This window comes from Gossypium hirsutum, chromosome D09 (assembly GCF_007990345.1).
Source record: "Gossypium hirsutum isolate 1008001.06 chromosome D09, Gossypium_hirsutum_v2.1, whole genome shotgun sequence".
Classification (NCBI taxonomy): Eukaryota; Viridiplantae; Streptophyta; class Magnoliopsida; order Malvales; family Malvaceae; genus Gossypium; species Gossypium hirsutum.
Window position 1 is genome coordinate 6757088 of NC_053445.1, and position 72089 is coordinate 6829176.

The following is a 72089-nucleotide window of genomic DNA, read 5'->3' on the forward strand; positions in this document are numbered from 1 at the left end:
TTCCCTTTCACTACTTTCACTTTCCTTTGGACCCTCACATCTCTGTTTTTCTCCCCTTATATTTTCTATACCAAGCCTTGATATTTCTTACCTCTTTATCCTCAAATTCTACCCCTAAAGCCTCTTCACTGCCCAATGAGCTGTCTGTATCACTGGCCCCACTAGTTTCAGAACTTTCCCCACTCTCAGTACATGCATCACTACTCCTATTAAAGTTTGGTCCCACATTAGATTCCCCACCTAACTCGATAAATGTTTCCCCAACCGCACCATTAACTCTCTCATTATAATTTAATTCTTCATTACAATTTGGTTCCACATTACCAATATTTACATCCTTTTCCCTAGTGGTAGGCAACAACATGGTATCATCAACAACATCAGGTGTGTCTACCTCGTGTTCAACATATACATGTATGGACCCTCTTTTTCTAATATGGTTAATCATTGTTATGAATGGTGAATTATCATAGCAAACACTAGTCCCTTACTAAAATCTACCCCACCCTTACAGTATACAAAGTTCCTTATAGCTCTATACCCAGCTTCCACTACCATATCATACAAAGTGTAATGATAAAAAAAACTGGGTTGAAATCCCACTGCAGTACTTCCCCTTCAACATAGGATGCACAAGGGTTTGTAACAAAAGTTCCACCCAAATGTATATGCATCACACATTTATCACAAGACATTATAGCTGTAACATTCCAATCCCGACCCAGTCATTGTGGCTGACTTAGGAAAGCTATATTGGCCACTGGAATTACCCAGAAAAACTTTCGTAACTTCAAACATACTTTTTAAACCATTTACGCAGTTCATTCAAAACTAGTAAAATTGAATGTTCAACTTAATTTTCAAATCTCATTTCAAAACCATTTGTCCACGAACATGGCTGAAATAAACTTTCGAAAATTTTGAAAAATTATTTTAAAACTATTAGCTTGTCAATTCAAAACAAATGAAATAAATCATTTATTTTAATTTCTTAAAAATCGTGCAAATTTCAGGAATCGAAATAAATAATATCTCAATTGTAAGCATTCAAATCATTTATTCAAAACTATTTCAGATTTTCAATCATACTTCTAAAGCATTTGTTCTTTTATTCAAAATTTAGAAAACTTGGTTATTCATCATTATTTCCGAAATAAAAACATATTAACTTCATAATTCAAATGTCTTTAGAAAACTCATTTGTAAACATTAATAATTTTGAAAACTAATTATAATATTATTAAAAACTCATTTTTTTTAGAAATGCAACGGAAAATATGTTATTGATGGATTCTATTTTAAAAACTGAGTTTCAAGCAAAATCTTATCAAATACTATTTTATGCAGTTTTTAAAATTTAATATCATGCAATCAATTTATGCAAATCAGAATGAAACATCCCAAAATAAAGTCTCATGCCACAGTACCACAATTTAACATAAAATGTCCCAAATAGCAATAAAGTCCATAAAAATCCAAATCATAAATGAAAGTCTATATTTATTTAAAAACCATTTTCGAGAGCATCACCGATGACCGCATCCGAGTCCTAACCACGAGGATTATCTGAAACACATAAGTAAAGTAGGTGAGCTTTAAAGAGCCCAATGTGAGATGAACACAAACATAATCACATACATAACAAAATATCAATCTTAACATATCAATCATCATAATCTTCATAAATTATAACACTGATTCTTTTGCATGAACATGCCGATGCATATTTATTAACGATGTACATTTTATAAAATTTCCTACCCATCTCCGCTACACACCAGTATCGAGTTCCCCAGAACTCGTCCATCCAGCAACATACCATTTGTGGACAAGCCACCACATATATGCTGATAAATGGCCACATAACATGCTGTGGACAAACCACCATAAAATTGTCGATAATAGCCACATAATCGTAGATAAACTACCACATAACTTCCACCTTTCACAAGGCCAACACCATGCATGTGATATGGCATTTTCAAATTTAAAACATATAATCACTTTTCGCATTTCTCATGTAGTCATGCTCATAGTCGCATATTTCTCAATTTTACACATTTGCATGTAAACATGCTCACTTTTCATATATCACATAACATTCTCTTTTTATTCACTTTAGCATGCTTTAATATATTTTCATATTAAATCATGGATCTCATCACACATACACACACATACATATAAAACATATTTAGATCATCACATATCAATGAAGCCGTGTACCACATAACATAGAGATGAGATATGCACACATATCATCATCACATACATCAGTACATCACAAACCATAGTTTTCATGAACTAATAATTTTAGAAACACTTACTTGGAATTTCCCTATGATGAGTTTTTCAACTCCGCTTTGAGTACCTAGTTTACTATCAAATAATTATTTAATAGCATTTTATTAAAAATAAAAGTTAAATATTACACTCAAATCAATGTTTAGATCCAACACATTATATTGAAGATCCAATTGCCACAATCCTATTAGAAAGGGTTTTGCTTGGGTTTAAACCTGATAGATGAATCTATCGTATCAAACACATATTTTAGTTATAGATCTATTAGATGTCTTATTACTTAAAGATTAATCATTGAAATAATTCTCACCAATTACTTACCTTTAAATCGAGACTTAGATTTGATGCCTTCGTTATCACACTAAGGATCTCTTGGATTGACATTGTTTGGTCCTTCAAAGAATATAGGAATAAAATGTTAACAAATGAAAAACAAATGTGTCTTAACACCATTCAGCTATGAGGAAAAACAATAGAGAGGAAAGAATATTCCCAACACCCCTCATGCACTTACACTACTCAACAATACTATGAGATCGTTGATAAGTCTTGACGAATAAGCGGAGAGGTTTAACGATCTACAAAAATATATGATTGATGAGTCTTGAGCACAAAATAATTAAAATAGGATAATTGAATCCTTAGAAGATGGGAGAGATCGAAAGGGAAAGAAAGAGGGGAAAAACTAAATCCTGGTAAAAAATTGCATCAAGGACGGTGGTTTGGCATTGGTCCAATGAGGTGAGAGAAAAAATATAAAAAGAGTGGGAGAGTTCGATCACAATATTGAGAGAAAAGAGAAAAGAAAAGGAGTGGTGGAGGAAGGTTTTCCGTGGTGGTTTGTGGCGATTCATGATGATGATGGTGGCGGTGAAATGTAGTGATTGAAAGAAAAGAGAAGGAGAAGAGAACCTTGGACAGTGGTGTGGAGGTGGTGAAACTATAACTCGCGATGGAGGAATTTTAGATGGTGGTTAAAGGTGGTGGTTGTTTGTCAAAAAGGCGAGAAAATGAAAAAGGAAGAAATAAAAAAAAAATGAGAAAATGGGAGCAAATGAGTGGTATGGATGGCAAGGAAGTGGGGTAAGCTTGATCAACTATGACCAGGTTCATTGAATTATAGCAAATAGGCAAGAATGAAGTGAAAGGAAAGAGAGGGAACATAGGAGCATAAAGGGGGATCATGTTTCCCAACTTAAGGCAAGTTTAACTCAAAAAAAAAGGGGAAATGAATCAAATTAAACATGGTAATAATGGGGTGGATAGCAAGCACATTATGCACATGAAAATTGTGTAAAAAAATTAAATAAAAAGATGAGAACAAAAAGACTTGAACTTAAGGCCTCTAATATAACTTAAAAGCACTTAACCATTTGACCACTTCACTTCCTTATTTTAATTCTTATCACATTTATTTTAAAGATATGGTGTGACCTTTGCTAAGGTTTGAGGCAAAATTACACCACGTAGAAAATAATGTAAGGAAAGAGATTTGAATACAAGTCATCATGGACAGCTCCACCACTACACAACCACTATACTTGATATTTATTAACATTAAAATATCATCTAAAATAAATAAATAAAATTTGGGCGACCGCTCTCTCGGTTCATTAACCCAATTTCTGCTAACCCAGTTTTTGGGATGTGACAGTAGCATACTGCACATGCATAGTATAAACTGTAATATACATACATGATATACATACATATTTTAAGCAGTGCTAAACATAACATTCATTAAACATAACATACATAAACAATAAAATACTACATAACATACATAACAGACATATTCATAACAACAATATACCACATAACAATCACATACATAAAAGTAATATACCATATAACAGTTACATACATAATAGTAATAAACATGACATACATAACATACCTACATAACAAACATAATAACAATAGACATACATAACAAGCATATTTCATAACATACAAAACATACATATATAACAAACATAATAACAACATACATAATAGTAATAAACATAACAGTAATATACATAACATACTTTTATAAAGAAACATACATACCTTTTACCTTCAATCTCAATCTATTTAACCCTCGAAAAAAATCACTCTAGTCACGAATGCCAACAAAAAGAAAAACAAATTTGAAGTCAGATATAATACGAACAAAAACAAAGATTTGCCAATATCAAACTAGCAAATTTTGTTTCCTCAAATCCTAAACCAGAAAATTGAATGTTCCAAAAAAAAGAGAAACAATTGTTTCCCTAAACCCTATACTAGAAAATCGAATGTTCTTAAAAAAATTGTCATTTTGTGGGAATGAGTCAAAACAAAGAGGTTTTATTTTTAAAAAATAGACAACCAAAAGCTCAACGAAGATGAAAAAAGCTTTATATTATGAAAATATGACAATCTTAATTCGATAATAAAATAAAAATACCCACAAAAATAGAGTGAAATACCTGTTATCGATGATGAAAATATGGCAATCTTGATTCGAATACAACAAATAGTTGAGTAATCGAAAGGGATGACTAATCGATGATGAAATAAGGTTTTTTTTTTCAGTGAGATGGTGAAGAATTTCTCAGATGGGTGGTAATCGAAAGGGTTTCACTTAAGAATGGAATCGGAACTAGTGAAAGGTTTCAAACGAAATATAGTAATCAATGGAAGAGTTTTTTTTAAAATGTGATTGCTAAAATGTTTTGTTTTTCTTGGCTTTTGATCTTCAACAAAAAACTCAATAGTTTCTTAATGGAAAGGATTTTTTCCCAATCGATTCAGTAGCCGATGGAAGATGTTTAATTGTTTTAAATTTTTCTTATTTTATTAAGTGATGTATTTAATTTTTTCCCAAAAGTTTGGGTAAAAAAAAGAAATATGGGTCAAAAGGGGTGCTGGGATTGCGACACGTGGCGAGCGCGAGTGGCTAGCGCTGCCACGTCAGTAAAATGTTAATGGTGTTAGGTTCAGATACCAAACCAGTGGATGAAAAAAGTTCTGGTATCAATCTGGGACAAAAAAAAATCATTGATACCAATCTGGGAGAAGTGAACAATTTCATATACTAATTTTATATTTAACCCTTAAATTAACTATTAAATGTCATGTAGAAGTTTATGTGATATAATTTAAAATGAAAATTTTTAGAACATCAAATTTTGCAATATTCATTTTTTAAAATTTTCTATTTTAAATTATGTCACATAAGATTTGACATCTTATTTAATTGTTAAATTAATGATTTTATTACGGAATGACCTTGTTGATATAATATCAATAGTTGGAGAATACAATTAAAATATTTTAAAATTTAAGGACTAATTTAAAATGAGTGTCAATACCTTTTTGGAGCTTATGTGATATAATTTAAAATGAAACGAGAGCTAATTGTTAATACTATAACACCCCTAACCCGTATCCGTCACCGGATTAGGGTTACGAGGCATTACCGAACAAGACAGAGTTCAGCACAGTCATTTATCACCTTTCATACACCAAAGAATAACGATACATTTATAACATTATCAAACTTGAATATCCTCAATTCACTTATTTTAAATTCAAATATATAAATGATAATTACAATTCAAATCAATCGTACCGTACTAAGCATGTATCTAAATAAACACATTTCAAAATTCAAACTAATTCAATTTAAACATACATCAAAGCTCAAACGAACATATTCTATAATTAACAAATTCGAACCAAACTTGTATACATCAGAGTCGTATTAAATTATACAATACTTTCAATATTTGATTTCCCTAAATCCATCGTATTAATGATACTTTCATAATTAAATCATATTCAAGCATATATCTTCACTTTTCATATACAGAAAATATGTCCGTACATAATTTCACTGTCTAAATATCAAACATTGCATTTCATAACTTCTGTATATGTACATAATGAAATAAATATGTATACAACTTAATGTCCAATCACATATACAACATTAGTAACATTATATTATGGTCGTACATACCTTTGATGTCATTATATTATACACATATGACCATTTCAATGAAATCATTCAATCATAAACTATACACGCTCAATACAAATCAACTTATCCTTTAATCGACTAATCCAATAAATTTATAAAAGCTAAATTCAAACTTGTACTACTCACTTAACTATCATTACCCGAATTTGTATGTATCTTGTTCATAAATTTTAAGCCTACTTTAAAATCATTTATATATAATTTAAAATACCAAAAACATGCATATTTATCTATTACAAGTTTGCGCATATGAATACACCATTTTAGCCAAAATCTATACAATTTATATAATTTAAAAATATAAAATCGAATATTAAGTCCACTTGCATAAACAAATTGTACCTTTATTAAATACTCCACATTCCTAATTTATTTCATATCAAATTGGCATCCATAAATAACCTCATAACCAAGATTAATTAAGCTTGAATATCATTTACCTCATTATTGAAGTACATGACTAAAACACCATAACATATATATACCAAACTCATTTCACTTATATGCTTTAACTAAGTTCACCTATGCCAAATTACCAAAATCAACATATCTATCACTTGATCAAAAGCATAAAAACCATGCTTAACAAAATAAATAAGCCATTTTCACATGGCTCATATTTACAACCCAAAAATCAAACATATTAACTAGACTATACATGCCATAAGTTTAAATTCAAACTTAGTATAATACCGAAAATAGTCGATAGTGTGATAGACTTCTCTGACGATTCTCGTGCGCTTAACCAACTTCCAAATCTATAAAATTGAAAGCAATTACACACAGTAAGCTATTAAAGCTTAGTAAGTCATAAGCAAATAAACATTTAATCATTTACGTAAATTAAGCTAGAAAATTAGTAATAAACCATTATAATTTCACATATAATTCAATTTATCAACTTATATATCAAAACTTATATAATTTGTAATAACTTCCCTTTTTACCGAATAATCAATTGAACATTAATATAACCAATCATCACTTTCCTCAATGCACATATACATCAAAGGTCGAATACATATATATTCAAATATGCAATCACATAATTCATATTTCACATAACTTCATATCATCAATTCAAGTATACAACTTACCTTATTTTCAAATAGGTAATCAACTATCACATACCTGGTCACTTAGCCTGATTTATACATTCATACACAACTTATCTTTGCCCGTTGAACCATTCGGAATTAAAAAGAATACTCGGATAGTCGGAAGACTCGTACAATGCCAACGTCCCAGACGTGGTCTTACATGTAATCACATATCGATACCACTGTCCCAGACAGGGTCTTACACAAATCAAATACGATGCCAATGTCCCAGACATGGTCTTACACATAAACACAAGTCGATGCCAACGTCCTAAACGTGGTCTTACACGAAAACACATATCAAAAACCTTTGTCATGACATATGTATCCTAACTATTCCTAAGGCTCATACGGGGATTTCGGACGTCGTAACTCAATCGAAGCGAATTCATTAACATAACTGCCAAGCTTGTACACATTTGGCTAATACATATATTTATTCACATATTCACTTCAGCACATATAATTCACATTTAATTAAAATTAACGTCTATTTGCTTATAAACTTACCTCGGATATCTACGGACGGAATAGACGACTATTCGATTATTTTTGTTTTTCCCCGATCCAAATCTGTTTTCTTTGGTTCATGATCTAAACATATTCAAATTAAACTTATTTAAACATAATTCCGTTCAATTTAATCCAAAAACACATAAATGAGAAATTTACTATTTTGCCCCTGATATTTTACACTTTTTTCAATTTCGTCCCTATTGCATAAAACACAAAATACACAAAATTTCATAATACCCATGCTTGGCCGAATATCACTCTAGCTCATCTAAGTCCATACATTTAATTTATTTCACATTTTAGTCCCTCAAAAATTTATTTTCACAATTTAATCCAATTTACTCAAATTCATCAAAAATCCAAAGACAAAATATGATAATTTAACACATATATTTAATATTTCATCATCAAACAACAAAAATCTCAAACATTCATCAATGGCACATTTCAAAATCACCATAAATTCACAAAATTAAGGCATGGGTTTTGAAGAACTCGAAGCAACGATCTCAAAAACATAAAAATTATCAAAAACTAAAGTAAAACATACCTTGAATCAAGCTAAATAATGCCGAAACCTAAAGAAAGCATGGATGATTTCTTTCTTTTCTCCATTCGGCCAACAAAGATGAAAAATAGCCATCTTTTATGTTTTATTTTATTATAACTTAATTTATTAACTAAGTTACAAAATTAGCCTTTTAGTAATAAATATTTATAACATATAATATAACGCTAATTTTGACCATTGCCACCCACTAACATTAAAATGGCCTAATTGCCACATAAAACCTCCATTTTATAAAGACAACAACAATTAAGCACTTTCATATTTAACCCTCAAATTTTTACTTTACACGATTAAGTTATTTTCTCAAATTAAGCACACAAACAATAAAATTATTTATCGAAACTTTCACACATATAATTTCACACATATTTAGCACAGAAAATAATATTAAAATATTTTTTTAGACTCAGATTTTTGGTCTCGAAACTACTATTACGATTATGGTAAAAATCAGGCTGTTACAAATACCTTTTCGAAGGGAGATGCTGAAAAGATACTTCGTATCCCGCCACTGTCGAATATTCTATTGTACGCTCTGGGCCATTTGGGGAGACAAATGCTAGAATCCATGAAAGGAAAATTAGTACTGGTCAGGAAATAATGATATTTGTCAATAATTACATAATTGAGTTAAATGTGACTGAAAAGAGAAATCCCCCAAAACCGCAGGAGTTGATAAAATGGAGTGGCCCACCTGGTTCTATTGTCAAGATCAATTTTGACAGTGCGCATGATGGGTGTCACTACAAATCGACATCGAGTATTGTGTCCAAAAATGCTGAAGGGATCGCTCTTTTTTCCTACTCAAAGACCCAAAAAGGGGTACTTCCGCTTTCGCTGCCGAAGCACTTGCATGCTGTAAAGTAGTTCAAATAGGTATTGAAATGCAGTGGCTGGAGATCATTATTGAAAGGGACTCATTAGCCATCATCAAAAAGTGTCAATCAAAAAGTCAAGATAGATCACAAGTAGGAGTGTACATTCACGATGTTCATAAGATAATAGACAAATTCAACAATATTGTGTTCAAACATACTCCGAGATCAGAAAATGGTTTAACCCATATACTAGCAACAGAATCTCTGAAGAAGACGGAGGAGTTTTACCTATTAAAGAATGTCTCTGGGTATGCCGAGAAGCAAAAGATTGCTAACTGGATGCGAGAACCATATTGAAATTGGCCGGCGGAGGGGAAAGGTGAAAGGAAAGTATGACATAGAAGCTAAAAAGTTTTTTTGAAGAACAGGATTTCCTGATAATTGAAACCGTCAAAGAGGAATTGATGTCTTTTTTATAGGACGAGCAATACAAAGAATTTTGATTGGACAATTCTTCGGTGCTTTTACGATTCTAAATTTTTCTGTTTATTTGATTTCCGTTGAATTATTTTGGGCCTTTTAGTTTTGGGCCAAATTTCGTTGTTTCTGCTTTCTTTCAATTTTTTGAATTTTATCTTTTGTTCTGTTCTTTAGTAAATATGAAATAATAAAGCTCAGTCTGAAATTTTAGTCAAAATTTATGTCAGATAAGATTTGACATCTCATTTAATGGTTAAATTAATAATTTTACTGACGGAATGACCTTATTGATATAACATCGATAGTTGGAGAATACAATTAAAATGTTTTAAAATTTGAGGACTAATTTAAAATGAGTGTCATAGTTTAAAGATATTTGGTGCAACTAACTCTTACATTATAAGACATAAAACGTGGGTGAAACACAAATTTATATATAAAAAATTGATATGAAAGCTAAATTTGGCTTCAGTTGAAATGATAAAATTGAGGGGAAAATAGTCTTAAGATCTTGAGTTCAAGTTTTATATAGACGTGTATTTTTTCTAAAGTTTATAAAAAAACAAAAATAATTTTAAATAAAATTATTAAGCTTTTAGTCATTTTACAAATGAGTTAAGATCTAATCGAGAGTAACACTAATTCAATCAAAACTTTAAATAACATAAATATTTTTATATCTTATATATTCATAATTGAGTTTTCACTATTATATGTGTTCTTTTTGAAAAAAATAAATAAAATAAAAATTAGCATAGTTCTAGATTACATTTTTGAAATTTTAAAAAATAAACTCGTAATGAATAAGATAATAATCTTAAGAATATGTTGTGATCATATCTACTCTTTTTGAGACAATGCATAGAAGTATCTATAGTCCCTCCCCAACTCATAAATAGGAGGATAATACGCTATAGTACACTCAAACATACATCCTCCTATATTGATAAAATACTTATATCACTCGAGTTAAGACTCAACCAACATATTAATCCTAAGAATTATTGCTTGGAAACTTAGATCAAGGGTTGATAGAAGCCTCAGATTCACAATGGGCTTGTGAGGCGTTCTATGTTAACAAAAGATCAGAACAGGAAATAGGAAAGTTAAGACTGGTAAGTAACTATCAGCCTCTTAACTGTTTTCTCCAAGATGATAAATTTCCTTTGCCCAACAGGAATACTTTATTCTCAAGCCTTGCAAAAGCCAAGATATTTTCCAAGTTTGACTTAAAGGCAGGGTTTTGGCAACTGGGTATAAGTCCAGAAGACAGGCCCAAGACGGGATTTTGTATGCCAAACAAACATTTCCAATGGAAGGTAATGCCTTTTGGGCTCAAAACGGCTCCATCATTATTTCAAAAGGCCATGATAAAGATTTTCCAGCCCATAATGGACAAAGCACTGATTTATATTGATGACATCCTCCTCTACAGTCCAGACTAGGAAAGTCATGCAGCTCTCCTTGAAGAATTTCAACAGACCATCTTCAAATATGGGATCATGCTCTCTGAACGAAAGATGCGGATCAACAAAGAAGAAATAGAGTTTCTGGGTATGATTATAAAAGATGGAATGTACCAACCTCACCCCAGTATTGCTGAAGAATTAAAGAAATTTCCAATAAAGAACTTCTCTCAGAAGCAAGTTTAGCAGTTCTTAGGAATTGTTAATTATCTCAGAAATTTTGTCCCAAAAATCTCAAAATTAACAAATCCTTTAAGGAAAATGTTAAAAAAGAATCCTCCTTCATAGGGAAGCAGACAGACTCATGCAGTTCAAAAGCTCAAAGAAAAACTTGCTCATCTGCCACCATTACAGATCCCTGCAGAAGGAAGAAGAATCTTGCAAACTGATGCCAGTGACAAATATTGGGGTACAATTTTATTTGAAGAAGATACAGGGAAAAGACGACTTTGTGGATACAATAGTGGGAGATTCATAGATGCTGAAATCCATTATCATTCCACTTTCAAAGAAATCCTTGCTGTCAAGAGAGGCATTGAAAGTTTTGAATTTCACTTAGTGGGATACCATTTCCTTGTTGAAATGGACATGTCTTCTGTCTCTAAGATGATAAAATTCAAACAGAAACAAGTGCCTCATCCCCAACTTCTCAGATGGGTAGAATGGTTCTCCATGTATTATTTTGATGTTAAACACATTCAAGGAAAAACTAATGTCTTAGCTGATATCCTCTCAAGACCAATCACTAAACTAGCTGATAATCTTATGTTCCAACCTTCATCTTCATCCAAAACCAAAGGAAAAAAGAAGGTTTCCCAAAATCCACCATGATTATTTTCTATACCTTATCAAGCAAATTCTCATCCTGACCATCCCCCAGAAGTGTTTAGTTTGATACTAGAAAAAAGATTCCACAGAGAAGCAATGAACATGATGCTCTCCTACCAATTGAGTGTTTTTTAGAAATTTGGAGGATTATTCTTAAAGCCTCTAGGACTTCACCCTGATTATCCTTTCATTCATCCTTTAAAGTTTTAGTTTGGTGAATTTCCTGAGAAATTAAAGTGGATGCTTTGGTACTTAACTCACCTTTTCCATATTGGCATTGAGTTTTATCTTGAAGACCTCTAGTACTATGAGACAAAGGCTATACAATGGCATGAGATGATTGGACTTGAATATCTTAAAAATACAAAAGCCTAGTGGATTGTAATAATCTTTTACAAACCACAGTATTTCATACAAAATGACATAGCTACCTAGTTAGGAGCATTTCCCAGTGCCTGGATTCACAAGATTTATCCTTCAGAAGTTAGTAGGAGTTCATGTCGTTATAGAAGCCTACCAAAATATCTCTGTCAAATAAATAGAATCATCCCTACTGAAATATGGCCTTCACCAGACATACTTGCACCATGGGAAGAAGATAAACCACTAACACTTTATCAAGCATAGTTGAAACAAGCTTTAGTGGAATATTAGAAAAATATATCAGATCCCAAAGAATGGTCCCAGGAGTATCCAATGTTTTGCAACCAAAAAGCTGAAGGCACGACGACCTGGAAAGACATCAGTGAAGTGACACCACCTGATGACCTTGAAAAAAGAATTGAACAGCTGGAACTCCACTGCTACACGGCAAAAGAGGAAAAGAAAAGGAAAATTGAAGAGCTCAATCTCACATCAGACACTAGTACAGATTATGATGCCGTCTATGACTAAAACTATATGTATATTATTGTCCTTTACTTTGTAAAAGCAGATTCCTTCTTATCTGCTTGTGTCTGTTACTTGGTAAAAGTAGATTCTCTCTTATCTGCTCGTTTAACTTTTATTCCCTATATAAGGGATTTAAGTCTTCAGTTGTAAAAACAAGTTTGGCAGAAATAAAACTTTACGAGTGTGTTCTAAAAATCATGTTTTTCTAAATCTCTCTATTTCTCTTCCTTTCTGATAAGGGATATTAATGAAAGAAAATCTCCCGTAAGTTTGGAAGTATGCTCTGTGCTTTCCATATAATGGATCCTGCACATCAGAAACTAAGCTTAGACCGGGGTACTAAATTCAGATGAGTTTGAAGAAGTAGTCTGGATTAATGATGATTAACAGCTAAAAAGCAGTGCCTGTTTTATGGCCAAAAGAGGTTAAGGCCCAAGTTATGGCATAGCATACCCGCTGTTATGAATTATTAATCTCAGATATCCTAGCTTTGAACTCTTCCGTTAATTTGGTATCAGAGCTAGCAACTCCTAAATTTTCTTTCTATTAAGAATTCCGGCTCAGAAGGAAGAGAAGTCTTGAAACCATGATTACTCCCAGAACTTCTACTTCTAAAGCTCCCGTAACTTTACCTAGTTTTCTTTTGAAATCCTGCAAAGAAAGATTTCTTCCTTCTATGAAGTAGAATATTTTACAGAAGAAGAAAAAGTTAAGGTGACAGACCTACCTCTTGTAAATCCTTACTCCACTTATCAGAAACCTACCTTTTCTCCTATAAAAAGTATAAAGTCTCTTATTTCTACTAGCAGAAAAAATGTTCGTGAGTATGTACAGTCTTCAAAGTTTGATAAGCATCTTATCTATGGAGGCCAAGAGGAACAGTTTGTTACTCTTGAGATTCCTTCAAACTTTCCACAGGAATGGAGTCAGCATGGATATTCTCATATCCATTTCGGTACTGTAAGACTGGCCCTCAATTATCATGGAACTGCTGGGAAACCAGTTGTGTCCAGAATTGCTTTACTTTATTCTAGATACAAAAAGTACCAGGATGCTTGCATTGTACAGTGGAAGCAACATTAAGTTCAGGAATGGCTATGGTGACATTATTTCCAAATTTCACTATGTCTCTGCAAGATCCCAATCTTCTGGACGCCTTAAAAGTCCAGATCCAGATCATTGGAGCATAAATGGTAGAATAGGCAGTGACAGCGACCTTACACTATCAGATAGTGTATAGAGTCCAAGATCATGCTTTTAAGCTGTCAAAATCAAGGATCTGAAGTTTCTCTTCTTATCTCAGTAAACACAAGAGAAGAACCTCATTGCATACATGTTCCAAAGCAGATCTCAAAGCAAGAATTACTCAAACTCTTGCCAGAAAAATGGGTCACCAACTATGAGCAGATTCACTAGCATGATTATCCGATCCGATCCACAAAAAGTCAGATTATCACTAAATCTGATGGGATGAGCGAAATAAGATTCGACCACAGTCATTTGAAACAGCTCCCTACTCCGCCAGTATTTTCTACACAAATGATGTTGCAGCCCCTAGGGCCTGATAACATTGGCCCAAGACCAGAAGCGCCTCTTATCCAGAGTTTTAAGCTTGATGGAAAGCCCTTATATTTCTTCAAAAATCCCAGTACAGTATGGCATAGCATACCTACTGTTATGAATTATTAATCTCAGATATCCCGGCTTTGAACTCCTCCGTTAATAGTGGACGAAACATTAAAACTTAAGTTAATGGGCCTTTGGTGGATTACCGTGGCCCAGTAAAATACATAGAAGTTGCAGAAAAAGGTTCCATATTAGCTTTTAGTGTGTAATTTATATACTGATAATGAATTAAATACAAATCTATATATAATATATACTTACTTATCTTAAACGTTTTATAATTTTAACAGTATGCATCTAAATTTAAATTAGTGTGTTCATTCTATTTCTAGCATGGGAAAATTTTGACACCTACAATAAAATTCATTGTGAATTATATACATTTTGGAAGGTTGATTGATTTATATAGTTGATGATTTCTTTGCTAATATATTTTAGGAGTTAAATATCAAACCTTTTATATGGTAACATCTTCACTTTTGATTATTATGAATCTGAATAAAAATTAAAAATGTTTGCATTTTCTACTCAAACACTATATGTTTTCTTCATTGTAAAATATTGATGGATACTATATTTATAATGGTCAAGTTAGATTATTGGAGTACATTAATTTGAATCAAATTTAATATGTTTATTTATCTCTCCTTTGAAGTGAACATATAAATTTTCTAACATATAATAATGTTCATTATGGAAAATACGTGTCTATTTTAGAAGATTAATTGCACGATCAGTACTTTTTATTATGAATTAAATAGATAAATGAGATTAATCTCTTTCACATATGGTAATATAATTGTCTTTAAAAAGTCGATTAATCTATATAATTTCTTTGAAAACTGTCGGATTGATAGATAAATTTATTTTTTCTAAGTTAATTAGGCTTGATTCATTCTTATCTTATACACTACCCATGGTAAATGAAAATAATTTATTTAAGGTAATGATCAGAACAAATCCAACATTAAATAATGGTGAATTTTATTGCCATAACAAGCACCAAATTAAATTGTCTTACCAAACATTATTTATAATCTTTAGAGTATTCACAAATTGATTTGAATCTCCAAACTTCAAACCCCACATGAAAATTTAGGCCGTCTCTATCTCACTCGCTATTTAAAGGCCTCATTGGCCACTCTTTTGAAGCAGACCAGTCCTCTCCTTCACCCATTGTTAAAGGCGGTTTGCAATAGCAATGACGGAAAAAAGGTTAAACTTGCCTGGATAGTCGACAACGCTGCCTGATGAGCTAGCCTCAAGAAAAGGAGGTTAGGCTTGGTGAAAAAGGTGATGGAGCTGACAACCCTGTGTGGTACAGAAGCTTGTCTTGTTATGTATAGTCCTGAGTGGTATGGCCATCCCATAACGAGGTGCAACGACTGATCGAAGAGTTCTATCAAGCTCCTGAGTTTGAACTTGGAGACCTATATGAAAGAGAAGATTTCCAAGTTGCAAGATCTACTTGAGAAGATGAAAGGAAAAACATGGAACTTGAGGCAGGGCAGTTCATGCTCCAAATACATCAAGTTCCATGTTTTTCCTGTTCATCTTCTCAAGTTATTTTGGACGGTAGACTTTATTCATGTGTATACATATACAGCTTATAATAAAATTTAGATGCATACATATTGATAAAACATATAGAACTTGAGGCAGCGCAGTTCATGCTCCAAATACATCAAGGTAAGATGTTGGATGACTTTAATGTTAATGAACTGGATTGCTTGATCTGGTATGTGGAAACAATGTGGACTGACAGCAGGAAACGTAGAGAATATTATCAACGATTCCCTTCTTCATCAGCTGCTCCCGCTCAAGGATAAGTCCCTTTACCACCACCATCCCAAAGCCCTGAAACTGCAGACCAAATTGGCGATGCCAAAGCTATGGTTAGAGGTGGAGCTAGTAGCAGCATATCAAGTGGTAAGTCTCATAACCCATTTCAGGTGGGGTGCTTCTAGGACCACCATATGGTGGTGCTGGCGACTCAAGCCTTGCACCTCACCTCCGGTTGCAAGGACCTTCATTTGGTGCAGGCTCAAGTGTTGTTGCAGAAGAGGGGCCGCCAGGGCCTCCATTTAGTGAGGGTAGCTCCTCAAATGTTGTTGTTGATCACTTGAGGCTGCCAAGACCACCATCTGGCGGTAGCTCAAGTGCATCCCCTTTCATGATATTCGAATTCCCTAACACCGATATCGATCTACCTGAAGGCGACAATTTAGGGCTTTTTGGCGGTCAAGATGTGGGGCCAGGACATTACCCTTTAGGACCACTAGGAAGCAGTTACCCTGCAAGTGAGTTTGGAAGGAACTATTTCGAGGTTTTCAGTGGTGAAAGCAGCAGCAGCAGTAGTGCCACAAGCGGTAGTGAAACAGAAGAGACCAGTTGATTACAAAAATTGACCCTCCAACTTCGTTTCTTCGCTGATAAACTTTGTTTCATGTTGGTTTATCCTCAAAAATTGTGTTTTTCTTTTGCAATTTCGGGTCCATTTGATTACATGTAAAAGGTTTTACGGAAAATATTTTCTGCATTTTTCTGTATTTGTTTCACAAAAAACAGATTGGTCAACGGAAAATGACTTTCGCATCAACGGAAAATAAGCTTTTTTTCTTATAAAATGACTTACCTTTTTGAAAAGCGTAAGCCATTTTCCGGAAAAGACATTCTCAATAGATAATTTTACTTTTATATAAAAATTAACTTAAATCAAGTTTAATATTATTATATTGATAATAAATTTTATTTTTATTTTTAAAAATATTTAAAATATTAATATAAAATATTATATTTTTAATATTATTAAACATACGTATTTAATTATTTATATTTAGTCATATAATAAATTATTAATATAATTAATATAATTTATTATTTTTAATAAATTATTTAATATTTAAATTTTATTTTAATAGTAAATTTTAAAAATAATAATTTTAAATAATATTATTCACATATTATTGAAAATATCAATATTAATATTTTAATACTAAATATTTATTACAATTATAAATATATTAATAATAAATGTTTTGTAGTATAAATGTTAAAATATGTCATAAGTCTATATACTCTTCACAAATTTGCAATTTAGTCCCTCTACTTTCCAAATTTGAAAATTAAGTCCAACTGCTGAAATTGTTATTTTTTTTTGTCAATTTTGTTAAAGTCACATTTTTAAATAAAAAAAATACTCAGTTGGTAGTCATGTAACTAAAAAAAACTCATTGCAATGAACCTAAATTTTAAAAAATATTTTTAATATATGTAAAAACAATGTAAAATATAAAATTATAGATATAAAATAAACTCAATTAAACAATGAAAAATAAAAAAAAAATCTCAAATGTATGCTTGTTTAATTGAAAACGACTTTTATGAAATATTTGTAAAGAACCTGCCAAACAAAAGAAAATATTTTACACAGATTCATCCAAACACCAAAAAAATATTAGCTTTTCCAGAAAAGTAGGTCATTTTCCAAAAATCATTTTTCAGAAGCCATTTTCAGTGAAGCAAACGGAGCATTCGTTTCGTGTTCAGGTTATTATTTTGTTTTTAAGTTTTTCTTCTCCTTATGGGTTGTCGTCGTCATTGTTGTTGTAAGCTTTTGGTTAATTAGTATGATTTAATAAAACATGTTCTTGCCTTCCATTCGTTGCTTACAAAGAATATAAATACTGTCAAAAAAATTGAGCACCATAGCAAACAAGAAGGTGTCCTTATTAATTTTAACAAAATAAGATTCAATATGCCACAACTAAAAGGCTACACTTCGCCTTTCGTTTTATGTTGTTGAGAGAAAAGCTTAATATTAAGCATTAATTCATGCAGCTCCAATGTTAATTTGATTACGACAGAAAAATAAATATAGTTTCTTTTAACAGATTGAGTAATTTTTAATAAGTCTTTGAACTATGATCTGATTTTCAATGGTACTGGAAATTGCGGTTTTGGAACCTCATTTCCATAAACCGAGTCTGTAAATATTAATGGAACTTATATAAAAATATATTAAAGATTGATCTAATATATTTATTGGATTAATAGTTAATTATGGCATAGGGGCTAAATGGTCAAGTCTAATCGCTCAAAATTTTTATTAAGAAATGACTTGAGGACTTAAATTGCAATTATCCAGAGGACCAAAATGGTTAATAAACCATTTTTAATCATGTGCTAATGTGTGTTGATTAATTTAAGAAAATAAAGATTAATCAGGTAAAAAACATAATTAATTAAATAAATTAAGCTTAATTAACCATTAAGCCATGTATAAAAGTTAAAGTTAGTGGATGTTATTATCTTCTGCATCTATTTTCTTCCCATTGTGGTCCCAAAGAGGAGAAAAACCTAAAGAATTTTTCTTACCATTCGGTCATAATTTTGTAAGTAAATTTAAGTTTTTTTTTTCTTGTAATTCGTATAGATATGAAGTGAAGCTTGATTTAGCTAACCTATGTGTTAATTTGTAAAATTATTAAAGTTTTAGAAAGTTTCCATTGTTGATTTATTGAAGAATTAGGTGTGAAATTGATAGAATTAAACTTAGTTTATGAAAAGGGCTAAATTGTAAAATTTAATTATTGAATTCGTACATTAGAAACTAAACTAAATAAATGAAAAACTGTTATGAAATCATATTTTAATATGAGGCTAGAAATCGAAAGATATGTTTGTTCGGAGTAATTTAGAGACTAAACTGAATAAAATGAAAAATATGCATGAATTGATAATTTGTTGTGAATTGGCTAGAAATTTATATTGATATATGTTTTATGATCGTATGTAGCTAACATCGATGGTTGATTGAATTGAACTACCACGCTTATGATTGAATAAAATGAGAAATGATATGAATTATCTTGAAATGTGATGTAATGACTTGAAAGTTAGTGGTGTCAAAAAATACGGTTTCGAGATCCCATTTCTGTAAATTGAGATCGTAAATATTCCTATCTAAGATTTATAGAGTTAGTTTTTAATTAAATTGTAAAAATGGTAAAAGTTCAATTACCAACTAATCTTTAATTTAAATTTTCAAATTAATTAAATTTGTTTTAATTAACTTGCTTTACTTTGGTAAAAGATTTGATCTCCAAAGTCTTAATTCTTGTTCTTGATCTTGCGATGTATCAAGGCATTCAACAACCATCAACAACAGCCTCCTAAAACCGAGAAATTTGGGTGTACGCTTATACAAAAATTCTAACGTCACCAAAATTTTCCCTTTTTTCCCCACCACAATCTCTTTTGCTCACTTGCCTATTGCCATGGCGTTCTTAGATTTAATGTCTTGAGGCTTTTAATTGGCTATCTATTGGTTTTAAATTCGTTCATAGGCCATATTGGTTTTAGCAAATAATTTATATTTGAATTTGAAGTTTTTCCACACAAAAAGAATCTTTAGAATATATCCTCATAGGTAAGAAATATTTATTTGAATGTAGTAATAGAAAAGGTATCGTTATTCCATTTATAGCACGAAATCAAGATTTTTAAAGTATTAAATCAAAATTTTATCATTTTTAGGGAGATCAAAGTATAATTTTACCTTTATTAATTTTAGGGGAGTAGCCATGCGAACCCTTGAATTCGCTCATTGGTTGCATGCATGGCTTGCAGGTAATTTTTGTTAACATTAGCAATCAAAGCCCTCAATATTCTATATATGAGAACGTTACTTCTTAAAAAATTATACTTCATGCTGGGATGCAATGTCTACAGTTATATATAAATATCTATTAAATATTTTTAAATAAATTAACTAACATTGTTCTTATATTTTATATATTTCATTGCATTTATAAGTTTATGCATTGTGAATAAGATAACACATGTTAACAAATTTATATTTATTTTTACATGTTTTTAATAAAGAGTAGGTGTGTAGTTTATACGAACAATGAATTAAAATTGTTATAATTGAAATAATTAATACGTTGCTAAATCCTGTCAATATAGGTCCAAAAACCTATATTGATGGCCAAAAGGGATACCAATGAAATAGAGTATAGTTTAAATACCATAGGTTAAGTCTAAATGTACATACATTTTAATTTTTTTTTAAGAAATGAATGTTATAATATTTTATTAACTTTTATTACCATTTATGATGTATATGGCCCTCTAATTTTTTTTTTAACTTTTTAGCCCTCCATTTAATTTTTTCCCATTTTTAGTCCTTAAATTTACGATTTGTATCAAATCACCTCAAAATGGATAGAAAAATTAACATTTTAAACTTTGCTAACATGACATACATGTGGATTGGCATGTCGATAACACATCAACATTTAATTAATTTTTTTTTATTTTTTAAAAATTCAAAAAAATATATAAAAATATTTTTTTAAAACAAAATCATTTAAAAATATAAAAATATTTTTTTAAATTTGATAAATTTAATTAAACGTTGACATATCATCCACGTGACAATCTACGTGCATGCCACGTTAGCAAAATTAAAAAGACGTTAACCTTTTCATCCATCTTAAGATGATTTGATAAAAAAATACAAATTCAAAAACTAAAAAAAAATTAAATAAATAACTACAATTTTTTTTTTTGTAAAATTGAATCACAAAAAATTCATTATGCGTTATTTTAATTTCTGGCTGTCTGTGAAACATCATATCCTAATACCCATATATAAATATAAACAAGTGTCGTTACAAATAGTTCCTAAAAATGAACTTATATTTCTTGTGCAACCCTCCAACCTTAATTAAATAATTAGAATATTTCACTTCTTTAGTAAACTCAGTCCACTACAGCTTCCTAATGGGAACAGACACCATTTCTTTCCACCACTCTACCATCACTCACCCACTTCCAAAATAAATAAACTACAAAATGAACGATGAATCCAATGAAAGTTGACCCTCAAAACCCAACTCAACATTGTCTTATCCAACAAAAATCCGGTTATATTCCGTTGCATGTTTAATTTATTATTGAAAATTCAACTTCAATTATGTTGTTCTCGGCTCTATTCGGTCTTTGCCTGTTTCGCATAAAACAAAAAGCTCAAAGGAATTTAATATTTACATACACACATATATACGTATACGTATATATATGTGCTGAAAAACAGAATATGGATAAGTAAAATTTTCATGGACGGACCAAATTTGTCTTTAATTGTTCATAGATATCATCGACATGTTTGTTTGGAATTAAAACAATAATTTATGCAACAAATAACGAAACATAATAGCTCCAAAATTTATAACCATAATATATATACATGAATTCTTACTATGGGATCAAGCAGCCATTGGAAGATCGACAACCAGCAAAAGAGAGAATAAAGAAGAAAAGCAATCAGAAGGGAAACAAGGGATGGAAATGATTATGGTTAAGGATGAATCTTACCAAAGAAGGCGTCGTATGAGCTCCGTATATGGTGATGTTCAAGCCGTAAAATGTGTTAAAAGACGAAGAAGAGACCGCTGTGATGTCAATCAAGGTCTGCAACAAAATGATCAAAGCAGCAATGCTCCTGCTGCTGCAATCACTGTGAAAAGAAGTTCTCGGTTTCGGGGAGTCAGCAAGCATAGATGGACAGGCAGGTATGAAGCTCACTTGTGGGATAAGCTTTCATGGAATGTTACACAAAAGAAGAAAGGCAAACAAGGTAAAAAAACTATGTGTCTTCATTGCATTTCAGTTCATTTTCACTATAACTTTCAATTTAGGATGCTTACATGTTGCATGATTTGTCTGTGTCTGGAATCGGCTCGGGGATCCTGCAGTTTACCTTGGTGAGTACATCACAAGTTGTTTCACTTTTTCTAACACATATATACAACCCGAAGTCTTGTATATATTAAGGTGAAATGACAATGGTATGTTATATGAACTTTGATCAGGTGCTTATGATGATGAAGAAGCTGCTGCAAGAGCATATGATTTAGCTGCACTTAAGTATTGGGGGACGTCAACTTCCACTAACTTTCCCGTATGTATTATATCTTATATTCTTATTTAACAACTATGATTATCTTCTATTTATGTTACTCGGATTCAGTTTTCAGTGTTGGATACGGATGTTGCAAGAAAAATAATGGGTTCGAGCAACATAGTTTTAATTAAAATTGTATATTTAAACACCAAATCTAACTCCCTCAACGGTTTATGCAGATATCAGATTATGAAAAAGAGATTGAAGTAATGCAGACTGTAACCAAAGAGGAGTTCTTGGCCTCATTAAGAAGGTAAACCCTTGATCTATCAAATCATAAACTAATATAATTATCTAAAGGCTAAATAGTTAACATCTAATGGATTTTCTTTGTTACAGAAAGAGCAGTGGGTTCTCAAGAGGAGTATCCAAGTACAGGGGAGTTGCAAGGTACTTCTGTTAATAATCTAGTGGCCTATGCTCTTATATATTTGGAGGATCATATACTCGTACGTTCGAGACACGTGTTACATTACAGGCTAAAGATTCCTTGGATAAAACTTGCAGGCACCATCACAATGGAAGATGGGAAGCAAGAATAGGGAGAGTGTTCGGAAACAAATATCTATACCTTGGCACTTACAGTAAGTTCAATGTGGCAACCTTTCAGCCATGGATGGAAAATATAACATTTCTATTACCCTAAACGACATGTTTATACGATTTGCAGACACACAAGAGGAGGCTGCTCGGGCTTACGACATTGCAGCAATCGAATATAGAGGGATCAATGCAGTGACCAACTTCGATTTAAGTACTTATGTAGGCTGGTTAAGGCCTGGGATGACAAATAATTATCGAATTGCAGCTAACGAAACACCAGAAACGGTCGAACCCGAATCGGTACAATCAACAAGTTGTTACAGTCCAATAGAAGAATCTAAGCCCTCAATCCACTACCCTTTTGCTACAGATTACTTCAACTCTCCTCAAAAGCAACAACATGTTGTTGAAACCAAACTCCCAGTATCATACAAGTCTTCATCACCTACTGCATTAAGTTTGCTCCTTCGATCTTCAGTATTTCGAGAACTGGTAGAAAAGAATGCAAATAATGTATCAGAAGATGAAAGCAGTAACAGTGATGCAGATGATGAACAAAAGAATCAACAATCAGGACGTTCTGATCATAGTGATGAGTTTGGTAGGCTATTTTATGATGAAATTGGTAGTGGTTTCTCATTATTTTTCTCTCCAACTAAAGATAGCATACAATTGCAAGAAAATGAGCTCCCTTTCGTTATATGATCTACCAAGAAAGGCTGCGAGATAATGACCGTTTTGATCCGAAAGTCTACATATGTAGTGTGTATGGTTTAGAAACATATGAAAGTAGCTAATGGTAGCATTGGGGATGGCTTGTAAAATCTGCAATGTTGTAAATTATAACATCTATATTTATGTTCATCTACAAAAGTCGAGTATTTGTAGATATATATTTAGATGGTAATGCATAGTTCTCGAAAAAAAATAGTTTGTATAAAAATACTGTATAGTTTGTTTGAAAATAATGAGAAAATACATGCACATTTACCAACTTGTATGGTACGAAAAAGCAATAAGAATTTTATAATGAAGGGTCAATTAGAGCTTAATAATGGGAACAAACACCATTTCTTCGCACCCGTCTAAATGATACCAAAAAAATAAACAACAAATTGGAAGATGAATCCAATGAACTTGATGAACTCGAAAACCGAAATTACCATAACGGTCTTTTCAGGCTTTTTTTTTTTTGCGAAATGACCATTTATGCTAACTGCGAACTGCGAACTCTTCACCAAAACAGCTCATCAAGAACTACGAGCTCACCAAAATGTACAAGCTCACCAAATATGTGAGCTCACCAAGATCGCTAACTCACCAACACTGCGAGCTCTTCACTCTGCAAGTTGCCAACTTGCACTGAAACTAGGATAAATTTTGATTAAACATTTTGGTAGGCAATTAGACAAAAACCAACAAATGAAAAAGGAAGTTATGTGAATCTTGTCATTGAATTAAGCCAAGCTGTAATATATTATTATTATTTTTAGCTAATTTAAGCATAATTTTTCATGTAAGCTAAGTTTCAGTTTTTTAATGAAATAGTTTACCAAAAATTAACTTCTCCATTTTTCATCTTTTTTTCTTCTATTTTCAACCTCTCATTCATCAAAAATCCAACAATTGGTATCAAGAGCCATTTATCTTTGAGGCATGTTTTTTTTAATAAAAAAATGTCTTCAGCAAACTTTACACCACCACCCCCTATTTTTATAAGTGAAAACTACCACATCTAGGTAGTAAAAATGAAAACATATCTTCATGCCTTTGATTTTTGAGAGGTTGTAAATGATAAATAAAACCACTAGTGCTGAGGTCAAATCCACTCTTGCTCAAATGAAACAGCGCAGTGAGGAATGTGCCATAAAACATAAGGTGATGTCTTGCCTACAAAATGGTGTTTCAGACGTGATCTTCATAACAATCGTAGCTCGTGAAACTCCCAAACAAGCTTGGGATAAGCTCAAAGAGGAGTTCTAGGGATCATAGAAAACAAGGCAGCAGCAGATGATAAATCTCAGACGATATTTTGAAAACCTCAAAATGAAGGAAGTTGAGACGGTGAAGCAATATTCAGATCGAATCACGGCAGTGGTGAACCAGATAAGACTGCTAGGTGATCAGTTCCTTGATAGTCGAGTAGTTGAGAAGGTGATTACCACACAACCTGAGAGATACAAATCAATGATATCCTCACTAGAAGATTCAAAGGATCTATCAACCATCTCACTCTCAGAGCTAATCTATGTTCTATATGATCTAGAATAAAGAAGGGCAAGCAGAGAAGAAGGACATGCTGAAGGAGCTTTTCAAGCTAAAAATAGAGAGGTTGCAAGCTCCTCAAGTCAGAAAGTAAAGAAGGGTTAGTGAGACAAAAAGGAGAAGTCAAAGAAAGATAGTGGAAAGAAAAAGTGTTTGCACTACAAGAAGTTGGGTCATCCTGAGAAATTCTGTTAGTTCAGGCCTAATGCTCAATGCAAAAACTGCAAGCAGCTTGGTCATGTAAAGAAAGTATGCAAAAAAAAACGGCATACTCAGCAACAAAATACAGAGGCACAGACAACAGAAGCAGAAGAACTCATGTTCACAGCCTCTTGCGAAGCCCAGCTCGCAACACCATGCAAACTCACCAACGGAGTAAAAAAGAATTGGCTCATATATAACAGGTGTACAAGTTACATGACAGCAGATGAGGACATCTTCAAGAATGTTGAAAAAAGGTTTCATTCCAAGTTGAAAGTTGGAAATAGCCAATATATTGTAGCAGTTAGAAAAGGGAATTTTTTAATCAAAACTCCATCAGGTACTAAACTTGTTACTCTTTTAGTCCCTAACATAGATCAAAACCTACTACGTGTAGGACAGCTGCTCGAGAAAAATTACTCGGTGGTATTCAAAGAAAACAAATGTCTAATTCTTAATTCAAGTGGATGCAAGCTCATATCAACAAAGATGGCAGATAGAAGTTTTAATGTCAACTGGAACTTAGAACTTCAGCAGCATATACCAGCTTGTTGGATGAAACAAAACTATGGCACAGAAGAATGAGACATGTTGAATACAAACCCTTAAGTCTAATGTCCAAGAATAACTTGGTTGAAAATCTGTCAAAAATAGTTGATCATGAAAATGTATGCAAAGTATGTCAGCTTGGGAAATAAGCGAGGTCTCCATTTCCTACGAACACAACATGGAGAGCCATTGAAAAATTACACTTAGTACATACTGACACTTGAGGACCCATGAAAATAAGTTCGCTAAATGGAAGTAGGTACTTTGTGTTGTTCATAGATGATAGTAAAAAGTTTTGTTGGGTGTACTTCATGAAAAACAAGTCTAAGGCGGCTGAAATCTTCTTCAAGTTTAAAGCTATGGTTGAAAACCAAAGTGATTACAAGCTCAAAATGGTAAGATCAAATAATGGGTCAGAATACACATCAAAGAAGTTTGAAAAGTTCTGCGAAGAGTCTGGTGTTCACCATTAATTGAGCAATGTATACACTCCACAAAAAAATTGGAGTAAGTGAAAGAAAGAATAGAACTGTAATGAATATGGCTCGCTACTTACTATTTGAAAGTAAACTACCAAATGATTTTTGGGCAGAGGCAGTAAACACCGTTACTTACCTAGTAAACAGACTACCTACTAAAACTGTTGAAGGGAAGACACCATTTGAAGCCTGGTATGGTTTTAAACCTTCTATTTCACATTTAAAAGTATTTGGTTACACCTATTTTGTTCATGTTCTAGGAGAGAAAAGAAGCAAGCTGGACAGTAGATCACAACCAGGGATACTTGTTGGATATTCTAGTGTTAAGAAAAGATATAGAATCTATAATCCTTTCACCAAAAAGGTGATCACAAGTAGAGATGTGAAGTTTGACGAAACAAAAATTTGGAATTGGACTACAATAGAGGAGGAGATGTGTGAACAAGGGAGTCCAAGACCGTATCTGCAAACCACTGTAGACCAAACTGAAAATGATGTAGTTGATGAACAACCAGTACGAGGAACCAGGTCCATCACTAAAATCTATCAACAGTGTAATCTGGCGAAGCAAGAACTAGTCACTTTTGAAGAAGCTGCTCAGGAAGCTGAATGGTGAACAATTATGAATTAGTGTCAAATAGGTGTTCAGAACCAAGAGGAATCCTGATGGATCAGTCAACAGATATAAAGTGAGGTTGGTTGTGAAAGGGTTTAGCCAATAATATGGAGTAGACTTCACTGAAACCTTTTCCCCCGTTGAAAGGTTTGATACCATAAGACTGCTACTAACTCTTGCTGCTCAAAAGGGTTAGTGAGTACATCAGATGGATGTGAAGTTAGCCTTCCTAAATGGTTATTTGAAGGAAGAGATTTATGTTAAACAACCACAAGGGTTCATAGTACCTGGATGTGAGGCCAAGGTGTATAAACTGCATAAAGCGTTGTATGGTTTGAAGCAAGCACCAAGAGCGTGGTATGAAAGAATTGACAGTCACTTTACAGAAATGGGTTTTGAAAGAAGCATCAGCAAGCCCACTTTATATGTGAAGAAAACTAGTAATATAATACTACTCATTATTTTATTATATGTTGATCATTTACTTGTAATTGTCAGCAACAACAAACTGGTAATTATATTCAAAGATCAAATGCAAGAAAAGTTTAAAATGTCAGACTTAGGTGAAATGACATACTTCCTCGATCTGGAGGTGAACCAAACTCACAATGCAATCTTTATAAACCAAAAAGGGTTCACCATAAAAATCCTACGAAGATATAGCATGGAGAATTGTAAACCTGCGAACACCCCTATTACTCAATGTGAGAAGCTCACCAGCAATGAAGATGATGAAAATGTTGATGAAACAAGCTACAGAAGCTTGGTGGGATGTCTGTTTTACTTGACACCATCTAAACCTGAAATCATGTTTGTTGTAAGTTTGATATCAAGGTTCATACATCGTTGTAATGTGAATCACTATAAGGCAGCAAAAAGAGTTCTACGATACATAAGAAGAACTCTAGATCATGGAGTGAAGTTTATGAGGACTGAAAAGATCAAGCTACTTGGGTATCCAGACAGTGATTGGGATGGATCTTTTGAAGACATGAAGAGTACTTCAGGCTATATCTTCACTCTAGGATCGAGTGTGTTCTGTTGGAGCTCAAAGAAACAAGAAACAGTAGCACGACCAACTGCTGAAGTTGAGTATGTCACAGCATCAGCAGCTGTAAATTAAGCCATTTGGTTAAGAAAATTGCTGAATGATTTAAATTTGAAACAAGAAGAAGCAACAGAGATCAAGTGTGATAACTAATCAGCTGTTGCAATATCAAAAAATCCAGTGTTCCATGGTAGAACAAAACAATTTAAAATCAAGTATCACTTTGTAAGAGAAGTGGAGCAAGCTAAGGAAGTCACATTAGTTCACTACAGTTCACAAGACCGGTTAGCTAATATTCTAACAAAACCTCTTAGGAAGATGAGGTTTGAAAAGATGTGTTGTAACACCCCAAACCCAGCCTAGACGTTATGGCCGAATCTAGTGATAAGTGTTTTTCAAAAACACAGTTTCGTTGAAAACCCGTTCCATACTAATTCACGTTTATTGAAAACTCAAGTTGTCTTTAGCAGTGTGTTGATCATATTAGTTTGTTACTATATTTAAAATGTTGTTTGATGTGGAAACTTTTACAGTATTTTACGAAAATGTTGTGTCTTTGAAAACAATTACCTTTTGAAAACCCGTTTTTTTCTACAACTAGCAGTTTATGTCAAACTAATTAAATAAAAACCCCAATTTAAAGTTTATAACTTTAAAGAGGCATTTTTACATAAAAATACCCAAATTCAGTTACTTATAAATTAGAAGCTAAAAACGAAAGCTGATGCGGTTGTGTGGCCATCATCGAGTCCCTCGCAGCACTGACTCGCCTACAACTAGGGATTCCCTGTACAGTTAAACAGAGGGGTGAGTTTACGAAAACTCAGTGTTTAATCCTCTAACAAGCAAACAGTCAATTAAATAATAGATAAATGCAGTTTGGGCCTGAGCCCGTTACAATAACAGTCCAGTTTAGTGTAGGCCTAAGCCCTTTCCCATAATAGTAAAGGATTGGGCTTGAACCCATCACAATGCCAGTAATCAGCAGGGCCTTTGCCCCATTTCAATAATAGTATCAGTGGGGCCTTGGCCCATAACAGTAACAGATATTAGTCATGCAGTGAACAATATATAATATCATTAATCGATGCAGTAACAGTACAAAATCATTAATCAGTACAGATATGCAGTTAGAAATCCTACCAAATCCAACCTCTACACACTACTCTGTCTCACCAAACACACTATGTGGGGATAAAATCGACCCACCCAGCCAGACATACCAAGATTAGCACCTGTTGCGGCACTAAACAGTATTGTAGCAAAGTTGCCAGTAAAATAAATGGCATATAGCCATCAGTAGATCCACAGTCGTCTTGGGCGGCCCATGCAACCTTATCAGCACGATAGACTTCCTCCAAATATAACAACCCATCCCCATGCAATGTATCGTGACATAATATCATACGTGCATGCAAAATGTCATGCTCAATCATAGTCATACATATCATAGAGCAAATTAGTCATACATAACATAAGGCCATAACAGTCATTTCATCTCCTAAGGGTATAACAATCATTTTATCTCCTAGGGGTATAACAGTCATTTTACCCTTGGGGGTATTTCGGTCATTTTACCCTATTAGGGTATTTCGGTCATTTTATCCTATGGGGATATTTTGGTCGTTTTACCTTATGGGGGTATTTCGGTCATTTTACCTTATAGGAAAATTTCGGTCATTTTACCCTATGGGGGTCTCGGTGCAGATATCGACCTCTCGAACGATCTGCAGTCGCCTCGAGCGACTCAGGTAACCTAAATAGTCATAACAGTGTAAATGGGCCCAAGGCCCATTACTCGGCCCAAGTGGGCTCACACGCTCGTGCGGCCTGTTTAGCCCAGATTTTGCCACGGCTATGAGATCTATATCGCCTAGTCCAATATTTGCCACAATTCGTGGATTTCATCCGTGTGGGGCCCACAAGCCCTTTAAGCCCACATAGCCCATTTTGGCCCAACGTGGCCCATTACAGCTTAAGCCCATGCAAAAGCTCATGGAGGCCTCTACAGTCCATCGCCAATGTTTCGTGGGTTGGGCTTACCACACGAGCGATCGGACGCCTGTGTGGTCTCAAACGTCGTATTTCCAGCTTTTCGACTTTTATCGTTCTACAGTTACAGTGGGGTGTTTACACACCTGTTTACAAGAAGATGCGCAGACAATCCTCGAACACTTTCGAACCTATGTTCACCCGAAACACTCGTTTAACCACATATCAATTGAATTTAAAATGAATCATATTCATTACACATAACTTCTTGATTGACAGTCACTTACCTTGATTGAACAACCGAATCCCTGAACACTTCACTCATCGGAACAATGTTGGTCACTAGATCTCAGGATTATTACCTGCAATCCAGTTGAAACCCCTTAATATCAATTATCTATTAGAACAATTTAAGTCAAAATGAACACCAACTTACCGAAAGTATAAAACCGTAGAATAAGAATGGTATACAAAATTGGCAGAGAGCAATGAAAAGTTGGCACAAAAAGGGTAGAAAAAAAGAGCAAATTGGAAAGAAGGGAGGAGAATGGTTTAGGGGTCGAAGAGGTTTCGGTAGAAGGTAAAGAAACAAAAAAATGAAAAAGAAGAGAAAATAGATTAGCCACCAGTAGAATTACTTGGAAAGGAAAGAAAAAGAGACAATTGAGAGAGGCAATATTCGGCCAAATAGAGGCTGCCAACACAAAAAAAAAAACGAGACAAACAAATATGCAAAAACCCCTTACCACATCGGCCTTCAAGCAAAAAGAGTGAAAACACCACACCAAATCGGCATGAAAAGTATAACAAAAATGACCAGTATGCACTCTAGTTGAATTTTCCTGAGTAACAAAGTTCCATTTTTGGCACACCTCTCCTCTCCCCTCACTTCCCTTGATTTTCTCCTAAAATCTCTCCCCTTATCCCTCCTTAAATCACTCCACCGATTTCCCCTCAACTCCCCCAACAACTCCATTCAGATTTCATTCAAACTCCCCTTAGCTGTGTTTCAGTCCAACTCCACTACCTACACAACTCAAGCAGCAAAATAAATACTCCATTGCATAACCCAGAACTTGAACCTCAGACCTCACAATTACACAACACACCACCTTGCCACTAGACCACAAGCTATTTTTGTGTCATAAAACAAGCACTATTATTTATAAAGCCTATATGTTAGTGTCTAGATTCATTTAAAAGCAAAACTAAAAATTCTGCAAAAGCCAAGACTTGAACCCAAGCTTTTCAAACACTCTCATACACACCCAAATCACTTAGCCATTAAAGCAAACAAGCAATTTATGTCACTTCCTTGCACAACTAAATATTTATGTACAGTCTTCTAACTGCTCCATTGTTCAAAACCTATTTCTTCTAGGCCCAAAATTCGGGGTGTTACAATTCACCCCTCCTTAAAAGAAATTTCGCCCTCGAAATTTCCAATTATCAAATCAGTCGCATAACACAGACTCCACCACTACGCTTCTGCTACGCACTCTAGTTCCAAATTAGGTATATGGCCAAACGACAAAGACCTAACTCGAACACCTCTATGGCCTCTACCATGGCCTCTTGTACCTCGTCCGTGTGTACCTCTTATGCTCATATCAAATAACGTATTATCTGTTTAAGAAGTTTTATGTATCAGTTTGTAATTCCGGTAATTATTAACAGATGTCTTATGAAAAGTAGTAATCAGAGTTTTGTTTTCGCAAATCAAGGTCTCCCTACAGTTTCCAGTTTCCTACTGTCTCAATTTACTCTAACTAATGAGTTTCAGCACAGTCCTACTATCTATAGTAGTCTCTCAGTGTATTTCAGTTCAAGCAGTCTACAATATAGAGAAAACTTACGGATTTAGCGTTAGAGACTCGGTGTGTCACACTTGTAAACCTTCCAAAACACTTCAAGAACAGTTTTCCAGAAATTCCAAATATTTTCAAAACCCATTCCACAGTCGATTTTTTCAACTTGGCTTTGATATCACGAAATGTAACACCGCTAGATTCAGCCATAACTCCTAAGTCAGGTTTAGGGTGTTACATGTGTTATGATATTAGAGTTCAAAGCATGGAGGTTAAGGAGGAGTGTTGTGAAATGACCATCCATTGCTAACTACGAACTGCAAGCTCACCAAGATTGCGAGCTCACCTATGAATTGTGAACTGCGAACTCACCAGAACAGCTCACCAAGAACTATGAGCTCACCAAAATGTACGAACTCACCAAATGTGCGAGCTCACCAAGATCACGAGCTCACAAACACTGCGAACTCACCAAGCATAAGAGCTCACTAGACCTGTCCATGGGTCGGGCGGCCCAGCCCGGCCCGACGGCCCGCCCGAAATATGGGAGGATTCGGGTAAAAATATAGGCCCGAAATATGGGCTTGGGCAAAAAAATGAGGCCCGTTTAAAATAATTTTTTTTATTTTTAAAATAATTTTTTAATGTTTATTTTAAAAATGGGCCGGGCCGGGCCAGGCTTAGGCTTATGATATTTTTCCCGGGCCGTGCCTGGGCAAAATTTTAGGCCCATATTTCGGGCCGGGCCCGGGCCTAGGAGGCGAGCTGAAAATTTTTTTAGGCCCGGCCCAGCCCATGAACAGGTCTAGAGCTCACCTGTGAGCTCTTCACTCTGCAAGTTGCCAACTTGCCAACTTGCACTGAAACTGTGGTAAATTTTGATTAAACATTTTGGCAGGTGATTAGACAGAAACCAGCAAATGAAAAAGGAAGTTACGTGAATCTAGTCACTGAATTAAGCCAAGTTTTAATTTTTTTTAGCTTATTTAAGCATAAATTTTTTTATGTAAACTAAGTTTTTTAATGAAACAGTTCACTAAAAATTAACTTCTCCATTTTTCATCTTTTTTGCTTTTGTTTACAACCTCTCCTTCATAAAAAATCCAACAAGTTTGTTGTGAAGTATTAATCAGTCATGTCTGAATTCTTCATAGTAAACGAAAACCAGTACTTCTTTCTTTGTTTGTTAGTTGAATTTTGTTTAAATTTTCCAATCTCGTATTAGAACTATGATTTAAATTTTAACAGTATTCGAGTTTGACAGCTTAACTTCTTTAGGGTGCTACTATTCATGAGGTTTAAAGGTGATTACTTCAAGGGTATAAATTTAGCAATAGACTTTATTTGGTTAAATTGCTTGGGGGTTTCCTATTTTATAAGGTTTGGATCAAATGAGTCCTTATATTATTAAATGAATCAATTTAGTCCTTATACTATTAAAAAGAATCAAATAAGTTCAAATTGTAACAAAGTTAATATTTACTATATAAAAATGTCTTGAAAATTATTTTTCTTAATTGCAATTCAATTCCAAATAAAAGATTTCATTTACGAGACCATAATTTTTTTAAAGTATTAACTTTGTTAAATAATAATTGATATTTTTTAAAACATTCCAATTTAGCATTTTAATAGTATAATTAAGGACTAAATTGATTCAATTAATAGTAGAAAGACTAATTCCATCGGTTCTCTATAATAGTCAAGTACATGCACCGATTTTTTTTTTCATTTTCTCAATCTAGAAATTTGATCAGTTTATAACAATGAAAGGACTTTACGGAATTCGTGACTTGCGAAAAATATTTTTTTTTGAATTTTCATATATTTGTTTTATGAAAAACAACTTGGTTAATGGAAAATAAACCCATTTTCCTGTGAATTGATTTACTCTTTTAAAAAGTGTAAGTCATTTTTTCCAAAAAAGAGCTACGGCATGTAAGGGCAAAATCAAGAATTTTGTTTAGAAGGAACCGAGATAAACTTATAAATTTTGGGGGACAAAACTAAAAATTTTGTATTAAAAATATTTGAATTAAATTATTAATTTTTCAAAAAAAAACTAAAATTACAAATTTTTTATTTATTCAAATGTGAATAAAAACTAAATTTAAATTTTTTTTTTAAAATTTTGAGTAGGTGCTATAAAAAATATTTTCCAGGGGCAAGGACTACACCTATGCCTGCATGAGTAACTTTATTTTCATATAAATATTAACTTGCATCAAACCTAATATCAATATATTAATAATAAAAAATGTTTTTTTTTTATTTTTAGAAATATTAAAATATTAATATAAAATATTATAATGTTCAATATTCATACATATGTAATTATTTATATTTAATAATATAATAAATTATTAATACAATTTATTATTTCAATAAATTATTTATTATTACAATTTTATTTTAATAATAAAATTTGAAAATAATAATTTTAATTTTAAATAATATTCTTAATATATTATTAAAAAATATTTATACTAATATTTTAATAATAAATATATATATTAAAATTATAAATATTTAATAACAAATGTTTTATAGTATAAATTATTAATATATTAATTATATAAATATGAGTATTTGTTTAAAACATATTTAATTTCACTTATCTTTTCCAACTCAAATATGTTACTATACATCCTCATATATGTAATACATGTATTCTAAATTAAATTTTAATTAGTTATTGTTTATTATCAAGTTTATATATGATATTAATTATTATAAAATAAATTATTCTTTCCGAAAAGAAAATGCAACTATAATATTTTTGTAATAAATATATTTATGTTGTGCTTGTTTCATTAAGAATAACTTTTAAAAAATGATTTCAGGAAAAATTGTCAAATGACAGAAAATATTTTACGCATAATTATCCAGAAAATCAATTCATTTCCTGAAAATCATTTTTCAAAAGTTGTTTTCAGTGAACCGAAGGTGACTAGTGAAGTTGGAAAGGAATAAATTCCATGGGCTGGATTTAACCGCAGGAAATATATTGATCTTTGATTTTTTATTTTTTATTTTTTTTTGTAGGGATTAACCAGAAATTCACAACTTGATGTTAGGAATAGGAAAATCTAGCAAAACACTAACTTCTCTTTAAATGGCAGCATATATTTAACCTTTCCTTCATTCACTTCCAAAGAACAAACCGACTTTGCCAGCCAAATTTAAAATGAATAAACAATCTATATATATATTAGAGCTGGAAAACAGAATATGGACATGTGAACTTTGCATGGACAATGTATATTTGTCTTTAATTGTTTATTGAATTCATCGACATACTTGTTGTGATTTCAACAATATTTTATGCAACAATAGCTCCAAAATTGATAACATATTATATATATGTGTGTACATGAATTTATACTGTCTATGGGATCAAGCATCCATAGGAACATCAAAAGCCAGCAAAAGAGAGAAGAAGGAAGAAAACAATTGAGATAAACAAGGAATGGAAATGATAAACGATGACAATCAAGGTATGCAACAAAATTATCAAAGCAGCAATGTTGCAACCACTGTGAAACGAAGCTCCCGGTTCCGTGGAGTCAGCAGGTTTCCAATACCACCCTTTAATTTTAGTATTTCCGATCTTGTTTCATCCATGGCTAACTCTCTATCGATATGAAAAATAAAAAATCAACAGGCATAGATGGACTGGCAAATATGAAGCCCACTTGTGGGATAAGCTCTCATGGAATGTTACACAAAAGAAGAAAGGAAAACAAGTAAACTATGTATCTTCATTGCATTTTAGTTCTTTTTTAATATAATTTTCAATTTCGGATGCTTATAAACATGATTTGTCTATGTTCTTCCCTTCTTTCGTTCTTTGGAATCGGCTCCGGGATCCTGCAGTTTACCTTGGTGAGTACATCACAAGTTCTTCACTTTTCTAACACATATATACAACCCTAAACTTTACTTGATAGGGTAAAAAGAAGATCAGGAAGATGAAAAATTGAAAGGGTAGAAAAATAGATGCTTGGTTGGTAGGATGGAAAATTTAAAAGGAAAAAGTAATTTTCTTTCATTCCGTTGCTTGGTAGAGTTAAAAATAAAACAAAATAAAACATTTAAAAAATGCATCATTCTTATCTAACATATATTTCCCTCACATTTTCTCTTTTATTCATCATTTCAATTTGAAAAGATTAACTTTTATGTATTAAAATAGAAAATGATCATCCCATTTATTTTCTTTTCTCTAACTTTTTTTCCCTATCAAACAAACTCAATTTATTTTCTTTTCACTTTATACTCCCTCCTTCCATCCCTCCACTTTTCCACTCAACCAAACAGACTCAAATTCTTATATATATTAATGTGAAAAGACAATGATATCTTAGATGAACTTTGATCAGGTGCTTATGATGATGAAGAAGTTGCTGCAAGAGCATATGATTTAGCTGCACTTAAGTATTGGGGGACATCAACTTCCACCAATTTTCCAGTATGTATATCTTATATTCTCATTTAACAAAGTTGATTATCTTCTAGACATATACTCAACACCATTATATTCATTTTTCTAATTACTTTAATGTATTTGGAGGGTCATATCTCGTATTCATGTCCAAAAATCTGTTGGATACGAATTTTGTAAGAAAAATAAAGAGTTGGAGCAACATAGTCTTAATTGAAGTAGTATACTTAAACAACAGATCTAACTCACTCAATGGTTTCTGCAGATATCATATTATGAAAAGGAGATTGAAATAATGCAAACTGTAACCAAAGAGGAGTTCTTGGCCTCATTAAGAAGGTTAACACTTGATCTATCAAATCATAAACTAACATACTTATCTAAAGGCTAAATAGTTAACATCCATTGGGTTTTTCTTTATTACAGAAAGAGCAGTGGGTTCTCAAGAGGAGTATCCAAGTACAGGGGAGTTGCAAAGTACTTTTCTTGATAATCTGGTGACCTATGCTCCTATATATTTGGAGGATCATGTCCTCGTACGTTTGAGACACATGTATTGCAAGCTAAAGATTCCTTTGGATAAAACTTGCAGGCACTACTATCACAACGGAAGATGGGAAGCTAGAATAGGGAGAGAGTTCGGAAACAAATATCTAAACCTTGGCAGTTACAGTAAGTTCCTGTACTTTCCTGTGTTAAAAATATGTCAACCTTTCAGCCATGGTTCATGGTTGAAAACTATAACGGTTATATGATCTGCAGACACACAAGAGGAGGCTGCTCGTGCGTACGACATTGCGGCAATCAAATGTAGAGGGATTAATGCCGTGACCAACTTCGATTTAAGTACTTATGCTGGCTGGTTAAGGCCCGAATTGACAAATAATACGGAAACAGAATCAGTACAATCAACAAGTTGTTACAGTCTAATAGAACAATCTAAGCCCTCAATCCACTACCCTTTTGCTGTAGGTCACTTCAACTCACTAAAGCAAGAACATGCTGAAACCAAACTCCCAGTAATCAATGTCAAATCATACAAGTCTTCATCGCCTACTGCATTAAGTTTGCTCCTTCGATCTTCGGTATTTCAAGAACTGGTAGAAAAGAATGCAAATAATCGAAAATAATTTTATTACACACGAATATTACACAATACAAATACAATTTTTTTTCTCTCTATACTAGCTGCTGCTAGTTTTTATCTCACACTTTTAATTTTTCTTCACTACATATATTACACTAACCTTATAGTTTTTTATAAACCGACTCAAAAGCTGGTGTAATAAGCTTGTGAAACTTCCAGCAAATCCATGCCTATCCAATATGCTTCACCGCCAACTCTTTGTTTATCCTTGTCATTAAGGAAACTTTAAACAAGCTTCCTTGTTGCTGTTTTCCCACCTTTGTAAACCAATTTAATGCCTTGTTTTAAGTCAATTTATAGAGCCACTCTTGGCTTCAAGCTTTGCCGACATTGGGAAGTCGGTTTTACTTCTAACGCTCCCTCAAACCGAGCTTTTTATTCCAAGCTTTTCTTTGAGTTTGTGGAATACATTTACTTTCAATGGCTTCGTAAAAATGTCTACTAATTGATCTTCCGTTCTACAGTAAAGTAATTCCATATTTTATTCTTCACTTGCTCTCAAATAAAATGATACTTTGTATCGATATGCTTGCTTCTACTATGAGACACTAGATTCTTTTTAATAGATATTGTGGACTTGTCAACATAAATTGTAATTAGACCTTCTTGTATAATAGATAATTCACTCAAAATATTCTTCGACCAAATAGCTTGGCACATGCACGTTGCAACAACCATGTATTCTGCTTCACATGTTGAAAGAGCTACTATTCTTTGTTTTTTTGATGACAACGAAAATGTTATAGAGCCAATATGGAAGAAATACACGGATGTGTTTTTGCGATCATCAAAGTCACCACCATAATCACTATTTGAATAACCAACCAATTTTGAACTTTTTGAGTGCGTATAAAATAAACCATGATCCATCGTACTTTTGACATATTTCAAAATTCTCTTTGTTGCAATCAAGTGATTTTGTTTTAGCTTCTCCATGTATCTGCAAACTAATCTCATTGCGTACATGATGTCTGGCTGTGTAATAGTCAAGTACATTAAACTTCCAATGATGCTTTTAAACAACGTTTGATTTACCGGCTCTCTAGTTGAATCAACCATTAATTTCATGCCCTGTTTTGCTGATGTGGCTACAGGCTTGTAATCTTTCATTCTGAATTTATTTAAAATTGGCTACAGGAGGCTTGCAATCTTTCATTCAGAATTTATTTAAAATTTGTTTTGCTTACTTTTTTTGATACACAAATATTTCATCTTCTATTTGTTACACTTCGACTCCTAGAAAGTATGACATTTCATCAATATCTATCATTTCAAATTCTTTAGTTATAGCTTCTTAATGTCATTGAACATATCTGAATTGTTTCCCGTGAAAACGATATCATCAACGTATAAGCACACGTTCATTATGTCACCAACTCTATTTTTCTTCATATATAAGGCTTGCTCGTATGGACTTTTCATGAACCCGTTCTTCTGAAAGTATTCATCTATTCTTGTGCTCTATGCTATTGGGGCTTGCTTTAGTCCATATAAAGCTTTCTTTAAGCGATAGACTTTGTCTTCCTATGCTTGTTTGTTGTTATTCAGGTGGTTGTTTGATGTAGACTTCTTCTTCTAGGTAGCCATTAAGAAATGCTTACTTCATGTCAATTTGATAAATCTTCCATCTATTTTGTGCTACAATTATTGTGAGAAGTCTTATGGTGTCAATTCTAATGACCGAAGCAAAGACTTCATCATAGTCCACTGCATGTCTTTACTTGTACCCTTTGGCAACTAGTCTTGCTTTGTATTTCTCCACTTTTCCTTCTTTATTGGTCTTCATTTTGTACACCCATTTGGCTATGTCATTTTGGCAAATTTGTTACCTCTCATATGTCATTTTGTCTTATTGATGCAATTTCTTCATCTATTGCCTTCTTCCATTTGACATATTCAATTGTTTCTTCATATTTTATTGGATCATATTTTGTCATTAAACAAAATAAAGAATAATCAAGTGTTGTTTCTATGGCTTCTGTGATATCCTAAATATCACGTAAACTACGCATTATTACAGGTGCTTCCTCTGAGCTACTACTGTTGCTGGTTAGTGATGTTATTGTTGTAGGAGTTGTTACAATAGGACTTGGTGGAGGACTTCGATCATCACCTTGTTCATCTTGATTGATGAAGTCACGCATTTATCATCACTGAAAAATAATCCTTCAATATTTTTTTCTTCTTTGCTCCATCTCCAGTAATCAACTTTATCGAATTCAACATCTCTTGAAATAATAACTTTCTTGGTGAGAGGGTTGTATAGTCTAATATGTCTTGCTTCTTTTTCATAACCAATGAAAATGCATTTCACTCCTTTGTCATCAAGGTAATCAGACATTTTCAGTAAACTTAGGCAGTCCAAGCAATTAACCACTTTAGATCCCAACAATGTATAACTTTTTTTTTGGAAAAGTGGCAATTCTATTAAAAGGGTAACAAAGACAAAAAACACCAAAAAAAAAAAATAAGCAAAGGGCAACAAATTAATCCCAAGCCAATAAGCTTCCCCATTAGACTATGTCCTAAGACCCTTAACTTCATTGGTGTTAGAAAGTTGATGCATATATGCATATAAACAAGGGGGCAATTATGTTGTTAGGTGTACAAAGTTGATGGATATATGTAACATTGACATTAGAGGACAAGTAAGAACCTTAACCCCTCTCAAAAATGATAAATTAGTATTTTAAATTTTATGTGAAAATTTATAAAATTATAATATAATATTATGATAAAAATTAATTTTTTAATCTCTTAAAATATTATAATTCAATTTCAATCTTTAATATAAAACTTTAAGTTCACCTGCTAGATTGTGAATCAAGTTTCACCAATAAACATAAAAGTAAACAAATAAGTGAACACTATATATAAAAATCAGGTTCAGGTATGCCAATTTAAAATGAAAGTACAAAGAAATATGTAGTTTCAACTTTAGACACCCAAAATGATGTTGATAGTACAAACAAAAATAATAAAATTGACTGAATAAATAATGTATAGGCTAATAACACTGACCAAACAAGTATAGAGAGATAATCGAACAATAGAAATCTTCAGATAATCCAAACTCGAAATGCCTAAATTAGACTGGTCTATTTATTATTTAATCTGAGAAGAAATCCCCCACCAACTCATGTAGGAAACATGTCACCATATTACAGAGCCATAGATGCTAAAATTTTTAAGATGGAAAATGGGATAGAAAATTACGATGAATTAGCACTAGGCAAAGGCAATTATGATCCCCTGTTTTTCATATTTTTATCCTTAAATTAGACAACTCGATTCGAGGGGTAGAGTTGGTTTTAGGTTAAATTAATATTATTTTTAGATTTTAAAAGCTTCAGATACTTCTAAGTTTTCATTTCATGCCAAATGAAAATACCAAAAGAATGAAAATGTTTTTTCAAAAAAAAAATTAAAGATATGCTTTACTACCTGGTAGTGGGTGGAGCAGATGTGGGAGAAGTAGCTATAGCAACAAAACATAATCCAATATATAAGTAATTAGTTTCCGATCAAAATAATGAAAAATTCAACCATATCTTACAAATAAAAATCCAAAAAGTACAAACAATATGAATGAAGAATTAAATAAGAATAAAAGATATGCTTTGTTACCTGATGGGGAAGGAGATGGTGTGGGAGTAGCTGTAGTATGAACACGTAATGATATGGTTCAGCCATATCGTACTATTCAAGCAGCTGGGCATCTGGGCATCTCACACATGATTCCACCTTTTTGCAGCACTCTAACCCTGCTATAAGTATAGTTCAAATCGGTAATGGTTCTTGTATCCCTATTGTAAATACTGGTACTACAACTTTTTCAACTGATCAAAAGGAACTGCACTTAAACAAGTTGTTTTATGTTCCTGATATTACCAAAAATTTAATTTCAGTCTCACAATTCACCAAAGACAATAATGTATCATTTGAATTTTTTCCCAAATACTGTGTTATTAAAGATCTGACTACGCAGGCTGTTCTGGCAAAAGAAGTTGAAGTCGATGGTCTTTACAAATTAGATGTAAATCAGAAATTCAATGCTCTTCCGTATCTCTCGTCTGATCTTTCATGCTTTACCACTAGTGTTAGTTCAAATAATAATGATTGTGTGAAATGTAAAAGTTTAACTTCTCATGAGTTGTGGCATCGTAGGCTAGGACACACTTCGACACACAATCTTGCACATCTGGCTTCCACATCTGCTCTTCCTGACAAAATTCTCAAGGATTTTCCTTTATGTGTTGCTTGTCAATATGGAAAAAGTCATAAACTACCTTTTATATCGTCAACCACTGAGTATACTTCTCCTTTACAACTTATTCATTGTGATGTTTGGGGACCAGCTCCATGTGTCTTCTGGGTATAAATACTATATTTCGTTTATTGATGCATATTCAAGACATGTTTGGATTTTTCATTTGAAACAAAAGTCTGAGGCTCTGTCTGCATTTCTTGTGTTCAAAAAGAAAGTTGAAACAATGTTTGATAAAAAGATTAAGGCATTGCAAACTGATAGTGGCGGAGAGTTTAGATCATTTGTACCTTACTTGCAATATTTTGGCATACAACATAGATTAACTTGCCCTCATACATCTGAACAAAATGGTTTAATTGAACGAAGACATAGACAAATTGTAGAAATAGGTCTTACTTTACTTGCACAAAGTTCCATGCCTCTAATATACTGGTCTGATGCATTTACTTATGCTGTTAATATAATAAACATCTTACCTTCCACGGCTATAGATAATAAAACTCCTGAAAAATTGTATCAAATTAAGCCTGATTACTCTCTTATTCGTGTTTTTGGATGTCGTTGTTTTCCCTTGTTGACACCTTATAACCACAACAAACTGCAGTTTCGATCTATATCTTGCATTTTTTTGGGCACTGCTGATAATCATAAGGGATATAAGTGTCTTGCACCTGATGGTCGAATTTATATATCTCGACATGTTAAGTTTCAGGAAGATATTTTTCCTTTTTCAATAAAGAATGAAATGCCCACTTCTTCACCTTCTTCACGCACTCCATTTACTACAATACATTTACCTATTGTATCATTACTTGATTTAACTACTAATACTAATTTTTGTTCTTCCTTGCAGCAATCTAAGTCGCAATCACCAATATCTACTGCTCACCCATCTCATTCTCCAAATTCTGGTTTTAATCCGTTCAACTCTCAGAATAATGGTTCTAACATCAATTGCACTTCCTCATCTCAGGATCACTCAACTACTTCCTCACACGATGAGCACCAGTCTCAAAATTCTCAAAATTCTGCATCTGTACCATCATTTGAGTTACTGCCTCAAGATATGCCAAACCAGTCCCAACTTAATAGTCACCCCATGATCACAAGGGGCAAGTCAGGTATTGTAAAACTGAAAATCATCTCTTATCAAGTTACTAATATACCTTTTTCCCCTGCAGATATTCATGAAGCCATGAGGTTTCCTCAATGGCAACAAGCCGTTCATGATGAGCTTGATGCTCTGGTGAGAAATCAAACATGGGACTTAGTTCCCTTACCACCAAGCCGACATGCTGTGGGATGCTAATGGCTGTTCAAGGTAAAGAAACAAGCTGATGGTACTGTGGATCACTTCAAAGCCCGGCTGGTTGCCAAGGGATATGCTCAGAAAATAGGCTTTGATTTTCATGACACGTTCAGTCCGGTAGCAAAAGCAAATACTGTTCGCACTCTCCTCTCCTTGGCAGTTACTCATGGTTGGGAATTAAGGCAAGTAGATGTAAACAATGCCTTCCTCAATGGAGATCTTGTTAAGGAAGTGTATATGCAACAACCCCCCGATTTTGAGCAGCAAAATGACGAAGGTCAACCTCGTGTTTGCAAACTACGAAAGGCCCTTTATGGTCTCAAACAAGCGCCGAGAGCTTGGTTTCAAAAGCTCAAAGATTTTGTGTTCCAATCTGCCTTTTCAAGCTTCATGTGCTGACCCTTCTATATTCACACGTCAAAACGAAGGAACTAGGGTATGGTGCTTGGTATATGTTGATGACATTATTCTCACTGGTAGCAATTCGAAGGAATTAAGTGATGTTATCCATCAGTTAAACGCAACATTTTCTCTTAAGGATTTGGGACCTCTGCATTATTTTCTTGGAGTAGAAGTGCATAGACGTAATGGAACTCTACATCTATCGTAGAAAAAGTATATTCGTGAGTTAATCAATCGTGCTGAAATGACTTCTGCTACCTCGGTACCCACTCCAATGGTCGTGTCTCCTACTCTTACTTCAACTGATGGTCAATTGTTACCTACATCCAAGGTTGTTTTATATAGAAGTATTGTAGGTGGACTTCAATATGCATGTCTTACCCGACCCCATATAGCCTTTGCTGTAAACAAACTCAGTCAGTTCATGCACTGTCCAACTGACAAACACTGGGTGGCAGTCAAACGAGTGCTACGATACCTCTAAGGAACTATCGAGTTTGGCCTGTATTACACTCCAACGGAGCAGGTTGATGTTACAGCCTTTTCAGACTCGGATTGGGGCAGCTCTCTCGAAGATAGGAGGTCTACTTCTGGTTTCTGCATTTACATAGGTGGCAACCTCGTTGGTTGGTCATCCAAGAAGCAGCATGTTGTGGCACGTTCCACATCTGAGGCAGAATTCAGAAGTGTCGCCAATACTGCGGCTGATATCACTTGGTTCATTCATCTTCTGACTGATCTTGGAGAACAGTGTTGTGGGATTCCAACTATATGGCGTGATAATTCTGGAGCAGTCCAGATATCAGCAAATCCTGTTCTCCATTCAAAGATGAAACATGTTGAACTTGATCTTCATTTTTTCCGGGAAAAAGTAGTAAAGGGTGATCTTCAAATCAATCATATTGCTGCACACAATCAAGTTGCAGATCTATTCACTAAACCTTTAAGTGAATCTCAATTTGTTGCGCTGCGATCAAAGCTTGGATTATGTCAACTCTGCTCAGTATCCACTGCTTTTGTTTTCTCAGAGGAGGAGAAAACAGGGGGAATATCAGGCAGTAAGAATGATATTCAGGTGTTCGATGATATGTTTGAGTTAAGCACAACATAGCTTACTCGCAAGGTGTTTGTGCTGGTTCATTTTCTAGTTTAGCATTTCTGTTAATGATTGATCTTGGCTTATGAATTAAGTCTGTTATGATTGGTACAGCTGTAACTTGTTTGTTATTTTTGTTATCGAATTATCTAGAACACCTGAACTGTTATAAGTAGCCTAGGTGCTACTCTTCATTCTAATGCTTAAAATGATGATTAAAAAATAAAGTGTTACACTCACAAGATCTCTCTCTCTTGTTTCTCATATTTCTTCTTCCTATGATTCTTTATCTGTTATTTTCTTCTACTTCATAAATGTTTTTGATTTCATTATCTTTTATGCTTTGCTTTCAGAATACATCACTGTTATTTTTTCATACTGTAAGCAGCCTTTCGACACAGTTCAACCTCTTTGTCTAAATCGATATAGCGGCTGGTTTTTTATTGTTTCTATGAAATAAAGAGGATGGCTAGAAACACTGACCGGTGATGCAGCCGTTGATCTCATCAGTGACACCGCACTGACGAGTGATCCTAAGAGCTCCATCGATGGGGATGTTGAAAGAAGTAAGCAAAGTAGGGTTGTTAAAGAGGCTGCCTTTGAGTAGCGACGGGCGCTTGTTTGAGAGGGTCACAGCAATTGTCTTGCAGTTGGAGAGTGGCGTTGTTGAAGTAAGGAGCACAGGGCAAACAGATCGGATTCGCAACCGTAACCGTCGCCATCTTCGTCCCCAATATCACGAGGACCGCCACCATCAACATCTTTTGAGCCATTGCGTTTTTCCCAATTACTCTAATTCCACTCTGCGTGTAGATGTCGCTGCCCTCTCCTGGCTGCTCCGCCATTGCTTGTATACTAATATTTTTGGAGCGTTTTGGTCAGAGTTTAAAACAAGCATTTGGTTCAATACGGACATATTAATTTTTTGTTAGAATGTTAGAATAGAATATTATTTTGTGTCAATAATTAAATGGAACTATATTACATGATTTTTAAAATGAAAGTGTTGCATGGTTTTATTCTCCACAATAAAAACTATTTAGTCAATAGCATGTTTAAAATACAAATACGGTGCAATATTGTATGTAATTCTAATATTTTAGAATAATTTTTCATTTTATTATATATTAATTTTTGATAACATGTACGTGTTTATACTTTTATTTTTTAATAAAATATTTTTATTTCATAGTCATTGTTAAAAATAATTTATATAAATTATATTTAAAAAATAGAAATTTTCAATTTTACAATATTAAAATAAGTATATATATATTTATACACATTGTTATGCCCAGAAACTAGATTTGGAAAAACAGTGCAAAGAACAAATATAAGCTGAAAATAGATTAAAAAATGATGAATAGATTTAATGGAAGCTTCTTAAATCATCAGAAAATGGTGGGTGTTCCTTGCTTGGGTAAGGATGATTATAATTAGTTTATTTTTATAAGTGAAATCATTAGTGTTCTTGTTAAATTATTTAATAGTGTTATAAAAGAATATGAAATAAATTAAAGATAAATTAAAAAAACTTCAACTACTTCAAAATAATTAAAATAAAAGTATTTGAATTTTGTAATTGATATGCCACGTTATTGCGTTTTAAATTTATATATTTTTTTCCTCGTAAAAAATAAACTAAAAAATCTAACTTTCTAGAAATTAATATATATATATATATTAAAATAAATACTAATAATGATACAAGGGTTATCGACAAGTTAAGCTTGAATCTGATAACGCTCTGTTAGTAGATTTAATGTTAGCCGGTAATTCTATTGTTAGTCATAATGTAAAATTACGGGCTATTCATAAGCTGTTACATAAGAATTGAAAGGTTCGTATCCGTCACATTTCCATAACTCATAATGAAGTTGCAAATTTTATGGCCAAACATGTTATAAGATTCACAAGTATCTAGGTGTTCTCCATACCTCCTCAAGTTGTGCAGGGTTTAATTCAAAAAGATATTTTGGGCTTTTGATTTTATATTTTTCATTATAATCGCCTAGCGTTGTCCTTGTCTACCAAAAATAATGATACAAATAATTTTTTTTATTTTAATCTTTTGTTTCACATATCATTCTCGTATTCTTCTTATTGTCTAATCTATCATCCTCGTGACCATCTTCAATTAACACTAGACTTTTGATGGAACTAATTTCTTCGTAGTTATAAATTTCCTAAACAAATATAAAATTATAGCATTAAATAATAAGAATTTTCTAAACAAATCTTCGTCGTGATAACGAGGATTGAGTTCCAGGCCACGTCGTGACTAGGAACCCCGTCGCCAAGATGAGGTCGGGACAGTTTGTCACGTTGTGACAAGGAACCCTATCATCACGACGAGGTCAGGACAATTTGTCATGTCGTGACGAGAAACCCTGTAACAACTCATTTTTCAATAGTGTCGGATATAGTGATTTCGAGATCACAATTCTGGCACGTGAGTCTGTATATATTAGTAATTAATATTTAAGAGTGAAATATAGTATTATGGTGAATTTTGATTGGATAAATTTTATTAATTGGTTAGTTAGTCAAGGTACAAGTAATGCATGCCGAAAGTTGGTGGTTTTGAAAACGGAGGTGTCGGAACCACTTTTTCATAAGCCGAACCGTAAATATTTAAATTAAATATTTACGGAGTTGTTGTTTTAATGAATTGAAGCCTGGTCCAGAATTTTCAATGGTTTGATAGTTAATTAATGAAAAAAGACTAAGGGTGAGTTTGGATGGGCGGTGCGTTTATCTGCAGTTAGTGTAAAAACAGAGATGGTAGTGAGATTAGATACTGTAGCGATACTGTAGCGTGAGACAAAAAGTAAGCTAAACGCATCGCACCGCACCCAATCACCCATCCAAATCCACCCTAAATCATAAAAGTGGTAAAAGTTCAATTGCTATGAATTTTTAATTAACCGAAGGACCAATTTAACAATTAGACCTTCTTTTGCATGTCAAACGGTGGTGGAATCGATTTGTTATCCACCAACTTTGTTAATTGAGTTTAATATTAGTTAAACATGTTTAATTAAATAAACTATGATTAATTAATTTTTAATTAAAGATATATTAAATTAAAGAAAGATAAGATAACACCTAATTTTTTCCTTCTTTTACTCATCTTCTTGGCGAAGCAAAAAAAAAAAGGTCTTGGAGCTTTGGACGTTTGGTCATTTTAAATTTGTTTCCTATAATTTTTATATTTTTGATATTGTTGCAATTAGGTTTATCTAGTTCATATCTCTGTTTTCAAAACTGTTCAAGATTTATATAGTTTTCATTCATGTTAATTGAAGTTTTTGAATGTTTATTGTAGATTTTGAAGCTTAGAAATGAAATATGATTAAATTGTTAAGTAAATTTTGTTAGTTTGAGTTTAGGGATTAAATTGGGAATATCTTGAAATTGATATGAAATTTTTGTAAATTGTGATAATAGGAGGCTGTATATGAATATAATTGAAGTGGGTTTAAGATTTTGAGTTCAAATTCGGAAGATATGATAAGTTCGATTTTAAGGACTAAATTGAATAAAATGAAAAAATTTAGGGAGCATCCAAAAAATTAAATTGAGCTGATATATGTTTATAATTGGACGAAATAAGATGGTTGAAATTGATAAATTGAATTGAATAATTGTATAGATCGGGAATTGGATCAAATCATAATTAATCAAGGAAAAAGACAAATTTGTTGATTAGTCCTTAGAGAATTAACCATCTTCGATCAACACTGAAATTTTGATGGAATTAATTTATTCGTAGTTACAAATTTCCTAAACAAATATATAAAATTGTAGCAATAAATTATAAGAATTTAATGTTCTAAATTGAGGTTTTTATAAAATTATAATTATAACAGAAATGGTAATTAGAAAAAAGAAACGTAAAGTATAACTAAAATTAATAAGAACGTACAATTATAAGGTGAAGCTTTCACACTAAACAATAAAATGATAAGGGAAAGTGAATATGGGTAAGTTTAAAATATATTTTAGTATAATAAACTAAATAAGGATGATGAAAAAAATACCATAATTTAACTTCACCATTGATTAAAATGATCTTTCATCTCGTTGGAGATAATATCATTTGAATATGACTTGAAATTTCCTCTTCGGAAAACAACTACTTTAATCCTCCATAATGAAAGTGTTGCATGCATTTTGTTCTCGGCAATAAAAATTATTTATTCAAAAGCATGTTTAAAATACAAACACAATGCAAACCAAGAACCTGATATAGGAAGTCCCTCGAACTAACAAACACAAATAAAAAAGAAAAATGGGTAAAAACTCAACACCAAAAAATCAATTATGATGATTGAGTGTCAGCTAGGTTGACATCGTTGTTGTTGCAATAACGAGGAAGACGTGGGTTTAAGTATGGTTAAATGAGTTTTACCTCTGATTTATGGGTAATGGGAATTTATGGGTAGTTTAGGTATTTTATCACAAAACATCAAATATTTTAGAATATCTTTTGATTTTATTGTATATATTAAAAAAGAGAACGAATAAAATCTAAAATCAAACTCTAAAAATTTTTCTCTTTTCCATCTCTAGAGCCATTTGCCTTTTATGCCCATTTCCCTAGCGGTAGTTACTACTTTCGGGCTTGCTACCATCGCCTTTTCCTCCTCCCACCAACCCTATTTTCCTATTTTCTTTTCTTTCACTCCATGTGTCTTCCCTTTTGTCAATTTGCAGATATGTTTTGATACATGCACGGATTGGGTGAAATTTATTAAATTTCATTCACTGAAGCTGTCAATTTTCAAGTTTGGGAAATCAGCCGACTTGCGATGACTTTTTGGATGGAATCCATGCATTTCTTGATTTAGATGTCTTCATAGAGTTTAAAAATCTATCTATTAGCTTTGAAATGTACATTGAATCACTTAATTTTGATTTTGGGAGCTCAAGTTATGATCGTTTTAGTGAAGACTGCGCGAGTAGAATTTCTTGACGGGATTATGACGGAAATTACGAGTTTCTGGCTTTTAATTTGAGTTTCCTATTTAGTTCGATTTTTAGGCTTAATTTTTATTATATATGAGCCAATATTTTATTTATTATATTTTATTATTTTATTATTCTGAATTCTGGATATTGTTTAAGTATTTTAAGTTGTTTAGGAGTTTTTGTTTCTTAGTCAAAGAAAAAGTTTAGTTTAAAACTACTTCTTATTTAGGTTAATTAGAATTTTAATATACTTTAGAGTTTTATTTGGATGTACTTAGCTAGCCTATATAAAGGCTTCTTCATTGTTCATGTCACACCCCAAAAACGACAGATCCAAAAAGGTAAGGTATGTATGTAAACTATTTTGGCATTGTGGTAGTATAAACTTATAAACTACCACCCTGCTGACTTGCTGGTGAGTTAGAGTATTGGCGCATACTAACATTATAGTATCTGCCCGTTAGCGGTACCTAAGGATTTAGTTACAGGATATCTTCAAGTGAAAAAAGATTACGCCTAAAGAAGAGTATGCCCCAGAGTATTGGCTAAGCATGAATAGCCTATCAAGTGTATGAGAAAGTTGTAGGAGACTTAATTATCTTTAAGACCATGCCATACGCAAGTCACCACAAAGGTATAGTATGTTCGGGTTGTATAAGCATTGTTCAAGTTAGTTTTTGTAATGGGATTAGTCGAGATTCAATTGGATTGATTTGACATTCCTCATAACTAGTCAACAGTAAAGTAGATCTTCACCGGATTTTCTTTTACCTGCCTCTAAATTTGGCAGGGAAATCAAGGGGATTAAAAGTATATTTATTGAAGGAAGGGGGACATTCCAGATGGTTTTTCTTTCTGCTCAACATTCAAGTTCTTTCTAACCTAAATGTTCTCTTCTTCTTCGTTAAGATAGAGCTAAGACCTCGTTTAACCAATGGATGATTCAAATTCTATTAAGTCTCATAGCCTTGTATGTTACGATTGTTGAGTAGTAATGATGTTAAAAGGTGTGAGAACAATAAGGTGTGAATAAAAGGCCCTACATGGGGGTCGCACATAGTTCAAACGTTAATAAACTATCTATAAATGGGGATTATAATAGAAATTACATGATCTTGTAAGCAGTTGTTACTGTTGGATTGGGAAGGACAATTGAAATAAAAGCTCTAGGTCGAGATAAAAGTAGGTCTCTGGTGAGTCTCTAAAACCGACTTCTGCATCATAAAGGTAGGTTTCTAGTGAGTCTCTAAAACCAAATTCTGCATCATATTTTATGGTGATTCTTTGTACGATCGATGTTCATATAGATGCGCATATCTTCTTGAAGAGTTGTTGTTGTTGTTGTTGTTGTTGTTGTTGTTGTTGTTGTTGTTGTTGTTATTGTTGTGTGTATGTGAAGTCTATGTAAATGTGCCCAACATGTTATTGTTGTTGTACCCACGAGTCTGCATTAGCTCATTCTGATCAACAACTTCTTTCGACATCCCAACGGTGCCTTCGAACCAATCACTCGAATATCACTTGGTTCGAACCAACAGCTCGGATACCACTTGTCACGGGGCTAGACCTTTCGTCTCGCAATCTATGTGGCCTTAGGAGATAAGAGATCCGTTTGCTCCAAACTCGCCTAAGTCAGCCTTTACGCCCAAAAGTGAAGATTCTTTTAGAACTCCTCTAAGATGCCAATTTGCATAGCGGAAGTGATTGTGCCAAAAGAAGCTACAAATGAACAACAGGAAGCCAAAGAAAGAATGCACACAAAGTGTTTGAGTAAATGCTCAAAGAATTCCATTACTCTTAAGAATTCAACTTACAATAGATGAGTACAAATGAGGGGGAGACTCTCTATTTATAGTTGAGCTCCCCCAAAACCGACGGTCAAGATACATTTACATCGACGGACGAGATTAACCATACCCCTTGATTTTAGGGATTTACAAGATATGTCATATCAAATCTAATCTAATCTTTACAAGATATGATTCCCTCAATCTTCTAAGATTAGTTACCAAATTACCTTAAGTTGCCATATCTTCATTATCGGGCCAACCGAGCTTTAATCTGATAGGCTTCTCCAACAGTTCTTTGAATCGAGCCAGTTCTCGTGGGCTAAATGTTCCCTATCTAATTGATAGACCTCCATGGGGAACATCTTGTGTCATGATCACGGGCTTTGCACTTTGGCCCGTGACACTAATACATATCTAAAAATAGTTTATTAACCATTTTGGCCCTTTGGATAATTGCAATTTAAGTCCCCCAAGCTTTTAGTCAATTAAAATCTATAGCGACTAGGCTTTACAATTTTGTCTCTAAGCCTTAATTAATCACAATTTCGGCTAAATTGTCTAACAAAATTTCGATTCATCTATATGTTAACTCTATAAATATCTCTATTGAATATTTACGGACTCAATTTACGAAAATAAGATCTCGAAACCGTAATTTTTTATACCACTAGAAATTAAGTTGTTACAACAGTTATAGTATAAGATAAATTATAAATTATAATATACATAATATAATATTACATAATATAATAATTATATATACACTATAGCAATTTGAGGTTACAATAAAAGGAAACAATTCTTATGTGGCATATCTAAAAATTGTCATTTGGCACGCTAATTATTTGCCACGTGTTTTTATTGATTAAAATTTAAAATGAATATTATTTCAATTTAATTTCCTTATAAAAATATATCGACAATGAACACTCATTCATATAACAAGGATCATATATGTCAATAATCTTTGTTATAATTAATTAAATTGTAGGTTATATATATATTTATACACACTTAATCTAATTTTAATATTTTCTTAATTTTAAGTCATTACATATGATTGTTAATATCCAATCTAAGAAAATATAAATATTTGTTTGAAGTCTCTAAAATTTAAATTTTGCTCATTCATTCATGCAATTATTTTTTAAAATTATTGAAAATTGAATTTCATATATAATATATATAATATTTCTTTCTTTAATAGAAAAGTGAAAAAATTGAAATAGTATAGATTAATTTATTAATTTAGTTACCAATTGTGTTTTCTTTTTTCTTTTTCTATACATCTTTCGGTCATGTAATTTTTGTTTAGTAACTTAATTTACATCGTTTTTCTCCTCTTTAAATTTCTAAATTATATTCTAATATTTTAAGAGTAAAGTTGAAATCATAATAAGGAGTAGTATCAAATCATTCGAGTTTATTTTAAATATTATTATTTTTATTTAATTTATATATATTATAATTTAAGTTACCATCATTATAAAAATTAAATATTTATATTATTTTTACTTTTTCAATAATAGTATTTATAAAATGTTATAAATTTTGTATCATTTTTTAATAATTTAATATAATATATTTTAATTAATACACATAATTAACCCGTGCATCGCATGAAAAAAAATTAGTTATAACCATAAATTTGTATTGTGTAAAATTGATTACTATATTGAAAATAAAAAAATTATAGCTTATGAAACAATAAGATTATTTAAATCTATCTAATTTGTCCCATCTGAACCGATCTCAACTGATCTGAATCCAAAAACATCGAAATTATTTGAATCTATACCTTGTTCGATCTTGATCTAAATCCAAAAAAATAAATTAGAGAAGGTTTAGGTTGAAAAAAATCTAAACTTAAAAAATTTAAATAAAAAATTATCACCCGAAATAATCTAAATCTAATAACCTGCTGGAAGCCATTCTCTAACACAAGTCGGACAAAATATTTTTATTTTATTAGTTAGTTATATTTTTAAAATTCATTTTTAAATATTGATTACTTAATTATGTAAAAAGAATCCCATCACAAATCTAAACTGTAATTTCTCCAAGCTCCCGTCTATTCCCATCACCACAACCATCATTTGGACCCATAAATCTAAAATCTCCCAATTCTTTATCTGTAGGGTTCCGTTCTTAGCTTCAAATTCGCAAATTTAGATCTCAACCACTCAAATCACTGAAAAAACAACCCAGCAAAATGTACGGATTCGAAGCTATGACGTTCAACATCCACGGCGGTTACCTGGAAGCGATCGTGAGAGGTCACCGGGCCGGTCTCTTAACCGCCGCCGATTACAACAATCTCTGCCAATGCGAGACCCTTGACGATATCAAGATGCACCTCTCCGCCACCGAATACGGTCCTTACCTCCAAAATGGTACATTTCTCAATTCCTTCCAATCTTCATGGCCTTTTCAATTTCGAATCTACTAAGTAATGCATTGATTTTTTATTGGATTGAATCTAAATTGATTCAATTATAACTTTATAGAGTTAATTTGAAGCACATATTGTTGATTTTTTAGTTGATAGAGGATCTGCTCTCTCTCTCTTTTTTTTTTTAATAATTTGATTATGCCGCTTGTTGATGCTTTGCAGAACCTTCACCATTGCATACGACTACTATTGTGGAGAAATGCACTCTTAAGCTCGTTGATGAGTATAAGCATATGCTATGCCAGGCTACCGAGCCATTGTCCACCTTCTTAGAGTATATCACGTATGTAAAGATTTGTCCTTTTTGTTTCTTTGTTTGAATTTATTGAGACATATTTAATATGGTCATGCATTTGATTTATTTCGGTATTATGATCTACCTTTGATTTAATTGCTTATTGGCAATGGCAGCTTTCTGTGTGAATTAGGTTGTTTTATAAAATGTTAGGTGTTAATTCAGTAGCATCAAAGTGCTGGTGGTTCTGAAGTGGAAGTATTAATTGTGCCCATCCGTACACTGCCATGAGGTTTTGTTATTTGCTTTGAAGTTAGAGGGGGGTTGTTTGTTTCCCTCATCTCTTGATCTGGTTAATCCGTATTAGGCTCAGGTGGAACATAGCTGCCCAAATGGTTGGGCTGCTTCAATATGTCTCCTGGGATGTATCTAGAACTCTGTTTAGATGTTGTGGAGATGCAGTTTTATTAACGGGTCCTTTTGGTAGTGACAACCAGCGAAAAATTAACATTTTGACTGCTTCATTCAGATATGGTCACATGATAGACAATGTTGTCTTGATTGTTACTGGAACCTTGCATGAGAGAGATGTTCAAGAGCTTTTGGAGAAATGCCATCCTTTGGGCATGTTTGATAGGTATTGTAACTCCTATAGAGAGACTGGATTATTATTATTATTATTATTAATATTATGCTCACTTTTCTTTTTCACTGCTTCAGCATTGCAACCCTGGCAGTTGCTCAGAACATGCGTGAACTCTATAGATTGGTTCTCGTTGACACTCCACTGGCTCCATACTTTTCTGAATGTATTACATCTGAGGTACATGGTTCTAACAACTTCTCTAATAATGTTTCACCAAATTTGATTGTCTGCCCGTCTGGCTCTCTCTCTGTATAAGCATCCATGTCAGACTGTTACCAACCCTGCTGAAGGAGTATTCTGTTGTTGAATGTTATCATTTCTATGACTTCGATTTTTGGAGTCATTTTCCTTTTCTCTCTCCTAGGACCTTGATGACATGAACATTGAAATTATGAGGAACACTCTCTACAAAGCATACCTTGAAGATTTTTACAAGTTTTGTCAGGTAAGGTCATTTTTCTTTTTTGAATATATCAGGTAAGGTTATAAGTACAGAAGAAAGATGGCATTTTATATTTGGCAATGCGGATTATTCTTATTTTGGACCTCCTTCTAACTTCAATGTGCTTTTTCCTATAGAAACTAGGCGGTGCAACTGCAGAGATAATGTCTGACCTCTTAGCCTTTGAAGCTGATAGGAGAGCTGTCAATATTACAATTAACAGGTATTGTTACTTATAGAAATCATTTACTTCCTAAAGTTTTTTAGTTTTACCCTCAATATTTTCTTACCAAGGATTTTCTAATAAACATGTTTGGTCTTGTTTACTTTTTGCAGCATTGGAACTGAACTTACTCGTGATGATCGTAGGAAATTATACTCTAATTTCGGTCTGCTGTAAGTTCTTTCTCCCAGGCCTGATCGTACCATTTTTACTTTTTGGTATAAGATAATTGTGGAGTGTCTTCTCTGACAATGCTGCTTCATGTTAAACAGTTATCCTTATGGTCACGAGGAACTTGCTGTCTGCGAAGATATTGACCAGGTGTGTTTCACACGTTATGCTTGCTTAAATGAAGTTACTTGTAGTTCTTAGTCTTTTACTTGGATTGCTTCTAGGTTCGTGGTGCAATGGAAAAATATCCTCCCTATCAATCGATTTTCTCTAAATTATCATATGGAGAAAGTCAAATGCTTGACAAAGCATTTTACGAGGAGGAAGTGAAAAGGCTTTGCTTAGCTTTCGAGCAACAGGTTTGTACTGGTTACCGTGCTCATCAATTCTTTTCATAACAGTTATCTAGTTTTCATGAAGTGAAAATATCCTCCCCACTTCTTTTCATGCATGAAATAAGGTCATTTAGTTTTCTCTGACTTGTTTTCTTGGACAATGACCTCCCCCCCCCCTGCAGTTCCATTACGGTGTTTTCTTTGCATACATGAGATTAAGGGAGCAGGAGATAAGGAACCTGATGTGGATCTCTGAATGTGTGGCTCAAAACCAAAAGTCTAGGGTTCATGACAGTGTGGTCTTTATATTTTAAATGATCCATCTGACCACCGAGCCGAAGTCGGTTAGGAATAATGAATGGTAATGTCTTTTACTTGATCAGCTGTACATTGTCTGTCCTCCCTCAAATTCTCCACCCATATTTTCATTTAAGTGGTGTGTTTAGCCGCTCTTTATCCCAACAATTTGTGTGCTGAGGAATAAATCCCTTCATATATTATTATATGTTTTCTTTGTTAATTGAGGATATATATGTTGTGTTCTTGAGCTTATTTTCAATCTTTTATTGAAGGAATTTCCAGGAAATTTCCCCTTCTACTATTGAGTTTCTAATTTTCAATTTTGTTATTTTGCTCTCTTTTTTCTTTCCTTAAAATGTAATAGTATGCTATTGTTTCATGAGCATTCTTGACATTTTGAATGTCAAGGAATAACACATATGACATGCATATTGTGTGTAGGTGCATTTTTGTTTATTTTTATATATAAATAAATTATTAAATAGGTTAAAATTTTAAACATGAATATGAGAGAAGGTCATGGATATGAAATACCTCATATTTAAATTATATTCGTATAATAAAATTATCAGATCTTTTGTATCATGTTTAAAAGTATAAAATTTTGTTCTAAAACACTATAAAAAGTCGTTCTGATTTTATTTTCTTTTCTTTTTGAATTGTTGGTATATACTATCAAATTGAGTTTTTTATTTGGAAATTTTTGGTAACTTATTTGTTTGCAAAAAAAAAAAATAGTTCGATTATTGTAATTATTTTTAATCAAATTGAGTTGCCATGAATTTAGATTCAATTATTTAAATAGTTGATTTTTCTTAACAGGTTTAATTCTCTCACGATGTATGAATTAAATGTTATACATTGAATGGGTATATAATTTTTTTTGAACGATTTCATTACATATTTTAATCATATTTGTTTTTTTAATATAATGCTTAGAATTACTTATAGTCTCTTTTCAATTTATAAATAGGAAGGCAATACGTTTCAGCACACTCGAATTTACATCCTCTTATATTGACAATAATGCAGATACTAATTGCAATGTAATCATCCTAAATTCTGTAGGAATTGAAAGGAGAGACCATAATGAGTAAAAAAATTACCGAAAAGAATTCTTTTATAAACTACTTCAGCACCAATAAAGAACTCCACAGTATAAATTTAATACAATAAGAGAAACATTCCTTTTTATCAAAACCATGCTACCCTTAATAAAAATTACAAAATACATTAATTTAATATGATAGCAGATTTATAACTTCGTCTCATGTTTTAGATAATATTAGCAAATACAACTAAGAGAGTTATATTAAAAAGAAGAGAGAAGAAGTAAACATAAAAGGCGAAAGAATACACTACCTTTTTATTTTTAAGGTTTTGGACATTTACCAATAAAGTTACAACAAAATATTATTATCCAATATATAATAAAATATTAGCAAAGGTGGAGTTTCATTGTCAATATATGATATACATATTTTCATATAAACATTTTTTATCATAATTTATTATTCATACTTGAAAATTTCAGTTCAACAAAGAAAAAGTACTTGAAATTTTCTGAAACACTCACTATGTGGATGGACAAATATATTTATGAAAAACTGATATACAAACAAATGAGGCTTTAATTGGAATAATTCGTTTTGAGTTCAAATCCTATCATGTATGTATTTTTTTTTTTGGAGTTTTATGAAAATATAAAAAGATAAAAACACTATCATGGTGATTCTTTTTTATAATTTTTCAAAAAATAATAGATTTTTTTTATAATTTTTCTACTAAGTTGTGATTCGATGGATGACAATAATTCAGTTAAACGCTTAAAAAAATTTAATTATTAAACATCTATGGTGCGTATAAAAAATTATGTAAAAATATATTTATTAAAATTTATATAAAAAATTTAGATTTGGATAAATTTGAAGACTTAAAAATCGTAATATTTTATGTTCAAATTTTATTATGAATTATTTTTATTTATTTTATATAAAAATATTTTTTTTAAAAACCTCCATGGTAATATAACATAGGTTTATGGTAAAAATATCATAGAAGTCCTTGTATTATGAATTGGATTGTAATTTGCCTCTTATATTAAAAAATTAGAAAAATTAGTCCATGTACATTAGAAAAAAAGTAAAAACTAATCATTCTGTTAAAAAATTACCATTAAATGATAACATGGAAGGTAATATTGAAGGCAAAATTAATTTTTATTTGAAAAATAAAACATAAAATCCAATGTAGTAGAAGTACTATGGAGGTCTCCATATTAGGAGTCGGATTGCATCTTGGACCATCTACTAAAAAGTGAGCAAATCGGTCCATATACATTAGATCAAATAGCAAATTAGTCCTTCTATTAAAAATTTCATCCATTTCTACTGTTAAATGTTAATGTGACTAGCAGAGCAATCAGAAAATGATATGTGGAGTGTCATGTACATCTCATGCTAACGTGGCAATCCTTAGACAAATTTTAAAAGTCCTAAAATTAAATAAAATTATTTTGAAATTATTAAGAATTGTAAGAAATTATTAAATTTTAATAAAAATATTTTAAAATTATTAAAAGTTACATTCAGAATTAATCTAGGCAAAACGAACTTAGACAAGTAATTATCTTAAGTTTATTTAGGAATAATTTCTTAAATAATTATTAAATGATTATAAAAAATTAGAAAAATTATTTTTAAAAGTTATTAAGAATTAGATTCTTAAGAATTTTTAAATATTTTTTTATGTTTTCTATAAAACCACATTAAAGTACAATAAATTAAACGTACTAGTATTTTAAAAATTGTTCAGTTTGTTTCACTAAAAATAATTTTCAAAAAATATATTCTGCATTTTCCTGTATTTGTTTTATGAATAACAACTTAGTCAACGGAAAATGATTTACAGGTTAACGGAAAGTAAATTATTTTTCCTGTAGAATGACTTACCTTTTGAAAAGTGTAAATCATTTTCTAGAAAAGAGCTCATTTATGTGTGTTTTTATTTTAATATAAAATTAATTTAAGTCAAATTTAATATTATAATAATAATTTTTATTTTTAAAAATATTTAAATTTAATAAAATACTAATATAAAATATTATAAGTTTTAATATTATTAAATGTAGATATTTAATTATTTATATCTACTCATATAATCAACTATTAATATAATTTATTATTTTAATAAATTATTTAATATTTAATTTTATTTTAATAATAAATTTTAAAAATAATAATTTTAAATAATATTCTTCATATTTTATTGAAAAATATTCAATATCAGTATTTAATAATAAATATTTATTACAATTATAAATATATTAATAATAATTTTTTATAGTATAAAGGTTAAAATATGCCTTAAGTCTATGTACTATTCATAAATTTACAATTTAGTCCTATACTTTTATTTTCAAGAATTTACACCCTTTACTTTTCAGATTTGAAAATCAAATCTAATTGTTAACTCAGCCCTCTATTCGCCTCTCCTCTTGCTCGCCTTCGCCTGCTTCAGATCGGTGGTTCCTGGCTTGCTGGTGCCAGCATCCACTGTTATTTGGTTTTAAACCTTTGAGCTTTGAACCAAAGGCTAAACGATAAAACAGAAACAAAATATGAAGAAGAATTGAAGAAGACAGGAAAAGAAATCTGAAAATGAAAAGTATAATGACTTTTTATTAAATAATAATATAAAACTTGGAAACTGAGAAGAGTTGGTAGTCCTGGTTAGAGGTGTCCATGGGCTGGGATGCCCGACTCGACCCGACGGCCCGTCCGAAATATAGGAGGGTTCGGGCAAAAATATAGGCCCAAAATATGGGTTTGGGCAAAAAATTAGGCCCGTAGAAAACGGGCCGGACCTTGGGCACCACTTTTTTGGCCTCGGCCCGGCCCGAATTTAATAAAAATATATTTTTTATTTTTATTTTTAATTTTAAAATATTTTTAAAATACTTTTATTTTTATTTTTTATTTTTAAAATTATTTTTTGGTGTTTATTAAAAAATAGGCCGGGCCGGGCACCACTTTTTTGGCCCCGGCACGAATTTAATAAAAATATATTTTATTTTTATTTTTTAATTTTAAAATACTTTTATTTTTATTTTTATTTTTATTTTTTCTAAAATTATTTTTTGGTGTTTATTAAAAAATGGGCCGGATCGGGCCAGACTCGAGCTTAGGATTTTATTCCTGGGCCAGGCCTGGACAAAATTCCAAGCCCATACCCGGGCCCATGGACACCTCTTGTCCTGGTGCAATTGCAATTGTTGAGGGCGAACCGGTCGAACCTCTAACCGGTTCGATCACCGGTCGGTTCTGAAAACATTTCTTATTAGAGCTTTCTAATGTTGCTTTTGGGTTCTTGAAAATTAACATTTTGATGGTTATATAGTTTTTGCCATTAAAGAACAACCTTACTGTGAAGTTGAAAGGGCCATAAATTCTACTTATTTTCTGGCCAAAAATAAAAAATTCTACTTATTTTCTCCAAAATTCGAAAAAAATGGCGCGGAGCCACCAGCTTCACAGCCGCAAACGACAACGACAGGGGCGGCGACAACAAAAATCACCGATTTGGACGAAGATTCATTGGCTCATTGCGCCACCTACCTCAGCCTACAGGACCTTTCAAACCTCGCCATGACCTCCAAATTTCTCAAGAAAATCGCTTACTCCGACTCCATCTGGCTCCACCGCTTCAGGTTTTTTTTTCCCTCTGAAAAATGTTTATATGATTCGCTTTCAGAAAAGACAAATTTCGATTGTAATTTAAAAAAAAACATAAAATTTAATATGAATCAATTATTTGCAGGCTCGAATTTCATTTTCTCTTATTTTTAAATAATTTTCGATTGAATATTCATAATTTATGTTTTTTTATTGAACTAGCCTGCGTTGGCCGCTAGAAATGCTATCCAGCTCTTCATCAGGAGTGAGGCAGGCGTATTTGGATTGGCGTACGGCGTTGCATCAGTTTAAATTTGCTGATCCTTTCGTCCTCGATTTATATACTGAAGCAAGGCATTTTGATCATATACTTCTTGATAAGAATGATATTATCTTTTCTCAAGTATGGCCATTTAGTTTTTGTTGTCGTGGTTTTTGATTATATGATGCTTTACATTTGAGCACCGTTGCAAAGCTTACTTAAGTTTGTTTGCCTAGGGTTCTATCATAAGAATGATGAAAACCGACAGCTTCTTGGGCGGTGGCTCACTTGTTAGGATGAGTGATCATAATGCAAGAATCACATGCATGAGGTGAGCAATATTTGATGGATATCCTTGTAGAATAAGCGGCATTGTCTTTATGATAGAGAGCATGGTGTTCTTGGTTGTAATCTGTCGATGTACTTGGTGATGTTTTTATTTTCAAGTTAGGCATACTTATTTACACTAGGCATCGGAAATGGTTATGCTCGTATGCAAAAGCTTGAGTTCCCTTTAATATGCCTTGTGTAATTGCTCTGCAGATTGTTTCCACTTAATGAAACTTCTTTAGTTCGGAGTGAGATACAAAGAGAAGAAAACGTTCTGGTAACCTCAAGTTGTGATCACTCAATTCGTCTATGGTGGAAGGTATTATCCTGAGCATTCCCTTGCTTTTCTCCGTTTTGACAGAGCTGTATTATTAACCTCAATTTATTCCTTGCATTACTTTGAGTAGAAGGGCATTCTCTTGGTTGTTCATTATCATCAATTTATCATTTCTTTTGTGCTTGTATTATGAATAGGATGTAAGCTATCTTTCTTAGCCTCTGTTCTCGTTGAACGTCCTGGTTGCATGCTTTGTTTGTAGGGCGCTTGTCATCGGTGCTTTAGAGGTCATAATGGTGCTGTTTCCACCTTGTCAGATAAATTATTAGGTGCTGGTGGCGTCAAAGTGTTGGCAAGTGGTGGGGAAGATGGCACTGTTCGCCTCTGGTCCCTTAGCTCTAGTGGAAAACGTGGCCAACAAGCTTTAAAGGCTACACTTTATGGGCATCAGAAACCTGTTTCATTGATGTCAGTTGCAGGGTATGAATCTGTTTCTTCAAGAATACTTGGTCTTTTTATCCCTTGTTCAATTAAGAAAGAACTTTATCGAAGTCTGAGCTTTATAGTCTTTACATTTGATTATATTTTCTTTAGTTATAATCAATAGTTGATTTTGCCTATCATTTTCCAGGCACAAACCTTCCCTTTTGGTGACTATGTCAAGGGATTCTAAGGTATCTTGTTCGGCTTTCTTCTTGAGCATTCACTTCTTAACACCACCCGAGTTTTACTTTCATGTTTGTACTCGTATATTTCTCAACAGTTGGGGTTCACAGGTGAGAGTTTGGGATACGAATACATCATCAGCTGTTCGTTCTTCTTGTTGCGTGGGAATGACTTCCTTGCCGGGTGCACCTGTGGACATGAAATGCAATGAGGCATTGCTCTACATTGCAGCTGGTTCCTCTGTTGTGGTAGTTGATTTGAGGACAATGCGAAAGGTTAACACTGTAGCAATATGCCAACCAAAACTTTACTCCTTTGCAATTATGCGCTCCAAATCTTTAATTTGTACCGGTGGATTTGGCAAGTAAGACCTTTTTCCTTGTTATGAATCCTTTCCTTTAATTTTCCGTTTGTCATGGTATGATTGTTTGGTAGGTAAAGAAAGTATGAATGAGATTGTTTTTACACTTTATCGAGATAATGCCTAGCCGACATTTTAGGTAAAGGATTTTGCATGTTGGCATTGTGAGATCCATTTTGAAAAGGAAAATGGAGGTAAATGTTCCGTGGAAGTCCTTATACTAGGAGTTAGATTACATTTTGTCTCCTCTATTCAAAAAATGGGTAAATTAGTTCCTATAAGTTAAATCAAAGAGCAAACTAGTCATTTTGTTAAAAATTTCATCTAGTTTTATTATTAAAAACTGGTCATTGTACGTTAGCATGATGTACACGTGGCACGTCACATGTCACTGTTTGGTTATTTCAACAGCCACATTAGTTTTAAACAGTTCTAATGGATGAATTTTTTTTAATAGAAAGAACTAATTTGCTCTTTAGTTTAACGTACAGGGTTTAATGAACTAATTTGCTCTCTAGTTTAATGTACAGGGTTTAATTTGTTCATTTTTTGAGTAACTACTGGGGCTTCAATGGTATTTTTACCGCAAAATGGATGGTTATGTTGACTTCTATTCATGCTAAATAGGTTTTTTTTTTCCTGATTTTTGTTTTCCATTTGTTGAAAGCCGATTTTAATTTGAACTTAAGGTTGTTTTATCTCCGGTTTTGAAACTAATACTCGAAATTCTACACTGGATTCACAGAGCATTGCTTTGGGATATCAGGAGAAGCCAAGAGGCATCAAAACCAAAAGCGGTTACAGAGTTGGATGGTCATATGGGTTCAGTGTCACTATTACATATGGATCCTTATAAAATAGGTACTGGAGGGCTGGGAGATAACTTTGTTAATGCTTGGGAGATTGACACTGGCAAACAAACAAACTCTTTGCTTTGTAATCGTCCAGAGCTTGGAAATACCAATATCGGATGTTCGGCCATGGCTGTGAATGCATGCAGAATCGCTACTGCTAGTTATGGTGAAAGTCAGGGACTTGTCAGTTTCCGGGATTTCTCCGGTGCAGTTCGTCCGACTTCTTCAAAATGCAATGATGACGAAGAAGAAGCGGATGTTTGGAAATTTTGGGGTACACAAACATATAGTGATTCAGACGGCTCTAATGAATGATTGCCTTGCATCTCTCTTCTTTAAACATAACATTGGTTTATGCAGATGATTATAAGGTTAACAGTGAGATGCTTTATTGGGGCATATGTCTATGTAGTTTTATGAAATTAAAAAGAAACTCGAGGCATTTCTTTGTTGATTTGCTCTAATGGACACTTTTTATTAATATTCTAAATCAAATAGAAATTTGAGCTTTAAAATTAAATAAGTCAACCAATGGTTAAATTCTTGTAGTTTTGAAATTTGTGATTAATATTTACCTTTTAATGCTTAATGAAAGCGCTCAAAAAAATTAAATAAATGAACAAGTTAAATGAAATGAAAATTGAATTACTCAAATTAGTTAGTTTAAATTTAATTAAGTTCATGTAATTATTAAAATTGTACTTCAATAACATAATATTTGGGTTCTTTTAGGAGTGTAATAAGGTAAATATTTGATATTTAAGTAAAAAACTTAATTTCCAAAATGTCAAATGACAGTTTTTAAAAATAAATAATATATATTATAAAAAAAGTAAGTACACGAGTTAATCAAACATTATTTAAAAAAAAAAAGGAAAATCAAACATAAAAGTATTTAAGCCCAATTCAGTAACTTAAAAATATTCTGTCACTTATTGCAAATCTAAAAACTATGTATCTCAGTGTCTCGGTTAAATCTAAAAAAAAAAAAAAAGCCCCTTTTTAATTGGGTAAATACATTAAATTATTAGTAAGTTTACATTTTATTTATTTAACTTCAAAAACTAAAAAATTGTTACTAAACTATTTAAAAGTTTACACTTTGATTATGTTGGCAGTAACTTTTATAACTTTAGAGTTTTGGTTAGTTTAATATCATTTTATAAATTTTTGAAGTTGAGTAACCAAAATGTAAACCTACTAATAGTTCAGTGACCTTGAGTGTAGTTTACCTTTTTTAATAAAAGATTGACTATTAATATAATGGCATTTTCATCTTTTACTATATGAAATATCTATACTATTAATTTAAGCATCTAACTAAGTTGGTCTCCCGAGTCAACCGAGCACCAACTCGATTTGAAAAATTATAGAAATATCCTTTCGTAATTATAATAAATTATATTATTCAATGATATTTTAGTTTTTTTTTAATTACAAAACAATAAAAATACACATAGTGGGATTTGAAGGCATGCCAATTGCATTAGTAAAATCTCAAATTTACAAATCATACCTTTTATTACTTATTGCATGTTATTTTCAAATACACTTCTATGTTCTAAATAAGTAATTTCCACACGTATTCGTGTGTAATAAAATGATTTAAATAAAACAAGCGTAAATGCAATGTTTAAGGACCTTAAATAAAATATAAGCAGAAATTATTTACTATTTTACTTATAATTTAATTATTAACTAATTTTATATAAATATAATGTTAATATTATATGATGTATGAGTTTTTATGGGGCACCTAAGGAGAATTTTCAAGAGGAATCGTGGAATTTATTGAGACAATTGAATGATTAACCGAATGTTCCTTGGATAATAATAGGAGATTCAATGAGATTGTATACTCGACTAAAAAAAAGGGTGGCTTGCCCTGTCGGGAAAGATAGATGAGGAGTTTCCGGGCGGTGTTGGAGGGCTGCTCTATGTCGAATTTGGGTTATCTGGGTCAGTGGTTCACGTGGGAGAGGGGGCATTTCAAAGGAAGTAATATTTGAGAGCGGATTGATAGAGTTGTAGCAAATGATGAATGGAGGGTAAGGTTTCCGAATTATAGTCTAGACCCACTACACCAAAGCAGGCTTTTAGCGGCGTTTTTCGCGGCGTTTGGATACAAAACGCCGCTAAAGATAGACCATTAGTGGCGCATCATTAAAAACGCCGCTGAAAATAAACATTACCGGCGTTTTAGGTACAGCTCCGCAAAAAACCTAGCGCAACGACGCCGTTTCAAGAGCATTTGGTGATTTAGCGGCGTTTTTAAGTAAGCGCCGCTAAAAACCCTAAGCCCAACGACACCGTTTCTGAGATTTTGGGGATTTAGCGGTGTTTGTATAAAAGCGCCGCAAAAAAACTAAACGCAACAACGTCGTTTCCCCGAGCTATTCACGGAATTAGCGGCGCTTCCTATAAAGCGCCGCTAATGCTCAGGTCTTTAGCGGCGTTTTTGGGAAAGCGCCGCAAAAAAATCTAGCGCAACGACATCGTCTCGCCAGCTTTCAGGGATTTAGTGGCGCTTTATAGGAAGTGCTGCTAATTATCAGGCTTTTAGCAGCGTTTGTTGTAAAAGCGCCGCTAAAAACCTAAGCCCAACGACGTCGTCTCCTTATCTTTTGGGGTTTTAATGGCGTTTTAAAAAAGCGCCGCTAATGCTCAGGGATTTAAAATAATTTAAAATATTTCTTAAAAATTGAAAAATTAAAAAACTATTATTTAAAATATTTTAAAAGTTTTTTGGATACATTACTGATTTTTTAGTTTATATATTAAATAATTTCTTATATAATCGTAAAAGAGGTAGTATTAAATTTAAAATATTGAATTAATTATCATTATAGTATATGGTTTAGAGTTTAAGGAGTAGGTCAGGAAATGAATTTAGGGTTTGAGATTTATGGTTTAAGGCTTAGGTGTTATGCTTTTGGGGTTAGTGGGATTTAAGAGTAGGATTTAGGGGTTTAGGAGTTTAGGGGTTAGGGGTTTAGGGATTTGGGGTTTAGAGTTTGAACGGTAAAGTTAGAGTTTAAGTTTAGATTAAATATCTTTTATTAATTTTTATATGAAATATGCTATTTAAGTTAATAAGAAATTTAATATATTTAAATTATGAGTATATAGTTTATATTATTTAAGAGATATATAATAGATAGATGATCGATCACTTTATGCATGTAGATTGATACATGTATCAAGTACTTTTAAATATTACATAATATTTTTAAATAATATTTATTGACGTAAAATTTAAATAGTAAAATTGTATAATAAAATTTTTTAGGGGTTTTGCTTTAGGGATTAGGGAGATTTAGGAGTTTAGGGTTTATGCTTTAAGGGTTAAAGGGGATTTAGGGTTATGGGTTAGGAATTTTTATATTAAATACTTTTAAATATTACTTAAAATATGAATAATTATTAATGTAAAATTTAAATTAAATATACAAGAGATAAATAAATAAATAACAAAATTTATTCAAATTTTAGCAAATATTTATTGCATTTTTTTGTGGCGTTTTTCAAAAAACGTCGGAAATTATCTTTAAAATGAAAAAGGCGTTGTTTCAGTTAATCATTTGTGGCGTTTTTATGAAAACGCCAGAAAATTTACTTATATTTTATTAAAACGGCACCGTTTGTTTCTGTACATAAAATTTTAGTGGCGTTTTTTGGTAAAACGCCGCAAATATGAACACAATATCTGCAATTACTTATAAATAAATATAAATAATTTAGTGGCGTTTTTGTTACAAACGCTGCAAATAATATTTGAAAAATTGAATAAAACGGAGCCGTTTCATGATATGAAATTTGTAAGATTTGTGGCGTTTTCTTTAAGCGCCGCTACATTAAATGAAATTATACTAGCATACCTCCATCAACCCAATTTAACTTAAAAATATAGCATAAATTTAAAATTGTAATACATTATTTGAATAATATCAATAATTTATAAATTCGAATGTTGATAAAGTTTGAATATTTATTTACGTAAAATTTAAATAGTAACATTGTATAATAAAATTTTTTAGGGGTTATGCTTTAGGGGTTAGGGAGATTTAGGGGTTTAAGGTTTATGCTTTAAGGGTTAAGGGAGATTTAGGGGTTATGGGTTAGGAATTTGAGAATTAGGGGTTATTAATTTTTATATTAAATACTTAAAAATATTACTTAAAATATTAATAATTATTAATGTAAAATTTAAATTAAATATACAAGAGATAAATAAATAAATAATAAAATTTAAATTTATTTTAGCTTTGTGGCGTTTTTTATGAAAACGCCAGAAAATTTACTTATATTTTAATAAAACAGCACCGTTTGTTTCTGTACATGAAAATTTAGTGGCGTTTTCTACTAAAACGCCGCAAAAATGAATAATATCCGCAATTACTTATAAATAAATATAAATAATTTAGTGGCGTTTTTTTAAAAAACGCCGCAAATAATATTTGAAAGATTGAATAAAACGGAGCCGTTTCGTGAAATGAAATTAATTTAGTGGCGTTTTGTAAAAAACGCCGCAAATAATATTTGAAAAATTGAATAAAACGGAGCCGTTTCGTGAAATGAAATTAATTTAGTGGCGTTTTTGTAAGAAACGCCGCAAATAATATTTGAAAATTTGAATAAAACGGAGCCGTTTCGTGAAATGAAATTTAATAGATTTGTGGCGTTTTCTTTAAGTGCCGCTACATTAAATGAAATTATACTGGCATATCTCCATCAACCCAATTTAACTTAAAAATATAGCATAAATTTAAAATTGTAATACATTATTTGAATAATATCAATAATTTATAAATTCTTGATAAAATTTTCATTATACACCCTTTAAGATTTATAAAATTTATTAAAATTTAACAATTAAAATTAATGTATTAAATATGTAACATATTTTTAAATAATATTATTGAAATAATATTAATAAAGTCATAACAATGTACCTGCTTAAAAATAATGTTATATGAATGTATCAAATTCATAAATATATATCTTATAATTTGAAAACTTATAAACTTATTAATATATATTTTAAAAGTGAATAATTAGTGGCGTTTTCCTGAAAAACGCCACACAATCAAAACCTTAGTGTCGTTTTGCCAATAAACGCTGCAGATAATATTCTATAAATTGAACGAAACAGCGCCGTTTCACTTTGGGAATTAAATATTAGTGGCGTTTATTCTCAAAACGCCGTAAATGTTGGAAAATTAGTGGCGTTTGGTTGTTAGCGCCGAAAAAGTTGGAATTGAAAACGGGGTCGTTTTAAACATATTTCAGTTTTGGACTAAATCCCCGCCCCCAGCACCAAATCCCCAATCAGTCGAAATCCCTAATTCTTTTTCTATCCGCCATTTCTCACATCCGATTCTTCAATTGAAAAGCTTCTTACATCCGATTTCTTACATCCGTTGTTCGGTTTCTTGCAAACTTATAGGATTATTTACCTTCATTGTTTCGGTTTGTTGCTAACTCACATTACCCAGACAGAGAAGACGGAGAAGGTGGGCAGACATTCGGATTCTGTTGTCGGGGGAATCAATATTTAAGGTACCAATTTCCCGATTCTGCGCATTTAAACATTGGGTTTTATTGTGTTTGTTAATTTTTTTGTTTGTTATTTGTTGATGACCCTGATATGTCTTGAATTCGTCTGCTCTGTGTATAGGGTTTTCAATCGTTTCATTTTGCTTCATCGTCGCGAAGGTACACTATAGCTTTCACTTCTTTTATACGGGAAATATCGATTGTCGCCTTCTATTTTTTCAATGTCGAAGACGGAAAAAGAATTGTTCTGCACGGTGTTGAAGGATATAAAGGTTCCAGATGCGTATGCATCAAATATATCTCGATGTGTTAGTGTTAAAGATCGAAGATTATATTCGCTAAAATCACATGACTATCACATCTTGATGCAAGATTTACTGCCAGTGGCTCTACGATGTTGTATGTCCAAGAAGGTGACGTCTTGTATAATTGAACTATCCAACATAATGAAAGCCATTTGTGGCAAAGTTTTGGACGTTCAAGAACTTCAGAAGGTACAGGATCGAGCCGCTTTGACTTTATGCAACATGGAGAAAATCTTCCTACCTTCCTTCTTCACCATTATGGTTCGCTTGATAATCCATCTCCCGCACGAACCCGTTTTCTATCGATGGATGTATCCCATAGAAAGGTGTGAACTATGAGTTTTTTTAAAGTTTTCCTTCATTCACCTCTATGCCTTTAGTTTCAATAATTAAGAAATGTTGTATATTGTGTTTAGGTTTCTATCCAAATTAAAGTCCTACTGCCGCAACAAGCGATATCCAAAAGGATCGATTGCTGAAGGCTACTTGGCAGAAGAATGTATGACCTTCTGCTCAAGATATTTGGAAGATGTTGAAACAAGGTTAAACAGACCAAATAGGAATGCTGGACTCACGGACCATAACTTATCCGATACTTATTTGTTCCAAAGTTTTGGAGAACCAATCGGAAAAGTTGAAATTGCAGAATTAGATCATTTATCGTGGGTACAAGCACATCGATATGTTCTGTTTCACCACGAATTATTGGAACCTTTACGGAAGTAAGTTCTACAAATTTGATAAATATTTATCAAACTAATAACTGTTTATCTTCTAACAAAGATCACATTTTTTTAACACAGTGAGTACAAACAAATATTGAGATCTCGTTTGCGCTCCCGAAGAACACAACATCGAGATATCAATAAGTTGTTTACAGAATCTTTTTATGAATGGTTAAGCCAAACGATATGCAGTTCGAGCTTCCGCTTACAAATAATAATGTTTTCTCATAACAAATGAATTACTCAGTTTACTTTTCATTCAATAGGTTTGGAGTGGGAATAACGTAAACGACGATGTTAAATGGCTCTCCCAAGGTCAAAATCGAGTGGTTAAAAGATATAGTGCGTTCCTCATCAACGGATTCAGATTTCATACAAAATATCGCGAGAGGTTGAGGAGAACGCAAAATTGTGGAATAGTTGTCAATTCTGCAATTACAAGTTATGCTAGTGCTAGGGACAATAATCCTGTCGAGGGAAATGTGGAATATTTCGGACAACTTACTGACATAATTGAGTTGGATTACTATGGCAAATGGAAAGTTGTCTTATTTCGTGGTGATTGGGCCGATGTTAATACAGCTCGTGGAATTAAGCAAGATCAATTTGGTTTTACAATGGTGAACTTTGACCGATTGATTCACACAGGACAACAACTGATAGATGAGCCGTATGTATTCTCATCTCAAATCAAACAAGTTTTTTACTCAAAAGATCCAACTGATGAGGGTTGGTACGTTGTACTCCGTAACATCCCTAGAGACTTGTTTGACATAGGCAGTGGAAGTAGAGATAACATCGACGATAGATCAGTAACTTTACCCTTTCCAGAACAAAACTTAAACGATAATATCCCTAGTACTAGTGCACAATTTGGATGAGTTCGTCAGGATACCGATGAAGATATTTATGAATAATGAAGTAGTAAGATTTTACGATTGTTTAATTATATGTAATATCATAATTTAAATCTTCGTCTTATTATATATTTCAACTGTTTTATATGTGCTGTTATTGTTGTAATTAGTTATTAAGTAATTAACTATTTTATGTGTATTGTAGATAAAATGCCTAGAAGAAAAATTCTAAGGGGAAGCATTGTTCAAAATGATCCAAACTCGACAGAAACACATAGTACTGAACAACAGACAGCAGTTGGATCTTCAAATGTTCCGATTACAGCTGAGGATCCTACAGAAGTTCAAAGTAATTTTACATTTAATTTACATGCGTGTTTCTGTTATAGTTGATTTATTTTTCAAATTCTTACATTATAATATACCATTTGTAGCTGAAAATGGTGGGACGCGCAGAGGTCGAGGACGTACGCTACTTAGAGAGTTGTACGAGTTAGATCCAGTCGAGCGTGTCAAAGTTGGACGAAACAGTTTTGGTCAGCCTGTTGGATCAGAAGCTCGACTTTTAGCTGGATACATCGGCATTTTCGCACGAAATCCGAATATGTTGCCTATAAACTACGAGTCATGGCATCAAATGCCCGATAGCAACAAAAACCAAGCCATCGATAATATTAAGGTAACAAAATGTTAATGTCATCTATAATGCTTGAGAAATAGTTTCATTTATATTTACTTGATTAACTTGTGTTTTTTGTTTTTGTAGGCGAGGTTTGCTTTAGAGGTCTCGGATGCTTATGTAAAGAAGGCATTGGGAAAAAGATGGAGAGACAACAAAAGTACTTTGAAGAAAAATTATTATAAGACAAAAACAACCCTCAATGAGAAATTGCAAAATGTCCCGC

The 72089-nt window shown here is 32.5% G+C and overlaps 5 protein-coding genes and 1 long non-coding RNA gene across 10 annotated transcripts; 5 read left to right on the forward strand and 1 right to left on the reverse strand.

Annotated features, from left to right (window-relative positions):
* Nucleotides 1-6711: 6711 nt before the first annotated feature.
* Nucleotides 6712-9810, reverse strand: LOC107892337 (uncharacterized). Of its 3 annotated transcripts, XR_005918426.1 has the most exons (5): nt 9607-9810; nt 9195-9393; nt 8969-9059; nt 7924-8007; nt 6712-7071 (listed from the first exon to the last, which is right to left on the reverse strand). It is a non-coding gene; the product is annotated as an uncharacterized lncRNA (long non-coding RNA). The 3 variants fall into 3 exon arrangements; XR_001682589.2 differs by lacking the exon at nt 7924-8007 and having other exon boundaries at nt 9607-9807; XR_005918425.1 differs by having other exon boundaries at nt 6712-8007; nt 9607-9806.
* Nucleotides 9811-21936: 12126 nt separating this feature from the next.
* On the forward strand, nt 21937-23829 carry LOC107892775 (AP2-like ethylene-responsive transcription factor At1g16060). The gene is made up of 7 exons (XM_016817827.2): nt 21937-22254; nt 22373-22381; nt 22490-22578; nt 22761-22834; nt 22921-22971; nt 23089-23165; nt 23252-23829. The coding sequence occupies exons 1-7, from the start codon at nt 21960-21962 to the stop codon at nt 23827-23829; spliced, it is 1173 nt and encodes a 390-aa protein (XP_016673316.2). The 5' UTR covers nt 21937-21959.
* A 1341-nt stretch (nt 23830-25170) lies between these two features.
* LOC107892774 (uncharacterized) lies at nt 25171-26175 on the forward strand. Its single transcript, XM_016817826.1, has 3 exons — nt 25171-25278; nt 25391-25479; nt 25590-26175. The coding sequence occupies exons 1-3, from the start codon at nt 25171-25173 to the stop codon at nt 26173-26175; spliced, it is 783 nt and encodes a 260-aa protein (XP_016673315.1).
* Nucleotides 26176-35490: 9315 nt separating this feature from the next.
* LOC121221119 (AP2-like ethylene-responsive transcription factor At1g16060) lies at nt 35491-37993 on the forward strand. The gene is made up of 8 exons (XM_041101634.1): nt 35491-35655; nt 35747-35828; nt 36033; nt 36465-36553; nt 36792-36865; nt 36953-37003; nt 37119-37198; nt 37289-37993. The coding sequence occupies exons 1-8, from the start codon at nt 35552-35554 to the stop codon at nt 37654-37656; spliced, it is 849 nt and encodes a 282-aa protein (XP_040957568.1). The 5' UTR covers nt 35491-35551; the 3' UTR covers nt 37657-37993.
* A 15466-nt stretch (nt 37994-53459) lies between these two features.
* LOC107892336 (V-type proton ATPase subunit d2) lies at nt 53460-56570 on the forward strand. Its single transcript, XM_016817398.2, has 10 exons — nt 53460-53907; nt 54129-54249; nt 54731-54838; nt 54922-55024; nt 55212-55292; nt 55427-55512; nt 55626-55685; nt 55785-55833; nt 55908-56042; nt 56201-56570. Exons 1-10 carry the CDS (start codon nt 53727-53729, stop codon nt 56330-56332), a joined length of 1056 nt encoding a protein of 351 aa, XP_016672887.2. The 5' UTR covers nt 53460-53726; the 3' UTR covers nt 56333-56570.
* A 4114-nt stretch (nt 56571-60684) lies between these two features.
* Nucleotides 60685-64195, forward strand: LOC107892773 (TAF5-like RNA polymerase II p300/CBP-associated factor-associated factor 65 kDa subunit 5L). Of its 3 annotated transcripts, none has more exons than XM_041101636.1 (8): nt 60685-61026; nt 61214-61394; nt 61490-61584; nt 61797-61902; nt 62123-62340; nt 62492-62534; nt 62637-62801; nt 63633-64195. In XM_041101636.1, exons 1-8 carry the CDS (start codon nt 60965-60967, stop codon nt 63741-63743), a joined length of 981 nt encoding a protein of 326 aa, XP_040957570.1. In that variant the 5' UTR covers nt 60685-60964; the 3' UTR covers nt 63744-64195. The 3 variants fall into 3 exon arrangements, with proteins under 3 accessions (XP_040957570.1, XP_016673313.2, XP_040957569.1); XM_016817824.2 differs by having other exon boundaries at nt 60686-61026; nt 62637-62890; XM_041101635.1 differs by lacking the exon at nt 60685-61026 and having other exon boundaries at nt 61256-61394; nt 61477-61584; nt 62637-62890.
* Nucleotides 64196-72089: the final 7894 nt, after the last annotated feature.

Bases quoted from the DNA above. Each gene is read 5' to 3' on its own strand.
- LOC107892336 (XM_016817398.2), top strand. From the start codon at position 53,727: ATGTACGGATTCGAAGCTATGACGTTCAACATCCACGGCGGTTACCTG. The intron at 53,908-54,128 runs GTACATTTCTCA...GATGCTTTGCAG, and splicing joins CGGTCCTTACCTCCAAAATG to AACCTTCACCATTGCATACG. The intron at 54,250-54,730 runs GTATGTAAAGAT...TGCTTCATTCAG, and splicing joins ACCTTCTTAGAGTATATCAC to ATATGGTCACATGATAGACA.
- LOC107892773 (XM_016817824.2), top strand. From the start codon at position 60,965: ATGACCTCCAAATTTCTCAAGAAAATCGCTTACTCCGACTCCATCTGG. The intron at 61,903-62,122 runs GTATTATCCTGA...CTTTGTTTGTAG, and splicing joins CAATTCGTCTATGGTGGAAG to GGCGCTTGTCATCGGTGCTT. The intron at 62,891-63,632 runs GTAAGACCTTTT...CTGGATTCACAG, and splicing joins TGTACCGGTGGATTTGGCAA to AGCATTGCTTTGGGATATCA.
- LOC107892774 (XM_016817826.1), top strand. From the start codon at position 25,171: ATGAAGGAAGTTGAGACGGTGAAGCAATATTCAGATCGAATCACGGCA. The intron at 25,279-25,390 runs GTGATTACCACA...TATATGATCTAG, and splicing joins ATAGTCGAGTAGTTGAGAAG to AATAAAGAAGGGCAAGCAGA. The intron at 25,480-25,589 runs GTAAAGAAGGGT...CTGTTAGTTCAG, and splicing joins CAAGCTCCTCAAGTCAGAAA to GCCTAATGCTCAATGCAAAA.
- LOC107892775 (XM_016817827.2), top strand. From the start codon at position 21,960: ATGGAAATGATTATGGTTAAGGATGAATCTTACCAAAGAAGGCGTCGT. The intron at 22,835-22,920 runs GTAAACCCTTGA...TCTTTGTTACAG, and splicing joins TTCTTGGCCTCATTAAGAAG to AAAGAGCAGTGGGTTCTCAA. The intron at 23,166-23,251 runs GTAAGTTCAATG...TACGATTTGCAG, and splicing joins TCTATACCTTGGCACTTACA to ACACACAAGAGGAGGCTGCT.
- LOC121221119 (XM_041101634.1), top strand. From the start codon at position 35,552: ATGGAAATGATAAACGATGACAATCAAGGTATGCAACAAAATTATCAA. The intron at 36,554-36,791 runs GTATGTATATCT...TGGTTTCTGCAG, and splicing joins CAACTTCCACCAATTTTCCA to ATATCATATTATGAAAAGGA. The intron at 36,866-36,952 runs GTTAACACTTGA...TCTTTATTACAG, and splicing joins TTCTTGGCCTCATTAAGAAG to AAAGAGCAGTGGGTTCTCAA.